Source organism: Coregonus clupeaformis, unplaced genomic scaffold (assembly GCF_020615455.1).
Source record: "Coregonus clupeaformis isolate EN_2021a unplaced genomic scaffold, ASM2061545v1 scaf0567, whole genome shotgun sequence".
Taxonomy (NCBI): domain Eukaryota; kingdom Metazoa; phylum Chordata; class Actinopteri; order Salmoniformes; family Salmonidae; genus Coregonus; species Coregonus clupeaformis.
In genome coordinates, this window is record NW_025534022.1 from 99,567 (window position 1) to 171,655 (window position 72,089).

Consider the following 72,089-nt stretch of genomic DNA (forward strand, 5'->3'; position numbering starts at 1 on the left):
GGGAGGGTAGAGGGAGAACACAGACCAGGGAGGGAGGGTAGAGGGAGGGGAGAGTGAGGGGAGGGTAGAGGGAGAACATAGACCAGGGAGGGAGGATAGAGGGAGGGTAGAGGGAGGGAGAGGGAGGGGAGGGTAGAGGGAGAACATAGACCAGGGAGGGAGGGTAGAGGGATACCTTAGAGTACATGTAATTTTTGTTTGTACACAGTCATATGATACATGGTATAGAAAAGTACAATCTGAGGTGAGTACATGGGGAACTATATCTCTGCAGATGATCTGTCTCTCTAAATCACTGATACAGGTCCCCTCCACCCTGAGGTGGTATGGATAACTAGTCGTTATGTCTCCAGAGAAACCTAGATTCAAATAAAGGTCCTATTTCTCAAATTACTATGGGGCGGAATTAGGTGTTTTGGTTTGGACTTTAATTTTGATACAGAAACGCTAAACAATTATTTAGATTTGTTGAGAACAAGTTTGTTGACAAAGTCATGGAAGTTTTAACAATTCAGTAAACCACCTTTGGCCTATAATCACAAATAGTGACAGATATTTGATATTGACAAATGTTCCACATAAAAACCTAGAGTCAAATAAAGGTCCTATTTACCAAATGACTATAGGCAGAGTTAGTCCATATTGATACAGAAACACTAAAAAATGATTTAGATTTGTTAAGAACAAGTTGATTGACAAACTCATGAAAAATGTGAACAATTGAATAAACCACCTTTAATCACTAATATGCCTCTGGAATTAAAATGACCCCAGTCGGAATCTTGAGGCTGTAGCTCTGCCACCGTCCTCTGTGGATGCCATGTACTGAGAAACAGATATATCTAGCTTAAACAGACAGATGTTTATGGGGATTTTGTAGTATTATGCAAATTTTATATTTAAAAAATCAATTGCACACATTATGCATCTATTCCCCCTGTCACAAAGGGATTTTTGCCTGATTTAAGATGAAATCGTCAACCCTATTGTCACGCCCTGGCTCTGGGGACTCTTAAATGTTGAGCCAGGGTGTGTAGTTTCGATGTTGTGTTTGTCTATGTTGGTTTCTAGATCGTTTGGATCTATGTTGGCCAGGGTGGTTCCCAATCAGAGGCAGCTGTAGCTCTTTGTCTCTGATTGGGGACCATACATAGGCAGCCGTTTGGCACCAGTCGGTGTGGGATCTTGTTCCGTAAAGGTATGTTATTAGTCTACCTTGGACTTCACGTTTCGTTTGTTGTTTTTGTCATGTGTTCAGTACGTCAATAAATATGAATGCATATCACGCTGCGCCTTGGTCCTTCTCGTTAATGAACGATCGTGACAGAAGATCCCACCAATCCTGGATCAAGCAGCGTGATGAGAAGAGAGGATGGACTTGGGAGGAGATGAGCGAGAGTCTGGCAAGAGGGATGGAGGCCATGATCACGGGGAGAGACAAGCCCAAACATTTTTTAGGGGGGCTCACGCCGTGACGACGAGGCAGCAGGAGGCCGCGATAGAGCGGTTCAGCCGTTTTGCAGAGGAGGCCGCCAGATTAAGGGGTCATTGGTGCAGAGGGAGCAGAAGGAAAGTGTAGAGGCACGGCGAGAGGAGCTGGTTAGGCAGCAGAAGGAGCGGGGGTTATTGAAGGAACCCAGTCCCGCTCCTCGCACCAATCAAGTGGTGCGTGTCGCCAGTCCGGTCCGGCCCGTTCCTGATTCCCGCACTAAGCCAGTGGTGGGTGTTCCCAGCCCAGTCCGGCCCGTTCCTGCACCCCGCACCAGGCCAGTGGTGCGCGTCGTCAGCCCAGTCCGGACCGTTCCTGCTCCCCGCACCAAGCCAGTGGTGCGCGTCGTCAGCCTAGTCCGGCCCGTTCCTGCTCCCCTCACCAGGCCATTGGCGCGCGTCGTCAGCCCAGTCCGGCCGATTCCTGCTACCCGCACCAGGCCAGTGGTGCGTGTTCCCAGTCCGGCCCGGCCCGTTCCTGCTCCCCGCACCAAGCCAGTGGTGTGCGTCGTCAGCCCGGTACGGCCCGTTCCTGCTCCCCGCACCAAGCGAGTGGTGCGCGTCGTCAGCCCAGTCCGGCCCGTACCTGCTCCCGCACCAAGCCAGTGGTGCGTGTGTCAGTCCGCACGGCCCGTGCCTGTTCCAATCGGTGCCTGGTCGGCACAGATCAGCTGCTCCACTCCGAGCCAGAGTAATCCGCTCCACCGGGTCCAGTCCAGCTCCGGTCAGCGGCTCCACTCGGAGCCAGAGCAGTCCGATCCACCGTCGTCGGGTCCAGTTCCGGTCAGCGGTTCCAGTCCAGACCCAGACGTCAGCCCCTCTCCAGGTTCGGGGTCTCCCACACCAGGGTCCAGACAGGGCGTGGTACTTCGTGGGAGGAAGGAGAGAGGAAGCAGCGCGCCAAGGTCCAGACCAGACCAGGGGGCGCAACGGGAGGTGGAGAATAAGTGGTGGTCACGCCCGGAGCCGGATCCGCCTCCGAGGCGGGAATGCCCACCCGGCCCCTACCCTGTTAGGTTTATGTGGCGCGGTCGGAGTCCGCACCTTTGGGGTACTGTCACGCCCTGGCTCTGGGGACTCTTAAATGTTGAGCCAGGGTGTGTAGTTTCGATGTTGTGTTTGTCTATGTTAGTTTCTAGATCGTTTGGATCTATGTTGGCCAGGGTGGTTCCCAATCAGAGGCAGCTGTAGCTCGTTGTCTCTGATTGGGGACCATACTTAGGCAGCCGTTTGGCACCAGTCGGTGTGGGATCTTGTTCCGTAAAGGTATGTTATTAGTCTACCTTGGACTTCACGTTTCGTTTGTTGTTTTTGTCGTGTGTTCAGTACGTCAATAAATATGAATGCATATCGCGCTGCGCCTTGGTCCTTCTCGTTAATTTACATTTACATTTTAGTCATTTAGCAGACGCTCTTATCCAGAGCGACTTACATTATCTTTTTTTTTTTTTCATACTGGCCCCCCATGGGAATTGAACCCACAACCCTGGCGTTGCAAACGCCATGCTCTACATCCCTGCCGGCCATTCCCTCCCCTACCCTGGACGACGCTGGGCCAACGATCGTGACACCTATACCATGCCTTCAGAAAGTATTCAGATCCATTTACTTTTTCCACATTTTGTTACGTTACAACCTTATTCTAAAATTGATTAAATAGTTTTTTCCCCTCATCAATCTACACAAAATACCCCATAATGACGAAGCAAAAATACGTTTTTAGAATTTTTTGCTAATTTATATATATTTTTTAATATATACAGTGGGGAAAAAAAGTATTTAGTCAGCCACCAATTGTGCAAGTTCTCCCACTTAAAAAGATGAGAGAGGCCTGTAATTTTCATCATAGGTACACGTCAACTATGACAGACAAAATGATAATTTTTTTTCCAGAAAATCACATTGTAGGATTTTTAATGAATTTATTTGCAAATTATGGTGGAAAATAAGTATTTGGTCAATAACAAAAGTTACTCAATACTTTGTTATATACCCTTTGTTGGCAATGACACAGGTCAAACGTTTTCTGTAAGTCTTCACAAGGTTTTCACACACTGTTGCTGGTATTTTGGCCCATTCCTCCATGCAGATCTCCTCTAGAGCAGTGATGTTTTGGGGCTGTCGCTGGGCAACACGGACTTTCAACACCCTCCAAAGATTTTCTATGGGGTTGAGATCTGGAGACTGGCTAGGCCACTCCAGGACCTTGAAATGCTTCTTACGAAGCCACTCCTTCGTTGCCCGGGCGGTGTGTTTGGGATCATTGTCATGCTGAAAGACCCAGCCACGTTCATCTTCAATGCCCTTGCTGATGGAAGGAGGTTTTCACTCAAAATCTCACGATACATGGCCCCATTCATTCTTTCCTTTACGGATCAGTCGTCCTGGTCCCTTTGCAGAAAAACAGCCCCAAAGCATGATGTTTCCACCCCATGCTTCACAGTAGGTATGGTGTTCTTTGGATGCAACTCAGCATTCTTTGTCCTCCAAACACGACGAGTTGAGTTTTTTACCAAAAAGTTATATTTTGGTTTCATCTGACCATATGACATTCTCCCCAATCCTCTTGATCATCCAAATGCACTCTAGCAAACTTCAGACGGGGCCTGGACATGTACTGGCTTAAGCAGGGGGACACGTCTGGCACTGCAGGATTTGAGTCCCTGGTGGCGTAGTGTGTTACTGATGGTAGGCTTTGTTACTTTGGTCCCAGCTCTCTGCAGGTCATTCACTAGGTCCCCCCGTGTGGTTCTGGGATTTTGCTCACCATTCTTGTGATCATTTTGACCCCACGGGGTGAGATCTTGCGTGGAGACCCAGATCGAGGGAGATTATCAGTGGTCTTGTATGTCTTCCATTTCCTAATAATTGCTCCCACAGTTGATTTCTTCAAACCAAGCTGCTTACCTATTGCAGATTCAGTCTTCCCAGCCTGGTGCGGGTCTACAATTTTGTTTCTGGTGTCCTTTGACAGCTCTTTGGTCTTGGCCATAGTGGAGTTTGGAGTGTGACTGTTTGAGGTTGTGGACAGGTGTCTTTTATACTGATAACAAGTTCAAACAGGTGCCATTAATACAGTTAACGAGTGGAGGACAGAGGAGCCTCTTAAAGAAGAAGTTACAGGTCTGTGAGAGCCATAAATCTTGCTTGTTTGTAGGTGACCAAATACTTATTTTCCACCATAATTTGCAAATAAATTCATTACAAATCCTACAATGTGATTTTCTGGATTTTCTTTTCTCAATTTGTCTGTCATAGTTGACGTGTACCTATGATGAAAATTACAGGCCTCTCTCATCTTTTTAAGTGGGAGAACTTGCACAATTGGTGGCTGACTAAACACTTTTTCCCCCACTGTATATATCACATTTACATAAGTATTCAGACACTTTACTCAGTACATCGTTGAAGCATCTTTGGCAGCAATTACATCCTCAAGTCTTCTTGGGTATGACGCTACAAGCTTGGCACACCTGTATTTGTGGAGTTTCTCCCATTCTTCTCTGCAGATCCTCTCAAGCTTTGTCAGGTTGGATGAGGAGCGTTGCTGCACAGCTATTTTCAAGTCTCTCCAGAGATGTTCGATTGGGTTCAAGTCCGGGCTCTGGCTGGGCCACTCAAGGACATTCAGAGACTTGTCCCGAAGCCACTCCTGCGAATTTCTTGGCTGTGTGCTTAGGGTCGTTGTCCTGTTGGAAGGTGAACCTTCGCCCCAGTCTGAGGTCCTGAGCGCTCTGGAGCAGGTTTTAATCGAGGATCTCTCTGTACTTTGCTCAGTTCATCTCTCCCTCGATCCTGACTAGTATCCCAGTCCCTGCCGCTGAAAAAGATCCCCACAGCATGATGCTGCTACCACCATGCTTCACCGTAGGGATGGTAACAGGTTTCCTCCAGACGTGACGCTTGGCATTCAGGCCAAAGAGTTCAATCTTGATTTCATAAGTCCAGAGAATCTTGTTTCTCATGGTCTGAGAGTCCTTTAGGTGCCTTTTGGCGAACTCCAAGCGGGCTGTCATGTGCCTTTTACTGAGGAGTGGCTTCCGTCTGGCCACTCTACCATAAAGGCCTGATTGGTGGAGTGCTGCAGAGATGGTTGTCCTTCTGGAAGTTTCTCCCATCTCCACAGAGAAACTCTGGAGCTCTGTCAGAGTGACCATAGGGTTCTTGGTCACCTACCTGACCAAGGCCCTTCTCTCCCGATTGCTCAGTTTGGCGGCCAACTCTAGGAAGAATCTTGGTGGCTCCAAACTTATTCCATTTCAGACTGATGGAGGCCACTGTGTTCTTGGGGACCTTCAATGCTGCAGACAATTTTTGGTACCCTTTCACAGATCTGTGCCTCGACACAATCCTGTCTCTGAGCTTTATGGACAATTTCTTCAAACTGTCAACTGTGGAACCTTATATAGACAGGTGTGTGCCTTTCCAAATCATGTCCAATCAATTGAATGTACCACAACTGGACTCAAATCAAGTTGTAGAAACATCTCAAGGATGATCAATGGAAACAGGATGCACCTGAGCTCAATTTTGAGTCTCATAGCAAAGGGTCTGAATACTTATGTAAAAAAGGTATTTCTGTTTTTATTTTATTCTTAATTAGCAAAAAATTATGAAAAACTGTTTTCGCTTCGTCATTATGGGGTATTGTGTGTAGATTGCTGAGGGGGGAAAAAACGATTTAATCCATTATAGAATAAGGCTGTAATGTAATAAAATGTGGAAAAAGTCAAGGGGTCTGAATACTTTCCGAGTGAACCTGACCTGAATAATCTCATGACTGTTTGAATCTTATCATCATGTCAGGTATCTACAGTGTCCCTTTCCCTGTTAGGAAACATGCTTAGACATGTTGATGGCGTCAAAACAACAGCAAAATACATTCCATGCAGCGATGGTAAAAGACAAGATAGGTATCTAAAGAGAAAGAAGGATAGACATCGGCTCAGGAGGGACGTGTCACAAATGGCATCATATTCCCTTTATTGTGCACTACGTTTGACCAGGGCCCTAGTGCACTATAAAGTGAATAGGGTGCCATTTGGGAAGAAACCCACGTGTTCCTCCCACAACACAATCCTCCTTCTTAAAGGCAAGAGACTGAAGCACTCAGCTTCACCTGGACATCTGTGAGGCGGAGAAGAGAGCTGAAGTACCTTTCGTGGGATGAACATCAGTCCTCAAACGTGAGATAGAAAAAACAAGCATGGAAGATGATCGTAGTGAGTACTTAATAACAGCTTTATAAAATAGGTTTTATATGATGTGATTTACTTAAACATTTTGAAAAGTTCCATTGATTAAGAATAACTGTACAGCTGTCAACCTGAACCTGATATACAATTAGACATGAATGTATTGTTTTATGTCTACTACAGTTCCTCTACTAAAGGAGCCAGAGACATCAGACTTCGGTGAGCACTACAGTCGGTATGTTGATAGAACTTCGGCAGCCTAGTCCTCAAATTAGCTTTGTTAAAATCCCCAGCTACAGTAAATGTAGCCTCAGGATATGTGGTTTCCAGTTTGCATAAAGTCCAGTGAAGTTCTTTGAGGGCCATCGTGGTATCGGCTTGAGGGGGGATATAAACGGCCGTGGCTATAACAGAGAAAAATTATCTTGGGAGATAATACGGTCTGCTTTTGATTGTGAGGTATTCTAGGTCGGGTGAACAAAAGGGTTTGAGTTCCTGTATGTTACTACAATTACACCATAAGTCGTTAATCATGAAACACACACCTCTGCCCTTCTGCTTCCCGGAGAGTTATTTATTCCTATCTGCGCGATGAACTGAAAATCCCTCTGGCTGGTCTGATTCCGACAGAGTATCCCAAGAGAGACATGTTTCCGTGAAAAAAGTATGTTACAGGCTCTGATGTCTTTCTGGAAAGAAGTCATTCCATGCAGCGATGGTAAAAGACATGATAGGTATCGAAAGTGAAAGAAGGATAGACATCGGCTCAGGAGGGACGTGTCACAAATGGCATCATATTCCCTTTATTGTGCACTACTTTTGACCAGGGCCCTAGTGCACTATAAAGGGAATAGGGTGCCATTTGGGAAGAAACCCACGTGTTCCTCCCACAACACAATCCTCCTTCTTAAAGGCAAGAGACTGAAGCATTCAACTTCACCTGGACATCTGTGAGGCGGAGAAGAGAGCTGAAGTACCTTTCGTGGGATGAACTTCAGTCCTCAAAAGTGAGATAGAAAAATGTGTAACAAAATGTGGAAAAAGTCAAGGGGTCTGAATACCTTTCGAAGGCCCTGTATATTATTGTAATTATTATTTGTAGTTATTTTATTTTTTTTGTATATGATTTTTTACCTCTTGAAAGTTTAATTTTTTGGTGGATTGAAGTTTCACTTCTCAAAAGCAGCAAATTGGTAGAACTACCCACTTACAGTATGAATTAATGAAGAATGAATTAAGGAATGAATTGATTTTAATTGACAAATGTAAAATACATATAAAGTTGCCTTAGACGAGTACAATACATACATTAAAAATCCTAGAGGATTGAAAACACAATAGTCTACTGACATATTTTTCATATTTCCATGTACATTAGAAGTTTACCTCTTTAACCCTTTTTGAATCACAAATAGATTAATTAAATAATACAAAAAAGTTTGATCTGATTGTATTATTTTTAATCACCTGCTGTATACATGCTAATATTGATCACTTCATGTGTTTATTAATTCATCGAGGACCATAATGCTCAACATTAATATTGTAAGTATTCTACTAGCTTCTGAATACAGTAGCTAATTTCCATCTGTGGTACTACTGCTTTTTACTGTCTTCTCTTCTTTACCAAAATAGCAATAGCTGCTATACCAGATACAGCTCCCCCAACCAACAGAACTGGTCCTGCTATCACGGCCACTGCTGCTCCAGCAGCAACAAGTACTGTAGTCCCAGCTACTACTGCCCCAGCAGCTGCTGCTGAAGTTAAACCTATCGCAATATTTTCTCTTCTTGCTCTTTGCTGTCTCCTCTTTTCTTCCTCCCGTCTCTTATTTTCTTCCTCCCGTCCCCTCCTTTCTTGCTCCCGTATCTCCTCCTCCTTTCTCCTCCTCTCTTTCTCCCTCTCCTCTCTCATCCTCTTCTCCTCTTCTCTCAATTTTCTCTGAACCTCCTGGTACATCTCATTGGTGTAGTGCTCTCCTCCATTCATCTTTACCATCTCTTCTATCTTCCTCAGCAGCTGTGTGACCTGAACACGATCATCCCTCTGATCATTATTGAGACAATGGTACCTTCCCCAACAACTTTGGATCAGTTCCCGAACTGAAAAACAAGGTTTCAGACACTCTTCAACTGTTTTCCCCTTCAATTGATCTTTACCAGTGAACAGAATGATGGTGTACTTTAAGGATTCTTCTCCAAAGTTCTCCTGGATCCACTTCACAGTGTTCCTCTCCTCCTCTGTGAACCTCCCCAGTCTGATCACCAGCAGGAAGGCGTGAGGTCCTGGGACTGACATTTCTATACACCTGACTATTTCACTTTTCATCTCTTCTTGAGACATGGTTGTGTCAAAGAGTCCTGGGGTGTCGATGACATCAATCCTACTCCCACCCACCACTCCACTCTGTTTCTCACATTTTTCAGTTACAGACACAAGGGAGGCCTCTTCTGTAAAGGCATCTTTCCACAGGATGGTGTTTCCTGTTGAACTCTTCCCTGCTCCAGTCTTACCCACCAGAACTATCCTCAGATCAGACGGCTGCTCTGAATCTGTGGAAATAGAAAATGTAATGCAGTTTCATGATTATCAGTTACTAAAGTCATTCAATTAGATTCACAGTGACATCATTATCAGTTACTAAAGCCATTAAATTAGATTCACAGTGACATAATTATCAGTTACTAAAGTCATTCAATTAGATTCACAGTGACATCATTATCAGTTACTAAAGTCATTCAATTAGATTCACAGTGACATCATTATCACTTACTAAAGTCATTCAATTAGATTCACAGTGACATCATTATCAGTTACTAAAGTCATTCAATTAGATTCACAGTGACATCATTATCAGTTACTAAAGTCATTCAATTAGATTCACAGTGACATCATTATCACTTACTAAAGTCATTCAATTAGATTCACAGTGACATCATTATCAGTTACTAAAGTCATTCAATTAGATTCACAGGGACCATATTCAGCTTACAGCAACAGTGAAGCCTAGCTATTGCATCACTAGTTTTATTTGTCCAATACAATTGTTATCTTAGCTGCATGGCTGTCAGTCTCTATGAGAGAGGGTGATGAAACACCTATTGTTGTGGATCTTTCACCTATGTATACTCCATCTACAGAACCTGAAATGAAATGTTTTGTCCTAGTATCTATGCAACATTGATTCAAGGATTACATAGTATACTAATTGTATATCAGGTTCAGATTGACAGCTGTACAGTTTTTCTTAATTAATGGAACTTTTCTAAATGTTTAAGTAAATTACATCATATAATACATATGTTATAAAGCTGTAATTAAGTACTCACTATGATCATCTTCCATGCTTGTATGATGACTGACGTTCATCCCACGAAAGGTACTTCAGCTCTCTTCTCCGCCTCACAGATGTCCAGGAGAAGCTGAATGCTTCAGTCTCTTGCCTTTAAGAAGGAGGATTGTGTTGTGGGAGGAACACGTGGGTTTCTTCCCAAATGGCACCCTATTCCCTTTATAGTGCACTAGGGCCCTGGTCAAAAGTAGTGCACAATAAAGGGAATATAGTGCCATTTGTGACACGTCCCTCCTGAGCCGATGTCTATCCTTCTTTCTCTTTAGATACCTATCTTGTCTTTTACCATCGCTGCATGGAATGTATTTTGCTGTTGTTTTGACGCCATCAACATGTCTAAGCATGTTTCCTAACAGGGAAAGAGAAACTGTAGATATAGCATTGCAGTGCATTCGGAAAGTATTCAGACTTTTTTTCTCCATATTTTGTTACGTTACAGCCTTACAGCACTCCACCAATCAGACCTTTATGGCCTTGAGATGTTTCTACAACTTGATTGGAGTTCACCTGTTGTAAATTCAATTGATTGGACATGATTTGGAAAGGCACGCACAATGTGCAATGGAGCAGAATGTTCTGTTTTCTCTTTTCAAAACCTGTAGGCACCTGCAACTTCCCAAAGGTGAGATAAATTACACATTAAACGAGAATCAATTGCCTCCAAACAAATTAATTAATTTCAATTCTGAATAATTCAGTCCAGGTCATTTATTGAATCTCAATTCGAGTTCAGATACTTTTTTTGGGGTCCTGTGCTGTTGTTAATAAAAAAAATACAAGTGTGAACACCAAAAGGTTTTTCAATTTCAAGTTATTTAGAAAGAAGATGGAATCGTGCAACGGTGCCAATATTAATTACTGCAACTGTAACTGCAGTATTACTATGATTTAGTTACAGAAGTAGCAACATTTCCAATAATTCACCATGATGGTCCTGCTAAAGGTTCCACTGGTACATATCTTACTGCAGATGGTGCTATGTAGCTTACTTTAACAAGAGGAATTTAAGAATGAAACGTTTTTCATATATTTTTACTGAAAGGCTGAAGCATCATGGTCCCAGATCTGTTTGTGCTCTTGCCAACTCTGTTTCTCACTATCAAGCCATGACAATGAGTTGGAATGATAGTACAAACAGACTGGCACTCAGGGTATTAGTTGCTTATGTCTTCTAATGTTCTTCTAATCTAATCTAATTCATCTTGTGAAGATGGCGCCGACGGAGATGGCGGCCTCGCGGCTAGCTCTTAGGAAACTTTGCAGTATTCGTTTTTTATGTGTTCTTTTTTACATTAATAACTAAGGAAATATTTTGTGTCATTATATACAGCCGGGAAGAACTATTGGATATCAGAGCGGCGGTAACTCACCAGAAGAACCAGCATTACGACCAGGAATACGACTTCCCCAAATCCTTTGTTCGCTCTCCCCAGAGCAATTGAACTGTTTCCAGAGGCCGATCCAAAACATCGCTGGCGGAGGAGAGGCACTCGAGGCGGCCTGCTGGTTCGACTTAGGAGGCTCATACACCACCCACCGCTTCCAAGTATATTACTCGCTAATGTTCAGTCTTTGGATAATAAAGTTGATGAGATCAGGGCAAGGACTTCTTTCCAGAGAGACATCAGGGCCTGTAACAAACGTATTCACGGAAACATGGCTCTCTCGGGATACTCTGTCGGAATCGGACCAGCCAGAGGGATTCTCAGTTCATCGCGCAGATAGGAATAAATATCTCTCCGGGAAGCAGAAGGGCAGAGGTGTGTGTTTAATGATTAACGACTTATGGTGTAATTGTAGTAACATACAGGAACTCAAGCCCTTTTGTTCACCCGACCTATAATACCTCACGATCAGAAGCAGACCGTATTATCTCCCAAGATCATTTTCCTCCGTTATAGCCGTTTATATCCCCCCTCAAGCCGATACCACGACGGCCCTCGTTTTGTTGAGTGAGAGGTTATTGAGTGAGAGGTTATTTTCCTGGCACCACACTCCCAGAGCCCTCACCTCCTCCCTGTAGGCGGTCTCGTCATTGTTGGTAATCAAGCCTACTACTGTTGTGTCATCTGCAAACTTGATGATTGAGTTGGAAGAGTGCTTGGCCATGCAGTCATGGGTGAACAGGGAGTACAGGAGGGGGCTGAGCATGCACCCTTGTGGGGCCCCAGTGTTGAGGATCAGCGAAGTGGAGATGTTGTTTCCTACCTTCACCACCTGGGGGCGGCCCATCAGGAAGTCCAGGACCCAGTTGCACACGGCGGGGTTCAGACCCAGGGCCTCGAGCTTAATGATGAGCTTGGAGGGTACTATGGTGTTGAATGCTGAGCTATAGTCAATGAACAGCATTCTTACATAGGTATTCCTCTTGTCCAGATTGGATAGGGCAGTGTGCAGTGTGATGGCGATTGCATCGACTGTGGATCTATTGGGGCGGTAAGCAAATTGAAGTGGGTCTAGGGTGACAGGTAAGGTAGAGGTGATATGATCCTTGACTAGTCTCTCAAAGCACTTCATGATGACAGAGGTGAGTGCTACAGGGCGATAGTCATTTAGTTCAGTTACCTTTGCTTTCTTGGTTACAGGAACAATGGTGGCCATCTTGAAGCATGTGGGAACAGCAGACTGGGAAAGGGAGAGATTGAATATGTCCATAAACACACCAGCCAGCTGGTCTGCGCATGCTCTGAGGACGCGGCTAGGGATGCCGTCTGGGCCGGCAGCCTTGCGGGGGTTAACATGCTTAAATGTCTTAATCACGTCAGCCATGGAGAAGGAGAGGCCACAGTCCTTGGTAGTGGGCCTCGTCAGTGGCACTGTGTTATCCTCAAAGCGGGCGAAGAAGGTGTTTAGCTTGTCTGGAAGCGAGACGTCGGTGTCGGCGACGTGGCTGGTTTTCCTTTTGTAGTCCGTGATTGTCTGTAGACCCTGCCACATATGTCTCGTGTCTGAGCCGTTGAATTGCGACTCCACTTTGTCTCTATACTGATGTTTTGCCAGTTTAATTGCCTTGAGGAGTGAGTAGCTACACTGTTTGTATTCTGCCATATTCCCAGTCACCTTGCCATGGTTGAATGCGGTGGTTCGCGCTTTCAGATTAGCGCGAATACTGCCATCTATCCACGGTTTCTGGTTAGGGAAGGTTTTAATAGTCACAGAGGGCACAAAATCACCTATACACTTCCTGATAAACTCAGTCACCGTTTCAGTGTATTCGTTATAATTATTTCCAGAAGCTACCCGGAATATATCCCAGTCTGCGTGATCAAAACAATCTTGAAGCGTGGATTCCGATTGGTCAGACCAGCGTTGAATAGTCCTTAGCACGGGTACTTCCTGTTTGAGTTTCTGCCTATAGGAAGGGAGAAGCAAAATGGAGTCGTGGTCAGATTTGCCCGAAATCAGATGAAGGAAAGGAGACAGAAAATGTTAAGAAGCCAAGGCAGACTATTGAGATGCACCCCTACTGGACAAGCATCAGGGTTAATTCATAGGGGTCTTTCCTATATCTAGAAGATATGGACACATATTTAACCACATACCAACCTACATACTTCCATTCATTTTTTTAATGGTACCAGTTACTTCAGATGAGTCCTGTCACATACCATCGTGCCTGTGAGAATCTCCCCTTTCCATAGTGGGGTCATATTAGTGTGTAGCCCAAACCGTTCAGACGCTACAGACAGAAGTTGGCACATCGGTGGTACTGACTTCAGACCAGTCTCATAACACTGTGGTACTGACTTCAGACCAGTCTCATAACACTGTGGTACTGACTTCAGACCAGTCTCATAACACTGTGGTACTGACTTCAGACCAGTCTCATAACACTGTGGTACTGACTTCAGACCAGTCTCATAACACTGTGGGGGTCGTAGAGCAAAACGAAGAACACCATCGTTTGTGGGCCAAACCGTTCGGACGCTACAGACGTTTTAGTGAGAAGGCCGATTTCCACAATGCCTCATGGTCTGACAAACACCGCTGTAGCTCGGCCACCTTCCACCACCGCAGATGCGGAAGGCCGAAATAGAGACAGAACATAATCAACATAGAACATAATCAACACAGAACAGAATCAACATAGAACAGAATCAACACAGAACAGAATCAACATAGAACACAATAACACAGAACAGAATCAACACAGAACAGTATCAACATAGAACAGAATCAACACAGAACAGAATCAACATAGAACAGAATCAACATAGAACAGAATCAACATAGAACATAGAACACAATAACAGAATAAATATATAACACAATAAACATAGAACTGAATAAACAGATTGTGGTAGATTGAGAAGCAGCCCATGCCAAAAAACACACACAGTATATTCTGCTTAAACTGATGGATTGTGATGGGGATTTTTTATGATGTTACTTAGATTGACGCACGGGTGCATCAGTAGACTCATAGTTTATTGTGAAACAGTCTGTTCTGTTATTCTGTTCTATTTTCTATGCTTCTTCTGTTCTGTTTATTCTGTGTAAACAATGCAGCATATTCTAAATGATTAACGCTTCTAACACAACTGGCTGCGTCATTGCATCAATGCTGCATAACATTTTGCACAGCTACGCAATTATACTGAATGCAGGTATCTACACACGTGTTGCAGACGGTCACATGCGGTTAGAGAATAATTTTTGCAGTATCCTCAAAACCGTGTCTTTTTGACACAACTGCTGACAGCTACAGGGACACACAAAAAATGCTGCTTGGAGACGAGTGTCCACGATAGTAGGATTTCCAGGTCAGTTTAGTAGTGAGCTTGTGCTAGATGTGGCTAGTTAGCTAGCTAGCTAACCTAGCTAGCTAACCTAGCCAATGAGGTGTGTGTGTGTGAAAGAGAAATAGTAATATAAGTTATGCTAGTTACTACCCCTGATAACTTGGCCAAGTAATCATGTTTGAAAGAGTGTGAGTGTGTATGTCAGATAGTGTGAGTGTGTATGTGAGATTGTGTGAGTGTGTATGTCAGATAGTGTGAGTGTGTATGTCAGAGAGTGTGAGTGTGTGTGTGAGAGAGTGTGAGTGTGTATGTGAGAGAGTGTGAGTGTGTATGTGAGAGAGTGTGAGTGTGTATGTGAGAGAGTGTGAGTGTGTATGTGAGAGAGTGTGAGTGTGTATGTGAGAGAGTGTGAGTGTGTATGTGAGATAAATAGTAATATAAATGGTGGTAGATACTACCTCTGATCATTTGGTCAGATAACCCTGTGTGTCTCTGTGTGTCTGTGTGTGTCTGTGTGTGTCTGTGTGTATCTGTGTGTGTCTGTGTTTATGGTAGGTGACATGTCCATGATAGCTATCTAATAACTGTAGTTATGCTAGGTGATGGTTTGGCTCATCATCTTCATGTCTATGTAGAAGAAGACTGTAGGAGGAAGTGGAGAAGGTGTCAGAGAGAGAAGGAAAGAGAAAGAGAAGAAGAGAGGTCTGGGTCAGCAGCTTCAGGTCAGCAGCTTCAGGTCAGCGGCTTCAGGCCAGCAGCTTCAGGTCAGCGGCTTCAGGTCAGCAGCTTCAGGCCAGCAGCTTCAGGCCAGCGGCCTTGGAGCTTCTGCCACATTCTTTCCTTTCTGGATCCAGTTATTGTGCCTAGGGCAACGAGTGGCAATTTTACAGCCAGACCCTCTATGTCATCCACAAGTATGACCTCCACCGGTGCAGCCATGGAAGATGATGAAATAGAGGAAGCACCTCTGGATCTAGGACCACCTGAGATTAGTATGACCCGGAAGTGACCAGTGAGGACCTCGTTGAACAGGATGTGGCCGTGGAGACAAACGGGGAGAGACAGGAAGAGGAACAACGTCACACCAGGCGTCATCATCGGAGGTACCAGTCCCCGGATCCACTCAACTCATTTCAGCAGAGGCTCCTCCAAGCCGTCGAGAGGGATGCAGCCAACCTGATGCTCACAGGGAGGAGGATGAAGAGATCCTCGTTGCCATGCCAACCCTGAAGAGGCTGCCTCGGCAAAGAAAAGCAGCAGTCAAGGTTAAAATTCATCAGCAGCTTTTCGAAGCCGAGTTCAATGGTACGTTTTTTCCCCCACACAACACAGGCAGTGTCATAAGTATTGCGACAGTGAAGTAAAAGCAGGTCATTTTTACAGTATACTCATGTAGGCTAATTGGTATTTCAGATCAAAGGATTAATATGAGGCAAATGTATAGTTTGCTGTCTAAATATCTGCCTGTCATATTCATCTTTTGATCTGAAATACAAATTCCATGAGTAAACAGCAAGAATGACCAACTTTACCGCACTGTTCCAATATGTATGCCACTAACTACACTATACAAGCAGTATTTAGTGAACATAAATCAAATCAAATCAAATTGTATTTGTCACATACACGTGTTTAGCAGATGTTATAGCGGGTGTAGCGAAATGCTTGTGCTTCTAGCTCCGACAGTGCAGTAATATCTAACAAGTAATATCTAACCATTTCACAACATATACCCAATACACACAAAACTAAGTAAGGAATGGGATTTAAGAATATATACATATATGGACAAGTAATGACAGAGCGGCATGGACTAAAATACAGTAGAATATTATAGAATAGAATGCAGTATATACATCTGAGATGAGTAGTGCAAGACATATAAACATTATTAAAGTGACTAGTGTTCCATTTCTTAAAGTGGCCAGTGATTTCAATAGGCAGCAGCCTCTAATGTGCTAGTGACTGTAACTGTCTTGAACAACAAGGGATCCTGGAGAAGACTAGCCCTATCTTCATCAGGGCAGAAGGCACCCCAACTTTCTTTTCATTTGGTAACATTGCATCATAAAAAAAATGATTTTAAACCAACTTTGGGAAAAGTTATAGTCCTAATGAACATTCTGTAAAAGTACATCTGATGTCACATAGGGGCTATTAACTAGAGAACCCTTTAGCTAGCTAGTTGCACATAAAATATATCTAATATTAATCAATTACGGTATCAAAGGCTTTAAAAATGCACTTGAATTTAGCTTACCGGAGACAAATCGGCAGGCGTTCAACTGGGCTGAATGACTCCCGGTAGTTGGTTTCCAACCGGGCGATCCTGGCTCCAACCATCTGGAGCAGGTGATCGAACTGGCCTTTGTCCAGATGAAAGTAACTTCGGAATTCCTCTCCAAACAGTCAAAGCTCTTGAATGAGACGGTGGAACTCCCGTGCCTGCTTTCGGGACTTCAACCATCTCTGGACTCACACAGACCTGCGCTTTCGTCGGGGCTGGTCCCGGCCCAACAGCGCGATCAAGACCACCTTCCTCAACGTTGGTCTCATTGTTGAAAGAGCCTACTCTCTGCTATCTTGACAATTTATTATAGGCTCTCACAATTAATTTTATCATGTCATCGAATATACAGTGGGGAAAAAAAGTATTTAGTCAGCCACCAATTGTGCAAGTTCTCCCACTTAAAAAGATGAGAGAGGCCTGTAATTTTCATCATAGGTACACGTCAACTATGACAGACAAAATGAGGAAAAAAAATCCAGAAAATCACATTGTAGGATTTTTAATGAATTTATTTGCAAATTATGGTGGAAAATAAGTATTTGGTCAATAACAAAAGTTTCTCAATACTTTGTTATATACCTATTGTTGGCAATGACACAGGTCAAACGTTTTCTGTAAGTCTTCACAAGGTTTTCACACACTGTTGCTAGTATTTTGGCCCATTCCTCCATGCAGATCTCCTCTAGAGCAGTGATGTTTTGGGGCTGTCGCTGGGCAACACAGACTTTCAACTCCCTCCAAAGATTTTCTATGGGGTTGAGATCTGTAGACTCCAGGACCTTGAAATGCTTCTTACGAAGCCACTCCTTCGTTGCCCGGGCGGTGTGTTTGGGATCATTGTCATGCTGAAAGACCCAGCCACGTTTCATCTTCAATGCCCTTGCTGATGGAAGGAGGTTTTCACTCAAAATCTCACGATACATGGCCCCATTCATTCTTTCCTTTACACGGATCAGTCGTCCTGGTCCCTTTGCAGAAAAACAGCCCCAAAGTATGATGTGTTCACTCCCATGCTTCACAGTAGGTATGGTGTTCTTTGGATGCAACTCAGCATTCTTTGTCCTCCAAACACAACGAGTTGAGTTTTTACCAAAAAGTTATATTTTGGTTTCATCTGACCATATGACATTCTCCCAATCCTCTTCTGGATGCACTCTAGCAAACTTCAGACGGGCCTGGACATGTACTGGCTTAAGCAGGGGGGACACGTCTAGCACTGCAGGATTTGAGTCCCTGGCGGCGTAATGTGTTACTGATGGTAGGCTTTGTTACTTTGGTCCCAGCTCTCTGCAGGTCATTCACTAGGTCCCCCCGTGTGGTTCTGGGATTTTTTGCTCACCGTTCTTGTGATCATTTTGACCCCACGGGGTGAGATCTTGCGTGGAGCCCCAGATCGAGGGAGATTATCAGTGGTCTTGTATGTCTTCCATTTCCTAATAATTGCTCCCACAGTTGATTTCTTCAAACCAAGCTGCTTACCTATTGCAGATTCAGTCTTCCCAGCCTGGTGCAGGTCTACACTTTTGTTTCTGGTGTCCTTTGACAGCTCTTTGGTCTTGGCCATAGTGGAGTTTGGAGTGTGACTGTTTGAGGTTGTGGACAGGTGTCTTTTATACTGATAACAAGTTCAAACAGGTGCCATTAATACAGGTAACGAGTGGAGGACAGAGGAGCCTCTTAAAGAAGAAGTTACAGGTCTGTGAGAGCCAGAAATCTTGCTTGTTTGTAGGTGACCAAATACTTCTTTTCCACCATAATTTGCAAATAAATTCATTAAAAATCCTACAATGTGATTTTTCTGGATTTTCTTTTCTCAATTTGTCTGTCATAGTTGACGTGTACCTATGATGAAAATTACAGGCCTCTCTCATCTTTTTAAGTGGGAGAACTTGCACAATTGGTGGCTGACTAAATACTTTTTTCCCCACTGTATAAGATGTATGCTACTTGGCAAATAAATGAATAAAAAATTCTGCAGTCAAACTGTTTTTATTATGTAATCCCACAATTATTTTTACTGGATATGTGTGCAACAAAAATTCTACATTCACATTTTTCTACTTTCTGTCAAGTCTACGCATACAATTTGATGCATACGTTCGATAAATCCAACGTATGCAACACACAGAACGATCTGCAACTGCCTCTGCAACACAATGCTGCGAGGCAAACGCAGCGTTCCATTGGAAATGAATGTACTTCTGGTGTACCAAAAAGCCAAAACTCAGTAGGTGTGTTCGAAGCGTTAAACATCATGTAGATCGTAAATGAGATTTCAGTAAAATAAATAAAAAAAGGACTGAGGACAAACACTACTTGAATCCCCGAGCCGACTAGCTGAAACATGTGTCAAAATGCCCTTGAGCAAGGCACTTAACCCTAATTGCTCCTGTGGTTCACTCTGGATAAGAGCGTCTGCTAAATGACTTAAATGTAAGAACAGCAGAAGAGCAATCATGAATTAAAGGACCAAATCTAGGTTATATATTTGTGTTAATATGAGAGCAGGGTTTACTGATTCCATGACAGATATGAGTGCAGGGTTTACTGATTCCATGACAGATATGAGTGCAGGGTTTACTGATTCCATGACAGATATGAGAGCAGGGTTTACTGATTCCATGACAGATATGAGAGCAGGGTTTACTGATTCCATGACAGATATGAGAGTAGGGTTTACTGATTCCATGACATATATGAGAGCAGGGTTTACTGATTCCATGACAGATATGAGAGCAGGGTTTACTGATTCCATGACAGATATGAGAGCAGGGTTTACTGATTCCATACAGATATGAGAGCAGGGTTTACTGATTCCATGACAGATATGAGAGCAGGGTTTACTGATTCATTGACAGATTGAGCCGACAACAATAACAACATTGTTGAGATTAGTAGTGACCAGGGCCCGTAGGAGTGCTGACCTAGCATCAGTTTTGACTTTTAGATCATAGTGAATAGGATTATATGGACAGATCCTAGATCAGTACTCCTACTCTGAGATGCTTTGTGGATACGGGCCGTGATGGGTTGACAGTCGCTGGACCTGGGTTCTAGTGGGCTCACTATGTTTGTTCACATAAATTATTATCTGATCATGTGTATCTGGTGATCTAGTTGTTAGTTCTTGTTGCTGTTATTTTTAAGGATTTTACAGGGTAGGATGAAGGCCTTTCTTTCAGTGGCCTGGCCTGTAATTCTCGTCAGACAATATCTGAATACTTGGTCAGATGAAATCAGGGAAAGATATTGCTGGATGAATCTCTCTTTTAATCCCTTGATGACTAACAGGTTCAGACCCATATCAGGACTGACTTAACAGAAGTAGGCTAGCACTGCTGATGAATATTAGGGTTTCATCTATCTTAAAAATAATTAATATATTCTCGGTTTCTTGTCTCTCTTTATTGGGCTTTTATTTACTTCCAAATGATTAAGAACCAAAGTTTAATAATTGCATCAAGGAACACGATCCATCTATACACATTAGAATAGTTTTATCCTCCCAATGTCTTTATAAAAAGTAGATTCATAGCCTACACATGGTGCCTCCCAGTGAATCAGGGGCTCCACCAGTTCCTGACCAGTCCTGTTGTAAACCATATCACTGCCCCCGTCAACCCTCCCATGACAACACCCCCAAAACCACCTGTCAGGACCCCCATCAACAACCCCGTCACTATGGCGACGAAGAGCTCCAATCTGTCACCGACGATTCTTTGCCTGTCCTCCTTCCTCCACTGGAATCTGTAGCGCTCCCTCTCCTCCACCTCATTGGACCGCACTGCCAAGAGAAAGACACACCCCTCTTTACTCACAGGGGAAAACAGTCACCAAGGTGGAATAGATCTATGTTCTTTGAGGGAAGTGTGTGAAAAATAACCTCCTAAATACTATATTGTACTGTATTGTACTGTATTGTATTGAATTGTACTGTACTGTATTTTACTATTGTGAATAAGTATAATTAAGTAAATGGCGCAGATCATTAATCAATGTATTTCACAAATCACCACTAGATGGAGTGCTTTCATTTAATGACTGAAAAAGAGCTATTTCTATGGAGAAAGATGAAGTAGCCCCTAGACACTGATCTGAGGTCAGCTTTGTGTTTTGGGCGTATAAATAAGCCCTGACAGGATTGGATAGGATAGGTGCCATCAAGGGGTAGAAATGCCCACTTAGCCTTTCACAGAGGAAGGTGGAACTACAGTATCGCTTTAATACAGGTCCTAATGGTTGTCCCAGGATCAGATTACCCTGACTAAATACTAACCAAACTATTAAGGAGTAAGGTGGCACTACAGTATAGCTTTAATACAGGTCCTAATGGTTGTCCCAGGATCAGATTACCCTGACTAAATACTAACCAAACTATTAAAGATGCAATATGCAGAAATCGCTCTGCCATTTCCTGGTTTCTAAAATTCTAATAGTTCGCCTAATTTCAGTTTATGTCACAAAACAAGCAGTCATTGTGTTGAGAATCATTGTACCGTCTAAACTGCAGTGAAATATATTTTCCATAACATTTACATTGACGTCATTTAGCAGACGCTCTTATCCAGAGCGACTTACATTATTATTTTCATACCCCCTGTGGGAATCGAACCCACAACCCTGGCGTTGCAAACGCCATGCTCTATCAACTGAGCTACATCCCTTAACCAAAATGTTTTGTATTTTCAGCTGTTTGAAGCTGGTGTACAAAACCAAAAGTAAAAGACGCAAAAACAAAACTTAACAACGGGAAGCATAGAAATGGCGCATATAGCACAGATCTACCGCTTCTTAGACTTGCTTTCAATGAGAATGAAAGATCTATAACTCACATTTCTATGTGAATTTGGTAGGGTTGTCCCAAAAAGTATTATTGTAACTTTAAAGCGCTAAACCATACAGTTGAAGTCGGAATGTCTCTCTCTCTCTCTGTGTCTCTCTCTCTCTCTCTCTCAATTCATAATTATTGGCATGGGAAACGTACAGTTGAAGTCAGACGTTTACATACACCTTAGCCAAATACATTTAAACTCAGTTTTTCACAATTCCTGACACTTAATCCTAGTAAATATTCCTTGTCTTAGGTTAGTTAGCATCACCACTTTATTTTAAGAATGTGAAATGTCAGAATAATAGTAGAGAGAATGATTTATTTCAGCTTTTATTTCTTTCATCACATTCCCAGTGGGTCAGAAGTTTACATACACTCAATTAGTATTTGGTAGCATTTCCTTTAAATTGTTTAACTTGGGTCAAACGTTTCTGGTAGCCTTCCACAAGCTTCCCACAATAAGTTGGTGAATTTTGGCCCATTCCTCCTGAGAGCTGGTGTAACTGAGTCAGGTTTGTAGGCCTCCTTGCTCGCACACACTCTTTCAGTTCTGCCTACAAATCTTCTATAGGATTGAGGTCAGAGGTTTGTGATGGCCACTCCAATACCTTGACTTTGTTGTCCTTAAGCCATTTTGCCACAACTTTGGAAGTATGCTTGGGGTCATTGTCCATTTGGAAGAACCATTTGCGACCAAGCTTTAACTTCCTGACTGATGTCTTGAGATGTTGCTTCAATATATCCACATAATTTCCCTTCCTCATGATATATAATAATAATATAATATATAATATAATAATATATATAATATAATATAATATGCCATTTAGCAGACGCTTTTATCCAAAGCGACTTACAGTCATGCGTGCATAAATTTTTTTGTGTATGGGTGGTCCCGGGGATCGAACCCACTACCTTCGCGTTACAAGCGCCGTGCTCTACCAGCTGAGCTACAGAGGACCACTATTGCCATCTATTTTGTGAAGTGCACCAGTCCCTCCTGCAGCAAAGCAGCAAAGCACCCCCACAGCATGATGCTGCCACCCCCGTGCTTCACGGTTGGGATTGTGTTCTTCAGCTTGCAAGTACCCCCTTTTTCCTCCAAACATAACGATGGTCATTATGGCCGAACAGTTCTATTTTTGTTTCATCAGACCAGAGGACATTTCTCCAAAAAGTACGATCTTTGTCCCCATGTGCAGTTGCAAACCGTAGTCTGGCTTTTTTATGGCGGTTTTGGAGCAGTGGCTTCTTCCTTGCTGAGCGGCCTTTCAGGTTTAATCGATATAGGACTTGTTTTACTGTGGATATAGATACTTTTGTACCGGTTTCCTCCGGCATTTTCACAAGGTCCTTTGCTGTTGTTCTGGGATTGATTTGCACTTTTCGCACCAAAGTACATTCATCTCTAGGAGACAGCCGTCATACCGTCTCCTTCCTGAGCGGTATGACGGCTGCGTGGTCCCATGGTGTTTATACTTGCGTACTATTGTTTGTACAGATGAACGTGGTATCTTCAGGAGTTTGGAAATTGCTCCCAAGAATGAACCAGACTGGTGGAGGTCTACAATTTTTTTCTGAAGTCTTGGCTGATTTCTTTTGATTTTCCCATGATGTCAAGCAAAGAGGCACTGAGTTTGAACGTAGGCCTTCAAATACATCCACAGGTACACCTCCAATTGACACAAATTATGTCAATTAGCCTATCAGAAGCTTCTAAAGCTATGACATCATTTTCTGGAATTTTCCAAGCTGTTTAAAGGTACAGTCAACTTAGTGTATGTAAACTTCTGACCCACTGGAATTGTGCTGCAGTGAATTATAAGTGAAATAATCTGTCTGTAAACAATTGTTGGAAAAATTACTTGTGTCATGCACAAAGTAGATGTCCTAAACGACTTGCCAAAACTATAGTTTGTTAACAAGAAATTTGTGGAGTGGTTGAAAAACAAGTTTTAATGACTCCAACCTAAGTGTATGTAAACTTCCGACTTCAACTGTATCCAACAATATAGAATTTAGTATGTTGTTTTATGTTGAGTCACTCACCCACTGTAGGTTTCAGGAAAACAGGATCGCTCTGTGCAGCTCTGACCAGTTTATTTTTGTAGTATGCCTGCATTTGGCTCTGGACTATTTCTCCCATAATCCTTTGCTGATACTCCTCTGGCTTCTCCATAGTGGGACTGGCTGATAAGGTGGGAAATGTAGTCATTGGACTTTTGTTCTGTTATGTACCATTCTCCACATTGGAGTCTGGCTTAATTATTCATAAGTTATTCATTATTATGTTTCAAATCAAATCAAATGTTATTGGTCACATACACAAATGTAGCAGATGTTATAGCGGGGTGTAGCGAAATGCTTGTGTTCCTAGCTTCAACCGTGCAGTAGTGTCTAACAATTCACAACCATACACACAAATCTAAAAGTAATAGAATGAAGACATATATAAATATATTTATCAATGTGTATTTGAATGTTATACTGTAATCAACCAAGAAAGTGTTGAGCTGACCATGGCTATTACGGTTATTGACATAAACAGCAAAGTACAGGTGAGTGTCAACATGCACTACAATAGGATATTTTATGATTTCTCAGTGGTTAGTATTGTTTAGTATTACGAAGTAAGGAAGTCAAGAATAGTTCAGAACTTACTCAGACGCACTTCCATTTCAGCTCTGCCGGGGTTAAGGAGACTCTCACAACAAGTAATGTTATCACACCACACTGAGGAATTTATGAAAAAAAATATTACTGAATGAGGAAATCACAAATTGTGGTGTTTCCCTCTGTGTGTGTGTGTGTGTGTGTGTAACATCGTGGCCAGCCCAGCTGAGCGCTGCTCTCCTCCCACTCCTCTGTGTTAAGCTGTGCTCCAGTCTGTGTGTATGACAGAGGAATGAACACACCATCACAGACCTCTACTACTACACAGTGTTAGACTACACAGGACATACCTCTACTACTAAACAGTGTTAGACTACACAGGACAGACCTCTACTAATACACAGTGTTAGACTACACAGGACAGACCTCTACTAATACACAGTGTTAGACTACACAGGACAGGACAGGAATGTTCATACTGTCCAATGATGCAGAGCAGCAGAGTCCTCTGGGGTTTGGTTTGGAGAAGTAAGTATTATCATGGTTATCTCTGTAACTGTTTTATCATTTCAGAATGACTGTTTTCATTCTGTTGCTTTCTGAAATGTGTTAAAGTCAGAATTTACTGGTTATTATGTTGTTACTAAAATGTTATCATTATCTGTCATGGTGTTAAAATGTAATGACATGTTGGGTTCTAATTTTGGCTGGCAATAAGCCACACAATTGTCAACCTGTCACTCATTTGGCAATTTCAACCTGTTAAAGCCCTCATAATGATGAGACTCTCACGAATACGATGGTGTTCTCCGTTTTGCTCTACGACCCCCACAGGCGTCTGAAGTCGGTACAGCCGATCTGCCAACTTCTCTCCATAGCGTCCAAACCGTTTGGACATCACAAAATAAGATATATCTGAAAAGCCTTAATGCTCTCTGCAATAATCTCATCTGTCTCTATGTGATAGTGAACAGATTAAGATGGAACAGGGGAGGGATGACATGTAACTCACTTTTACATCACGGTTTAGACGCGTGACAATCTGGATTAGGGAAAGGGGTCCCATTTTAACTTCAGTGTTGTGTTGTAAGAAGTTTTTTCTGCTGTCTTTCTTGTTGGACCACATTCATTCCAGTGTTGGCTCGCTTTAGAAGTGAAAGTATTTCTTAATGTCTGACTATAGTATGAATCTATTCTGTGCCAACAGATGTTCTGTCTTTTATGGGCCCCACCTATGTAACTAGGTCATTATGGGCCCCACCTGTTTATACAATAGGCAGGTAATGAACTGAACATTCACTGATTGTGTCACCTAAGATTAGTTGGAGGTGGAATCTCTGCTGCACAGATGTCAGTTTCACATAAATGTGTTCTGTTGATCAGGGAAGAGAAGGGGGGGGGGTTAGGGCCGACAACGTTCCAGGCCAACAACAATCCAGACGCATGTCAGATCTCACAACGCCTGAATAGGTGTTTAACATATCAGCTAAACACATCATATGCAATCTGATGCCCGACTGTGCAGTCTAAGTCATGCCATGCAACACTGGTTGAAGCAATGTAACCTCAGCAATGTAGTCAGCCAGGAACGCGACCAGCTTTACACCCTTCATACAGGTGAGTTGGTCGGAGGACGGTTAAAAAAAATATGAAATGTGTTATGCAATTTTGAACAGTATTTCAACACCAAACAATTGAATTTGGTCAAATTTAAATAACTTTTGAGTTGTCATTAGCCATCGCTCCGAAGAATGACTATAGACAACATCTTTTGAATTGATTGAATCCTCATATTGTGCATTTTTTGGTCATCAAATGCATTATAGCATGGTTTAACATCACATAACAAATGCAGGGAAGCAGGTGCAGATGGTGAGTTTAATAATAACGAACATGGAGCGTTACAAAACAAGAGAAACGTCTGGACGTGAAAACTGAACCAATACTACCTGAAGAGTGATGGTAGGGAGTGCTAGATAAAGGGGAAGTAATCAGGGTAGTGATGGAGTCCAGGTGTGCGTAATAAGGGTTGCCAGGTGTGCATCATGATGGGTTGCCAGGACCGGTGGTTAGTAAACCGGCAAGTTCGAGCGCCGGAGCGGGAGTAGACGTGACACATGGCAAGTAATTAAGTATATAATGACCCTGCTTTGTATTTTTTTATGAAGTCTGGTTGTACGGGGAAAAAAAGAAAAAAAAGAATGCAAGTAAATATTTAAAATCCTTTGTAACTTCAGCATTTGGCTTAGTACCAAAAGACATTGAGACAGGTATATCTGGTTTGTGCAGACAACCACAGTCACAAGGCTTTGTAACATTACCAGTTAGCATATATCACAGGTTTCAAACTCATTCCAACGAATAAGTTTGCCATCCCTGGCATAGATCAATCTTTATCTGATTCTACTGTAGTCATGGCTCTATGTAGTACTGTGCGCCTCCCATAGTCTGTTCTGGACTTGGGGACTGTGAAGAGACTTCTGGTGGCATGTCTTGTGGGGTATGCATGGGTATGTGAGTTGTGTGCTAGTCGTTTAAACAGACAGCTCGGTGCTTTCAACATGTCAACACCTCTCACAAATACACGTAGTGATGAAGTCCTCCTCCACTTTGAGCCAGGAGAGATTGACATGTATATTATTAATGTTAGCTCTCTGTGTACGTCCAAGGGCCAGCCGTGCTGCCCTGTTCTGAGCCAATTGCAATTTTCCTAAGTCCCTCTTTGTGGCACCTGACCACACGACTGAACAGTAGTCCAGGTGCGTCAAAACTAGAGCCCGTAGGACTGGCCTTGTTGATAGTGCTTTATTATGGACAGACTTCTCCCCATCTTAGCTACTGTTGTATCAATATATTTTCACCATGACAGTTTGCAATCCAGGGTTACTCCAAGTAGTTTAGTCACCTCAACTTGCTCAATTTCCACATGTGGGTTTTTTATATTAATTGTCCTACAGTGCTGAGCCCACATCCCTTCCCCTGGATTATGAAGTACAGTAATGAAGTACAGTCGAAATACAGTAATGAAGTAGAGTTCAAGCGTTTCCGGTTCAAGCTCTGGATAACCAACTGGGATCTGGTACAATCACACACATCACAGCACCACTCACCATTACCGTGGGACCCCTGCACTAAGAAAACCTTCCCTTCCTCATCATACAGGCACCCGTACACAAAGTCGTCCTCTGCCTGCCGTGGCTCCAAAGACACGACCCCATCATCTCCTGGCCGAGGATGGAGATTACAGCCTGGGCACCCGGATGTCGGAAGACCTGTTTCCCTTACCCTGTGGTTCCACGTCGGTTGAGAGTCCTGTGGTTGCCCTCCAGGCCGACATCCCAGAGGCTTACCAGGATCTCCGGGAGGTTTTCTCCAAGACTTGCGCCACCTGTATCCCTCCTCATCACCCCTGGGACTGTGCCATCGACCTGCTAACAGACTCTGCGCCTCTGCGCAGCCGCATCTATCCACTGTCGGTGGCTGAAACCAAAGGGATGGAGGAGTACATCCAGGAGGCTCTCCAACAGGGTTTCATCCGCCCATCCACCTCCCCTGTGTCGGCTGGGTTCTTCTTCGTGGCCAAGGAGGAGGGGTGTCTTCGTCCGTGTATTGACTACAGAGGTCTCAATGCCATTACCACCAAGTACCGCTACCCCCTTCCATTGGTGCCGGCCGCCATTGAACAGCTCCGCGGGCCCAGTTCTTTACCAAGCTGGACCTACAGAGTGCCTACAATTTGATCCGCATCCAGGAGGGGGATGAATGGAAGACAGCTTTCAACACAGTGTCTGGGCACTATGAGTACTTGGTGATGCCTTATGGTTTAGCCAATGCTCCATCGGTGTTCCAGGCATTCATGAACGAGGTGTTCCGGGTCATGCTTGGGTGCCAGGTGATCGTGTATATCGACGACATCCTGATCTACTCAGCCATCATAGAGGAGCGCATCACCCACGTCCGGGTAGTCCTGGAACGCCACCATCTCTACGTCAAAGCGGAGAAGTGCCAGTTCCATCAGGTCGCCGTCTCCTTCTTGGGATATCGGATCAGCCTGCAGGGAGTGGTTACGGAGGAAAGGAAGGTAGATGCATTCAGGTCATCGCCAGTCCCAACCACCATAAAGAGGGGTTTTCCAACTTTTACCGCCGTGTCATCAGGAACTTCAGCTCAATTGCCTGTCCTCTCACCTCTCTCTTGAAAGGTGGCCCCAATAAGTTGACGTGGAATCCTGCAGCTGACGAGGCCTTCCACATGCTGAAGGGACGTTTCACCTCTGCCACGTTGCTGAAACACCCAGACCCTACACTACCCTTGGTGGTGGAGGTGGACGCCTGAAGTGGGTGTGGGGGCCGTCCTTTCACAACGTCAAGTTAATCCACAAAAACTGTATCCATGTGCATACTACTCTAAGAAACTGTTCTCTGCAGAGAGAAACTATGGCGCCGGTGATCAGGAGCTCCTGGCGGTGAAGTTGGCATTAGAGGAGTGGAGACACTGGCCGTTTCTCATCCTCACCGATCATTGGAACCTTGAGTACATACGGACAGCAAGGCGGCTGAACCCGCGCCAAGCAAGGTGGGCCCTTTTCTTTACTAGATTCAACTTTACCTTGTCGTACCACCCAGGTTCAAAGAACATCAAAGACGATGCCCTGTTGTCCCGTCTCCACGATTCGGGAGAGGTTCCTGTCCTGAGTGGTCCCATCATACCGCCCTCCCGAATCGTTGCCCCCGTGCTCTAGGATATAGATGTGGCTATCCGGCAGGCTCTGGAGAGGGAACCCGCACCGGCTACCTGTCCTCGGGAGCGCACCTACCTGCCCACGGAGGTAAGGGATCGGCTTTTGACCTGGGAGCACACATCCCTTGCCACTGGACACCCAGGTATCACCCGCACCATTCAATCCATCTTCGTTCAGTACTGGTGGCCCACCTTGGTGGAGGACGTCGCCCAGGACGTCAACTCCTGCTCCGTATGTGCCCAAACCAAGTCTCTCCGGAGCGCTCCAGCAGGGAATCTCCTTCCCCTTCCCAAGCCTCAGCGACCCTGGACCCATCTATCAATAGATTTTGTCACTGATCTTCCCCTGTCTGATGGTTTCACTAATGTTATGGCTGTTGTGGACAGATTCTCCAAATCTCCCTACCGCCCTCTAGGTCACTGGGGAACTGTTTCAGCAGGTCTTCTGGCATTGAGGCCTTCCGGGGGACATCGTCTCTGACAGTGGTCCCCAATTCACATCGCGGGTATGGAGAGCCTTTATGGAGAAGCTGGGGGTCACGGTCAGCCTCACATCCAGGTACCAGGCTCAGTCCAACGGGCAGGTGGAGAGGAAAAACCAGGAGTTGGGGAGGTTCCTGAGGAGTCACTGTCAGGACCGGCAGAGGGAGTGGGCCCGGTTTCTTCCCTGGGTAGAGTACCCCCAAAACTCATTTCGTCATTCCTCCACCAGGTTGTCTCCCTTCCATTGTGTCCTTAGGTACCAACCGGCCCTGGCTCCTTGGACCCCGAACCAGACCAACGCACCTGCGGCGGATTAATGTTTCCGACGCGCAGGAGAGGTTTTGGACGCTGCCCACGTGAGGCTCCAACGCGCCATCCGCCGTCAGAAGGAGCAGGCGGACTGCCACTGCAGTGAGGCACCTGTTTTCCATCCTGGTGATCGCGTCTAGCTCTCCACCAGGAACCTCCTGCTCCGCCTGCCCTGTCGGAAGCTGAGCCCCCGGTTTGTGGGGCCATTCAAGGTCCTCAGGACGATCAATGAGGTGATGCATAGATTACAGCTTCCCACTAACTACTGGATCTCACCCTATTTTCATGTTTCTCTCCTCAGGCCGATGGTTCCTGGTCCCCTGGCTGATGCCATCCCCACGACACCCCTCCGCCTCCCCTGGACATTGAGGGTAGTCCCTGCCTATACCGTCAGGTCCAGAGGAGCGGTGTTGGGTTCCGGTGGATGACATTTTAGATCCCAACATCATCCAAGAATTCCACCTTCACCGTCTGGCCCGTTCCTCGTCCTCAGGGCCTTCCTACTGGCCGGCGTCATTCTGTGGCAGGAGCCACATGTTGGGGAGGGGGTACTGTCACGTCTACTCCCGCTGTCCCTCCAGGCACTAGACATCGCCGGACTACTAATCACCGGTACTGCCAACCCAACCTTACGCACACATGGCAACCCTCATTACGCACACCTGCGCCTCATCATTAGGCACACCTGGACTTCATCACCTCCCTGATTACATTTTTACATTTTTACATTTTAGTCATTTAGCAGACGCTCTTAACCAGAGCGACTTACAGGAGCAATTAGGGTTAAGTGCCTTGCTCAAGGGCACATTAACGTCATTTAGCAGACGCTCTTAGCCAGAGCGACTCACAAATTGGTGCGTTCACCCTATAGCCAGTGGGATAACCACTTTACAATTTTATTACTCTCCCTATATCTAGCACTCCTTTGTTATCACCCACCAGGTAATATTGACTATGTTTCTCAAGTCCATACGCTGCTCATGTTTTGTATCATTCTATGTTCCGTGGTTATTATTTAACTCACAACCTGCACTTGCTTCCCGACTCCCAGCGTCATCGTTACAGGAGGATATATTGGCATGGGTGTTGCAAACCGTGCCAATATATCTTCCAAACACCGGCTTCGAGGGAATTATCACTTTTATACAACGGGTTACCAACATATTCAGATAATGATTTACATATTTTAATTTAAAACATTTTTATGAATTTATTCATACTATTTCATCCTAACACAAGATATAGTACCAACAAAAATCTAGGGTTGCTACCCAAGCTGGCTGGTTGTTCGTTCTATCAGTTTGGTTGCTAGAGATATGACCAAGTCGTTCAGTCTTTTTGTTCTGTATCAATGAACGCGACCCATTCGTTCTAAATGTTCCATTGCCATACTGGCTGGCAACGTTCTTATCCTTTGCTTGCTAGTTAGCTAGCTAACTATGGCTAACTTACAGTTACATCAAACAGTGCTGCCAGAATAACAACAAAGTAGCTGCATTTGCATTTGTTTAAGCTGTTTTCTAGTGACATTTATTTCCATAACAATGAGCTAATGATGCGCGATTTCACCTGGCATAGAAAATGTGCTCTCTCGTCAGGACACTGTTGTTCAGAGGAGCTAGCCAACAAAATAGCTAACACAATCACTTCAAACTGAAGCTGGAAAGATGGAAATTAGCTGCACTTCATTTTGTTTTACCTGCTTTCTATTGACATTTCTTTGTATATATCCATAAAAATGATTTTGCTTCATGATTTCGACTGGCTGTGTACAGCTGACTGCCTGTCTGTCTCATTCCGACTCCCGACCCCTACTCGTTCATTACTATGTGACAGCTGGAGATCGAATTTCAATACTGAAACAACGTTGCAAATGTCATTGAGAAAGACAGCAAGGTTTATACAAATCTTTGTTATTGAAAACCAATTGCTAGTCTAAAAGAAATGGGAGATAATGTCTAGATGCTTTTTACAGTGGAGATCAAGTTTATAAATTGTCTGGCTGGGCTGATGAGACAGTGGATTGTGCAGTGAGATAGAACACAGACCAGGAAGGGAGGGTAGAGGGAGATGATATTATAGGAATTCTGGTATTTATATAACATTTCCCATAGAATACATTTTTGTTGGCAAATACAGTGGGGAAAAAAAGTACTTAGTCAGCCACCAATTGTGCAATTTCTCCCACTTAAAAAGATAAGAGAGGCCTGTAGTTTTCATTATAGGTACACGTCAACTATGACAGACAAATTTAGATTTTTTTTCCCAGAAGATCACATTGTAGGATTTTTAATGAATTTATTTGCAAATTATGGTGGAAAATAAGTATTTGGTCACCTACAAACAAGCAAGATTTCTGGCTCTCACAGACCTGTAACTTCTTCTTTAAGAGGCTCCTCTGTCCTCCACTCGTTACCTGTATTAATGGCACCTGTTTGAACTTGTTATCAGTATAAAAGACACCTGTCCACAACCTCAAACACTCACACTCCAAACTCCACTATGGCCAAGACCAAAGAGCTGTCAAAGGACACCAGAAACAAAATTGTAGACCTGCACCAGGCTGGGAAGACTGAATCTGCAATAGGTAAGCAGCTTGGTTTGAAGAAATCAACTGTGGGAGCAATTATTAGGAAATGGAAGACATACAAGACCACTGATAATCTCCCTCAATCTGGGGCTCCACGCAAGATCTCACCCCGTGGGGTCAAAATGATCACAAGAACGGTGAGCAAAAATCCCAGAACCACACGGGGGGACCTAGTGAATGACCTGCAGAGAGCTGGGACCAAAGTAACAAAGCCTACCATCAGTAACACACTACGCCGCCAGGGACTCAAATCCTGCAGTGACAGACGTGTCCCCCTGCTTAAGCCAGTACATGTCCAGGCCCGTCTGAAGTTTGCTAGAGTGCATTTGGATGATCCAGAAGAGGATTGGGAGAATGTCATATGGTCAGATGAAACCTAAATAGAACTTTTTTGGTAAAAACTCAACTCGTCGTGTTTGGAGGACAAAGAATGCTGAGTTGCATCCAAAGAACACCATACCTACTGTGAAGCATGGGGGTGGAAACATCATGCTTTGGGGCTGTTTTTCTGCAAAGGGACCAGGACGACTGATCCGTGTAAAGGAAATAATGAATGGGGCCATGTATCGTGAGATTTTGAGTGAAAACCTCCTTCCATCAGCAAGGGCATTGAAGATGAAACGTGGCTGGGTCTTTCAGCATGACAATGATCCCAAACACACCGCCCGGGCAACGAAGGAGTGGCTTCGTAAGAAGCATTTCCAGGTCCTGGAGTGGCCTAGCCAGTCTCCAGATCTCAACCCCATAGAACATCTTTGGAGGGAGTTGAAAGTCTGTGTTGCCCAGCGACACCCCCAAAACATCACTGCTCTAGAGGAGATCTGCATGGAGGAATGGGCCAAAATACCAGCAACAGTGTGTGAAAACCTTGTGAAGACTTACAGAAAATATTTGACCTGTGTCATTGCCAACAAAGGGTATATATCAAAGTATTGAGAAACTTTTGTTATTGACCAAATACTTATTTTCCACCATGATTTGCAAATAAATTCATAAAAAATCCTACAATGTGATTTTCTGGAAAAAAAATTCTCATTTTGTCTGTCATAGTTGACGTGTACCTATGATGAAAATTACAGGCCTCTCTCATCTTTTTAAGTGGGAGAACTTGCACAATTGGTGGCTGACTAAATACTTTTTTCCCCCACTGTACACACCAACACCGCACTATGTGTACATTCAGAGGGTAGCTGGTCTCCATATTACAGTTCTACCAAGTATTCATACCACTGACAGACTATTATGAGCTGTTTTGACTGCAACTAAGCATTTATTTAAGGTCATTTTGATTGTATACCTGGTCATACCTAGTTATAACCACTTATAACCATAGGAGAGTAGGTAAGGTGTTCCATCTCTGCAGATGATCTGTCTATCTGGTCTAAATCACTGATATAGGTCCCCCCTGTCACGCCCTGGCTTTGGGGACACTGTTATGTTGAGCCAGGGTGTGTAGATTTGTGTTGTAGTTCTAGTTGGTTCATTTCTATGTTGGCCAGTGTGGTTCTCAATCAGAGGCAACGAGTGTCAGCTGTGGCTGGTTGTCTCTGATTGGGAACCACATTTAAACAGGCTGTTTTCCCACAGTAGTTGTGGGATCTTGTTCTAGTTGGTTTGTGTTAGACCGTTGACTGTCACGTTATCGTTTTGTTGTTTTGATCGTGTATTCACTAAATAAAGAGTATGTTCGTCTGCAACGCTGCGCCTTGGTCCTCTGTTCCCGACGAGCGGGACAGAAGATCCCACCAAGACTGGACCAAGCAGCAAGTCCAGGAGCCATCGCCTGAGAGATCTCTAGCGGATCTCCTTCGCCTCCTCGACTGGGTCAAGCCATGTGAGGAAGAGAGGGGCTTGACGTGGAAGCAGAAGGGCGAAAGGCTGGCAAAAAGTATGGAGACCTGGTCCACGGGTAGGAGTGAAGCCCATAAAATTTTTAGGGGGGGGCTAACGCCGTGGACGACGGGGCAGCAGGAGACCGCGACAGAGCAGCCCAGCGGGTTGGCAGAGGAGGCCGCCAGGTTACGGGGGCCACTGGTCGAAGAGGGGAAGGAAGGTGTAGAGGCACGGCGAGAGGTACTGGGGTGTGTTACCAGTCCGGTCCGGCCCGTTCCTGATCCCTGCATAGGGCCAGTGGTGTGTGTCCCCAGTACGGCCCGGCCTGTTCCTACTCCCCGCACCGAGCCTATGGTGCGCGTCGCCAGCCCGGCCCGGCCTGTTCCTGCTCCCCGCACCGAGCCTATGGTGCGCGTCGCCAGCCCGGTCCGGCCCGCTCCTGCTCCCCACACCAAGCCAGTGGTGTGCGTCGTCAGTCCGGCACGGCCCGTGCCTGTTCCTCACACCAAGCCAGTGGTGTGCGTCGCCAGCCCGGTCCGGCCCGCTCCTGCTCCCCACACCAAGCCAGTGGTGTGCGTCGTCAGTCCGGCACGGCCCGTGCCTGTTCCCCACACCAAGCCAGTGGTGTGCGTCGCCAGCCCGGTCCGGTCCGCTCCTGTTCCCCACACCAAGCCAGTGGTGTGCGTCGCCAGTCCGGTCAGGCCCGCTCCTGCTCCCCGCACCAAGCCTATAGTACGCGTCGTCAGTCCGGCACGGCCCGTGCCTGTTCCACCGGTGCCTGGTCCGGCACCGGTCAGATGCTTCACGCCGGAGCTAGAGCAATCCGCTCCACCAGTGTGCAGTCCAGCTCCGGCCAGCGGGGCCAGACCGGACCAGGGGTACTTTGGGGGGTTGGAGAGGGAGCGGGGATCAGGTCCGGAAGCCGGATCCGCCGCCTAGGCGGAGTGCCCACCCGGTCCCTCCCCTGTGGTATTTGGTTGGCGCGGTCCGAGTCCGCGCCTTTAGGGGGGGGTACTGTCACGCCCTGGCTTTGGGGACACTGTTATGTTGAGCCAGGGTGTGTAGATTTGTGTTGTAGTTCTAGTTGGTTCATTTCTATGTTGGCCAGTGTGGTTCTCAATCAGAGGCAACGAGTGTCAGCTGTGGCTGGTTGTCTCTGATTGGGAACCACATTTAAACAGGCTGTTTTCCCACAGTAGTTGTGGGATCTTGTTCTAGTTGGTTTGTGTTAGACCGTTGACTGTCACGTTATCGTTTTGTTGTTTTGATCGTGTATTCACTAAATAAAGAGTATGTTCGTCTGCAACGCTGCGCCTTGGTCCTCTGTTCCCGACGAGCGTGACATCCACCCTCTGAGGATATGTAGAAAGAAGAAACCTGGATTCACTAAATACTTTTTAGAGTTACCTTAGAGTACAGGTAATTTTGGTTTTGTACACAGTCATATAATACATGGTATAGAAAAGTACAATCTGAGGTGAGTACATGGGGAACTATATCTCTGCAGATTATCTGTCTATCTGGTCTAAATCACTGATACAGGTCCCCTCCACCCTCAGGTGGTATGGATAACTTGTCATTATGTCTCCAGAGAAACCTAGAGTCAAATAAAGGTCCTATTTCTCAAATTACTATAGGCAGAATTATGTGTTTTGGTTTGGACTTTAATTTTTTTAAGTCCATGTTGATACAAAAACACTAAATAGTGATTTAGATTTGTTGAGAACAAGTTTGTTGACAAAGTCATGGAAGTTTTAACAATTCAGTAAACCACCTTTGGGCTATAATCACAAATATTGACAGATATTGATATTGACAAATGTTCCACATAAATATTCTGCGGTTGGTGTTTTCTGTAATGATTTAAGTGACCATTGTGCTGTACTAAAGTACCTAAGACAAACCCGCGCTTTATTCGTAACATACATTTAAAGACTTTTAATGAGCAGGCTTTCTTTCATGATTTGTTTTATTTTGACTGGAGCAAGATTGAGCTTATTCCTGATGTGGAAACTGCCTGGAAATTCTTTCATGATGGTTTTTTCCAAATAGTAAACAAATTTGCTCCATTCCGCAGGTTCAGAGTTAAAGGGCGGGATAATCCATGTTTATCTTCTGAGTTGTCTTGTATTATTCACAAATGTAATCTAGCCTGGGCTAAGGCAAGGAAATCATGTTCTGATGATGATTGGCTTTTTAGGCAGCTACGAAACAAGTGTTCTTCTCTTCTCAGGAAGGCAGAGTCTGAATATTTTATGTCTGTTACCACTGATAACCTGAATGACCCTAGAAAGTTTTGGAAGGCTATTAAGTCTATGTCTGGTAACAGTAATGTTAATTAATTACAGTCATGTGTATTGAAGGACTCTGTTGCTGTATATGACACAACTGAAATGCTTAGTTGCACTTTGTATCATCTGGTAGGCTGTTTGATTCAGTATCCTCGGTCTCTGTGCAACCCTGTGTGGATGAACCGGTGAGAGCTGGTCAAACTTTTAGCTTTTCGCCATTCTCAGTGCAGAAGGTACATAAAGCCCTGAAATCCTTAGATCAGAGAAAGCCTGCAGGTGCTGATCTTCTTGATCCCTGCTTTTTAAAACTGGCAGCTGATATCATAGTGTTGTGGCAAATGCGTCCTTATACTAATCAAAGAACCAAAGTATTTCAGAGTTTTTGTAGAATTTAAGATAGACTTTATTACATACGCAATAGAGCCGAGGTGGTTTGCAAAACATCTCCCTTCTACCTCTCAGCTCTCCGTTGATATAGCCCTATTTACATACATTTTAGCTTAAAACCCCTCCCTCTTGGGTTCCCCCACCACTGTCTTCAGTTTCCCCCTCTCGAACGCTCCGCCCACTTCCTTAATCTATGATAGTGGCTAACTCTTACTTGTATTCAGTTTGGAAACAATAGTTGTACAATCAATCAAGCCCTTGTCATTCAAACATAATAATGTTCAGTTTAAACTCTGTTCAACCCCGGCTCACCCTGGCTTGATCTGGAGATTGATTGTTGGACATGGCAGGTCCACACTCAATCTCTCAAACATACCCAAACCCAACTCCTCTATTCCTCATGTTTAGTCTGAACTCTGTTCAACTCTGGCTCCGTTTTCAGGACTTTGTCTGAGGAGAGAGGCAAAAGGCAACAGTCTGGTTTCAGTCTCTGATAAGGTAGGACAGCCATGGATTAGATAAGAGCGAGGAATTCGACCCGAGGTCAGATCCCCATTTCACACACACACAAACCCAGTGAGAGGAACCAATTAAATTCTTGCCTAGCAACAGCGATGTACCCATTTTTAACCCTGGCTACGTGTTTGTCATGTTTGTGATTAACTTTGTTTATCTCATAGTTTACTGAAAAATCTTCATCAATAGCTGAACCACTTACATATCTGTTCAATCTAACCCTGGAATGTAATGAAATTCCAAGGATCTGGAAATCAGCATTTGTCCTACCACTTTTAAAAGGGGGAGATCCAACTCTTTTAAATAATTATAGGCCAATCTCAAAGCTGTCACTTCTGGTGAAAATACTTTAAACACTTGTTAGTGAACAGCTAAAATAGTTTTTATATACTAACTCTTTTTTATCAATGTACCAATCAGACTTCAGGAAGAAGCATAGCACAATTAAAGCAGCCATGAATGTTTTAAATGATATCATTGAAGCCCTTGACAAAAAACAGCACTGTGTCTCACTTTTTATTGATCTCTCTTAGGCTATTGATACAGTTGATCATGCTATACTAAGGCAGAGATTGTCAAGCGTAGGTCTTTCGGAGCATGCAGTTGCATGGTTTGCTAACTATCTGTCTGCTAGAACTCAGTGCACTCAATTTGATGGGCTCATGTCTGTTAAGTTGTCTGTCGGTAATGGTGTGCCCCAGGGCTCTGTACTTGGTCCCCTCTTATTCACTATTTATATAAACAATTTAGACAAAAATGTGCAAAATGCGCAACTTCACGTTTATGCTGATGATACTGTTATTTACTGTTGTGCCTCTCACAAAAGCTTTCCAGAACTTGCAAACTGCTTTTTATACTGTTCAACATACCTTATGTCAATTGAAGCTTATCCTCAATGCTGACAACTAAACTAATGATGTTTTCTAAACTAATTAATGTGCCTTAGTGCCAGGGAGACAGGACGGACAGCTGATCGTCCTCGCTGTGGCAGAGCACGTGTAACAACACCTGCACAGGATCGGTACATCCGAACATCACACCTGTGGGACCGGTACAGGATGGCAACAGCAACTGCCCGAGTTACACCAGGACCGCACAATCCTTCCATCAGTGCTCAGACTGTCCGCAACAGGCTGAGAGAGGCTGGACTAAGGGCTTGTAGGCCTGTTGTAAGGCAGGTCCTCACCAGACATCACTGGCAACAACGTCTCCTATGGGCACAGGGGGCGGCAGGTAGCTTAGTGGGTAAGAGCGTTGTGCCAGTAACCGAAAGGTCGCTGGTTCTAATCCCCGAGCCGACTAGGTGAAAAATCTGTTGATGTGCCCTTGAGCAAGGCACTTAACCCTAATTGCTCCTGTAAGTCGCTCTGGATAAGAGCGTCTGCTAAATGACTGTAATGTAAATGTAGGCACAAACCCACCGTCGCTGGACCAGACAGGACTGGCAAAAAGTGCTCTTCACTGACGAGTCGCTGTTTTGTCTCACCTGGGGTGATGGTCGGATTCGCGTTTACACCGAGGCCTGTACTCTGGAGTGGGATCAATTTGGAGGTGGAGTGTCAGTCATGGTCTGGGGCGGTGTGTCACAGCATCATCGGACTGAGCTTGTTGTCATTGCATGCAATCTCAACACTGTGCGTTACAGGGAAGACATCCTCCTCCCTCATGTGGTACCCTTCCTGCAGGCTCATCCTGACATGACCCTCCAGCATGACAATGCCACCAGCCATACTGCTCGTTCTGTGCGTGATTTCCTGCAAGACAGGAATGTCAGTGTTCTGCCATGGCCAGCGAAGAGCCCGGATCTCAATCCCATTGAGCACGTCTGGGACCTGTTGGATCGGAGGGTGAGGGATAGGGCCATTCCCCACAGAAATGTCCGGAAACTTACAGGTGTCTTGGTGGAAGAGTGGGGTAACATCTCACAGCAAGAAAAATATTAAACAACTTCTCATGGAATGGCGGGAACTGTGAAGGGACCAACACACAAACACACTCATATATATTTTTTATTGTATTATTATATATTTATTGTTATTATTATATATTGATGTATTTATTTGTGTGACTGTCCTTGTCTATCAGTGTTGTGTTATTTGTCATGTTTTGTGTTTTTTGTTGACCCCAGGAAGAATATCTGCTGCCTCTGCAAAAGCTAATGGGATACAAACAAACAAACAAGTGTGTTGTGTGTAGTGTGTGTGTGTGTGTGTGTGTGTGTGTGTATGTGTACCTTGGCATTGACCAGTGAAGTCTTGCAGACAGAGTATCAACAGGAACAGAATCTTCAGAATCCTTCCTCTTCCTTGAGCCGTTACTACTACTGCAGCCAATCAAAAACATGGAAACAGATGACGACCTCTTTACAAAATTCAAAGTCCACATTTCTTCGGTGACTCATCCCAGAGTGTTTGGCAAAGTTCCAACGTTTACGGATGAGGATGAACTAAATTATATATTTTTCTCAGCTATTTGACTTTCAAACAATAAAAACTATAAAACCATAAACTATACAAATATTCATGATATGTGGTATAACTGTCGATAAACACAGTACATTCCCTAACAACGTAGCCTACATCAGGTGGACATAATGTACTCATATGCATATCAAATGACGATCTAAACATGGCTATTATTCTACCGTTGCCTGGCTGCTACGTGTCAAGACCAGATAGACCAGTTAGACGTCGTGTTCCCATTAACATCACAGCTACTGTGTAAACAGACAGGAAAAGTTTGTGTCGGAACACAAAGGGTGCGTTACTCTGCTCAGACGTTACTGACGCCAGATCTAACAACGCCTGGATAGGTATTTTACATATCAGCTAACCACATCATGTGTTTTAGCAATCTGTCAGTCAACCATTGGTTGATGCATGCAATGTCTAAGCGGTGGAGCGCGACCTTAGTCAGTACTGACAGAAACCTGCAGGTGTGTCCCTCACAGCAACAACCTGCAATAAGATGGTTGTTGACCCAAGATCGGCCCCCTTGAACAAGATATAGTATACTACACTAAACAAGGTAAATGTTTCAGGTAAAAGTCAAACCATGTTTCTCCTTTCACTGTTCTACAATATTAAAAACGTGTATAAATACAAACATACTGTATAGCATAATGTGATTGTTAACAACTATATGATTTTATTGTTTTGACATTTTGATGATAAGTGATGTAAACATATGATTATTTATGCGTAAATGTTAACAGACCTGGTATTAATGAAATGTCTACTTAATATTGTGCTACATTTATTCAAATATTGTAGAATAGATTGTTGTGCAACATTTTATTAGTAAGGAAGTTAAGTTGTATACTCACTTTTAGTGTGGTTGCACAGATCTGTTAATTGTTGTTCCCTGTTGTCACTGAGAGAGCTGAAGCAGTGGGCCTGCTGGTTTTGCATAGCCAGGTGCCCCAGGTGGGTGGAGATGTACCTTAAGGACCAATGGAATGGTCTAAAACTCATGCAAAACTAAAGCGCCCAATGTGCTGCACCTTACATTCTGTTAAGTTTCATTTTCCCAGCAACTAGTCATTTCAAGCCAATGAGTGTTGCTAGGCAAACATTATTCTACTTAGGACAGGCAGAGTCTGAATTCTGATTGGGTGTCGCTGTTTAATCTTGGCTGCTTGCCAGAATCAGAAGCTAGGCCACAGAAAATGAAATATGTCTGACACATTTTACCTTTGGAAAAAAAGTATAAAAATTACAATTAAAAACAGCATGTATTTGCCTAGCCTGGTCCCAGATCTGTCTGTGCTCTTTCCAACTCCATTGATCACTATCAAGCCATGACAATGAGTGACAATGAGTTGGAATGATAGCACAAACAGACTGGCACTCAGGTTAATAGCTGCCTAGGTCTTCTAATGTAATTGTTTTATTCATAATTGTACCACGAGCCAAAGAACAATGAGTAGTTCAGTTGTTATAAGACATGTATTACAAACACCTCACAATGGCATGCAAAATTATTTTGTACAAAGCAAAGACGTGGGTATGCACTATTAATCTACTCTACTGCTACAGTTAAACCACTGAGTGAATGTCCCATTCCAACAAGGCATTGAAGCATGAAAATGCCCCTGTTAAAACAGCTGCAACAGGAACTACTACTGGTGTTGCTACAACCGTCAGAACAACTGCTGTTGCTGTCAACACGCCATCTTAAATCTCCTTCTTCTTGACTTTATATTTCCACTCATTCTGTCTCCTGTTATTTCCTCCACTTCTCAGAACAAACAGACTTTAACAAGACACAAAGAGTATATACATGAAGTGTCGAACAAGATCAATTCATTTTATTATAGTCTTGTTGACAATATGGAAACATATAACACTGGATACACACACTGATTAACCTCAAATCATAAAAGATAGGAAAGTCAAATGAAGACTACTTTATGAATTGTCAACAATAAAATACAGATTACTTACTGGTTAACTGATGATGATGATTTCTTTCATAATTTTTTTTTGGGGGGTGTATGAACAGAAATAATAAAGAAATGCATACTGGAAAATGTATTATTATGATTATGATTATGATTATTATTATAGAATTATCTCCCCACTGCTGTTTGCATTGGCAATTGAACCGTTTGCAGAAATAATTAGACAGGACCCAAATTTAACAGGTATCAGAATTAATATAAACTAAACTTATTTGCAGATGATCTCCTGATATACCTGACCAGTATTGAAAACTCAATGCCCCCTTTGCTACAAATATTTTCATATTTATTCCAAAATCTCAGAATATAAAATGTATGTGGAAAACAACGAAATAATGGCAATTGGAAAAATCTAAAAAAGAACTCAGGATCTACAGCAATCCTTTAAGTGGACTACAAAAATATGAAATACTTCGGATGCTTAATAAGTGACAGCAAACAACACATGCGTATATACTGATCAAAAATACACTGCTCAAAAAAATAAAGGGAACACTTAAACAACACAATGTAACTCCAAGTCAATCACACTTCTGTGAAATCAAACAGTCCACTTAGGAAGCAACACTAATTGACAATAAATGTCACATGCTGTTGTGCAAATGGAATAGACAACAGGTGGAAATTATAGGCAATTAGCAAGACACCCCCAATAAAGGACTGGTTTTGCAGGTGGTGACCACAGACCACTTCTCAGTTCCTATGCTTCCTGGCTGATGTTTTGGTCACTTTTGAATGCTGGCGGTGCTTTCACTCTAGTGGTAGCATGAGACGGAGTCTACAACCCACACAAGTGGCTCAGGTAGTGCAGCTCATCCAGGATGGCACATCAATGCGAGCTGTGGCAAGAAGGTTTGCTGTGTCTGTCAGCGTAGTGTCCAGAGCATGGAGGCGCTACCAGGAGACAGGCCAGTACATCAGGAGACATGGAGGAGGCCGTAGGAGGGCAACAACCCAGCAGCAGGACCGCTACCTCCACCTTTGTGCAAGGAGGAGCAGGAGGAGCACTGCCAGAGCCCTGCAAAATGACCTCCAGCAGGCCACAAATGTGCATGTGTCTGCTCAAACGGTCAGAAACAGACTCCATTAGGGTGGTATGAGGGCCCGACGTCCACAGGTGGGGGTTGTGCTTACAGCCCAACACCGTGCAGGACGTTTGGCATTTGACAGAGAACACCAAGATTGGCAAATTCGCCACTGGCGCCCTGTGCTCTTCACAGATGAAAGCAGGTTCACACTGAGCACGTGACAGACGTGACAGAGTCTGGAGACGCCGTGGAGAATGTTCTGCTGCCTGCAACATCCTCCAGCATGACCAGTTTGGCGGTGGGTCAGTCATGGTGTGGGGTGGCATTTCTTTGGGGGGCCGCACAGCCCTCCATGTGCTCGCCAGAGGTAGCCTGACTGCCATTAGGTACCGAGATGAGATCCTCAGACCCCTTGTGAGACCATATGCTGGTGCGGTTGGCCCTGGGTTCCTCCTAATGCAAGACAATGCTAGACCTCATGTGGCTGGAGTGTGTCAGCAGTTCCTGCAAGAGGAAGGCATTGATGCTATGGACTGGCCCGCCCGTGCCTCCCAGTCCTGAATCCAATTGAGCACATCTGGGACATCATGTCTCGCTCCATCCACCAACGCCACGTTGCACCACAGACTGTCCAGGAGTTGGCGGATGCTTTAGTCCAGGTCTGGGAGGAGATCCCTCAGGAGACCATCCGCCACCTCATCAGGAGCATGCCCAGGCGTTGTAGGGAGGTCATACAGGCACGTGGAGGCCACACACACTACTGAGCCTCATTTTGACTTGTTTTAAGGACATTACATCAAAGTTGGATCAGCCTGTAGTGTGGTTTTCCACTTTAATTTTGAGGGTGACTCCAAATCCAGACCTCCATGGGTTGATAAATTTGATTTCCATTGATAATTTTTGTGTGATTTTGTTGTCAGCACATTCAACTATGTAAAGAAAAAAGTATTTAATAAGATTATTTCATTCATTCCGATCTAGGATGTGTTATTGTAGTGTTCCCTTTATTTACACTTCATATAAGGAAATCAATTGAAATAAAATCATTAGGCCCTAATCTATGGATTTCACATGTGACTGGGCAGGGGCACAGCCATGGGTGGGCCTTGGAGGGCATAGGCCCACCCACTTGGCAGCCAGGCCCACCCACTGGGGAGCCATGCCCAGCCAAACGTAAATATTTTTTCTGCACAAAAGCGCTTTATTACAGACAGACATACTCCTCAGCAACTTTGGGAGCCATGCCGTTCTAGAGAGGTTTATTCTACCTGTAAGATTTATGGGAAGATTATTCCATTTAATTAGATCTGCTTTCATATTGTTGAGTAATGGGATAAAGTCATCTTTGTATACACTGTTGGTCCAATGTTAATAAAAGATCCCAGAAATGTTCCATACGCACCTAAAGCGTATTTCTCTCAAATGTTGTGCACACATTTGTTTACATCCCTGTTAGTGAGCATGTCTCCTTTCCCAAGATAATCCATCCACCTGACAGGTGTTGCATATCAAGAAGCTGATTAAACAGAATTATCATTACACAGGTGCACCTTGTGCTGCAGACAATAAAAGGCCACTCTAAAATGTGCAGTTTTGTCACACAACACAATGCAACAGATGTCTCAAGTTTTGAGGGAGTGTGCAATTGCCATGCTGACTGCAGGAATGTCCACCAGAGCTGTTGCCAGAGAATTTAATGTTAATTTCTCTACCATAAGCCTGTCGTTTTAGAAAATGTCGTTTTAGAAAATTTGGCAGTACGTCCAACCGTCCTCACAACCACAGACCACGTGTATGGCGTTGTGTGGAACACCGGTTTGCTAATGTCAACGTTGTGAACAGAGTACCTCATGGTGCCAGTAGGGTTATGGTATGTGCAGGCATAAGCTACGAACAACGAACACAATTACATTTTATCGATGGCAATTTGAATGCACAGAGATACCGTGACGAGATCCTGAGGCCCATTGTCATGCCATTCATCCGCCTGCCATCATCTTATGTTTCAGCATGATAATGCACGGCCCTGTGTCGCAAGGATATGTACACAATTCCTGGAAGCTGAAAATGTCCCCGTTTTTCCATGGCCTGTATACTCACCAGACATGTCACCCATTGAGCATGTTTGGGATGCTCTGTATCAACATGTTCCAGTTCTTGCCAATATCCAGGAATTTCGCACAGCCATTGAAGCGGAGTGTGACAACATTCCACAGGTCACAATCAACAGCCTGATCAACTCTATGCGAAGGAGATGTGTCGCTCTGCATGAGGCAAATGGTCACACCAGATACTGACTGGTTTTCTGATCCACGCCCCTACTTTATGTTTAAGGTATCTGTGACCAACAGATGCATATCTTTATTCCCAGTCATGTGAAATCCATAGATTAGGGCCTAATGAATGTATTAATTGACTGATTTCCTTGTATGAAATGTAACTCAGTAAAATCTTTGAAATTGTTGCATGCTACTTTTATGTTTTTGTTCAGTATATTAATAACAAATGCAATATTTAAAAAATATTGAATACATAATAAAAGTAGATATATGAAATAAAGTGGAACTGATTGATGAAAAAGTAAACCCATTGGAATGTACAGTGCCTTGAAAATGCATTCATCCCCCTTGGCATTTTCCCTATTTTGTTGTATTACAATCTGTAATTTAAATGGATTTATATTTGGATTTCATGTAATGGACATACACAAAATAGTCCAAATTGGTGAAGTGAAATGAAAAAAATAACTTGTTTCAAAAATTCAAAAATAAATAACAGAAAAGAGGTGCTCGCATATTTATTCACCCCCTTTGCTTTGAAGCCCCTAAATAAGATCTGGTGCAACCAATTACCTTCAGAAGTCACATAATTAGTTAAATAAAGTCCACTTGTGTGCAATCTAAGTGTCACATGATCTCAGTATATATACACCTGTTCTGAAAGGCCCCAGAGTCTGCAACACCACTAAGCAAGGTGCACCACCAAGCAAGCGGCACCATGAAGACCTTAAGTCTTTGATAATCTTTTGGGCCTTCCTCTGACACCGCCTAATATACAAGTCCTGGATGGCAGGAAGCTTGGCCCCAGTGATGTACTGGGCTGTACGCACTACCCTCTGTAGTTCCTTACTGTCGGATGCCGATTAGTTGCCATACCAGGCGGTGATGCAACCGGTCAGGATGCTCTCGATGGTGCAGCTGTAGAACTTTTGAGGATCTGGGGACCAATGCTAAAACTTTTCAGTCTCCTGAGGGGGAAAAGACGTTGTCATGCCCTCTTCACGACTTTCTTGGTGTGTTTGGTCGATGATAGTTTGTTTAGTTTGTTCTAAAGGGGGCATATAAGGTGACAATGAAAGCTCTTACAATATTCGACCTCAGACTGGGACGAAAGTTCACCTTCCAAAAGGGCAACGACCCTATGCACACAGCCAAGACAACGCAGGAGTGGGTTCGGTACAAGTCTCTGTATGCTCAGCCAGAGACCGGACTTGAACCCGATCTAATATCTCTGGAGAGACCTGAAAATAGCTGTGCAGCGACAATCCCCATCCAACCTAACAGAGCTTGAGAGGATCTTCAGAGAAGAATGGGGAATTCCCCAAATACAGGTGTGCCAAGCTTGTAGCGTCATACCCAAGAAGACTCGAGGCTGTAATCGCTGCCAAAGGTGCTTCAACAAAGTACTGAGTAAAGGGTCTGAAAACGTATGCACCTGTACCGTCCTGTTTTTGCTTTGTCTTTATGGGGTATTGTGTGTAGATTGAGGAGGGAAAACAACTATTTAACTACTTAGCTGCTTTAATTTGTCCATGTGTATCTTGCAATGCCCGTAGAGAGCCAGGTTCAAAGCCAGGGTCAGCCATTATTAACGTCATCCCTGGAGCAATTGAGGTTAAGTGCCTTGCTCAAGGGCACAATGAGAAATGTTTCACCTTGTCTGCTCCTGGAGTTGAACCAGCGACCTTTCGGTTACTGGCCCAATGGTCTGACCTTAGGTAGCAGTACAGAACAACACTATGGCCTGGATTCAATCCAATGCGTGTTATAGAGCAATGCACTAGACAGCTGACAATGCCCCCAAGGCAATTTCCCCATTCACAGAGATCAAAGTTATGGTAAATGCATACGAATGTCTGCTGAAGTTGCATTGTCAGCTGTCTAGTGCTCTATAACACGCCTTGTATTGAATCCCAGCCTATGTGTGTCGATACAGTATTGGATTGAATCCCAGCCTATGTGTGTCGATACAGTATTGGTTTGAATCCCAGCCTATGTGTGCCTATACAGTTTACCATCATTTCTTATTTTGATAGTGGAGTCTCTTCTGGATCTAAAGTACAGTTGCAATCAAATATATTGGCACCCTTGCACTTTACAATGGAGTGCAATGGAGCAGAATGTTTTGTTTTCTCTTTACAAAACTCGTTGAATGGCTATCTTTACCCTGTAGGAACCTTTAACTTACCACAGGTGAGATAAATTGCACATTAAACGAGAATCACTTGCCTCCAAACTAATTAATTTGAATTCTGAATAATTCAGTCAAGGTAATTTATTGACTTTTAAATAAAAAATCTCCATTTGAGTTTAGATAATCTTTTTGGGGTCCTGTGCAGTTGTTAATCAAACAAATACATGTGTGAACACCAAAATACTTTTCAATTTCAACTTATTTAGAAAAATATTGAATTGTGCAAGGGTGCCAACATTACGCACAGATCCATCTCCACCGCAGTGTCCAGCTGGGCTGCCTACTCTTATCCATGATCGTCTGATCTTCTGAGCACACACATCACCCTCCTCTGGTCACCCAGGTATCGGTCGTACAGTGCGCTGCTTGAGCGGAAAGTACTGGTGGCCTACCTTGGCTAAGGACGTGAGGGTGTACGTCTCCTCCTGCTCGGTGTGCGCCCAGGGTAAGCTACAACCGTTACCAGTTCCACAACGACCATGGTCTCACCTTAGCATTGATTTTCTGACTGATCTTCCCCTCTCCCAAGGTAACACCACCATCCTGGTCGTTGTGGACCGCTTCTCCAAGTCCTGCCGCCTCCTTCCTCTGCCCGGTCTCCCCACGACCCTGCAGACTGCAGAGGCCCTGTTCACTCACGTCTTCCGGCACTACAGGGTGCCAGAGGATATAGTGTCGAATCGAGGTCCCCTGTTCACGTCCAAGGTTTGGAAGGCGTTCATGGAACGTCTGGGGTTCTCGGTCAGCCTGACCTCTGGGTTCCACCCCGAGTCAAATGGGCAGGTGGAACGAGTAAATCAGGATGTGGGTAGGTTCCTGCGGTCCTACTGCCAGGACCGGCCGGGGGAGTGGTCGGTGTTCTTGCCATGGGCAGAATATGCCCAGAGCTCTCTCCGCCACTCCTCTACTAACCTAACACCATTTCAATATGTTTTAGGTTACCAACCGGTTCTGGCACCGTGGCACCAGAGCCAGACCGAGGCGCCTGCGGTGGATGACTGGTTTCGGCGCGCGGAAGAGACGTGGGACGCTGCCCACGTTCACCTCCAGCGCGCCTTGCATCGCCAGAAGGCCAACGCTGACCATTACCGCAGTGAGGCCCCGGTCTTCGTACCGGGGGATCGGGTCTGGCTCTCGACCCGGAATCTGCCCCTCCGCCTGCCCTGCCGGAAGCTGAGCCCGCGGTTTGTGGGGCCGTTCAAAGTCCTGAGGAGAATCAACGAGGTTACGTACAGTGAGGGAAAAAAGTATTTGATCCCCTGCTGATTTTGTATGTTTGCCCACTGACAAAGACATGATCAGTCTATAATTTTAATGGTACGTTTATTTGAACAGTGAGAGACAGAATAACAACCAAGAAATCCAGAAAAATGCATGTCAAAAATGTTATAAATTGATTTGCATTTTAATGAGTGAAATAAGTATTTGACCCCTCTGCAAAACATGACTTAGTACTTGGTGGCAAAACCCTTGTTGGCAATCACAGAGGTCAGACGTTTCTTGTAGTTGGCCACCAGGTTTGCACACATCTCAGGAGGGATTTTGTTCCACTCCTCTTTGCAGATCTTCTCCAAGTCATTAAGGTTTCGAGGCTGACGTTTGGCAACTCGAACCTTCAGCTCCCTCCACAGATTTTCTTTGGGATTAAGGACTGGAGACTGGCTAGGCCATTCCAGGACCTTAATGTGCTTCTTCTTGAGCCACTCCTTTGTTGCCTTACTGTGTGTTTTGGGTTATTGTCATGCTGGAATACCCATCCACGACCCATTTTCAATGCCCTGGCTGAGGGAAGGAAGTTCTCACCCAAGATTTGACGGTACATGGCCCCGTCCATCGTCCCTTTGATGCGGTGAAGTTGTCCTGTCCCCTTAGCAGAAAAACACCCCCAAAGCATAATGTTTCCACCTCCATGTTTGATGGTGGGGATGGTGTTCTTGGGGTCATAGGCAGCATTCCTCCTCCTCCAAACACGGCGAGTTGAGTTGATGCCAAAGAGCTCCATTTTGGTCTCATCTGACCACAACACTTTCACCCATTTCTCCTCTGAATCATTCAGATGTTTATTGGCAAATTTCAGACGGGCCTGTGTATGTGCTTTCTTGAGCACGGGGACCTTGCGGGCGCTGCAGGATTTCAGTCCTTCACGGCGTAGTGTGTTACCAATTGCTTTCTTGGTGACTATGGTCCCAGCTGCCTTGAGATCATTGACAAGATCCTCCTGTGTAGTTCTGGGCTGATTCCTCACCGTTCTCATGATCATTGCAACTCCACGAGGTGAGATCTTGCCTGGAGCCCCAGGCCGAGGGAGATTGACAGTTATTTTGTGTTTCTTCCATTTGCGAATAATCGCACCAACTGTTGTCACCTTCTCACCAAGCTGCTTGGTGATGGACTTGTAGACCATTCCAGCCTTGTGTAGGTCTACAATCTTGTCCCTGACATCCTTGGAGAGCTCTTTGGTCTTGGCCATGGTGGAGAGTTTGGAACCTGATCGATTGATTGCTTCTGTGGACAGGTGTCATATATACAGGTAACAAGCTGAGATTAGGAGCACTCACTTTAAGAGTGTGCTCCTAATCTCAGCTCGTTACCTGTATAAAAGACACCTGGGAGCCAGAAATCTTTCTGATTGATAGGGGGTCAAATACTTATTTCCCTCATTAAAATGAGGGGGGTGGGGGGGGGGGTGCTGTCACAACTTCGGCCGAGGCTGCCTCCCCTCCTTGTTCGGGCAGGCTTCGGCGTACGTCGTCACCGGCTTACTAAACACTGCCGCCCCAATCATCATCACAATTGTCTCGTCATGTCAATCATATACACCTGGTTCCTATCCCCCAATTAGTCTGTGTATAAGTGTTCCCTCTGCCCCCTTGTCCTTGTGGGTGATTGTTAATTGTGAGAGTATGTAGCTCAGTAGAGCTACTCATAACATTGTGTTGCCCGGGTAGATTTTCCCCCTGTGCCTATGTATTATTGGATTCCGTTACAGTGCAATTGCCAGGGATGTTTGTTTCCCCTGTGCCTGTTTCGTTAATCGCTACAAATTCACCTTTCAGCAGGACAATAACCTAAAACACAAGGCCAAATATATATATTATATATTGTGCAAATATTGTACAATCCAGGTGTGCAAAGCTCTTAGAGACTACAGCTGTAATCGCTGCCAAAGATGATTCTAAAATATACTTATCTAAATGTAATATTTCTATTTTTCATTTTTAATAAATGTGCAAAGATTTCTAAAAACATGTTTTCACTTTGTCATTTTGTGGTATTGTGTGTAGATGGGTGAGCAACTGTTATTTTTTCATCCATTTTGAATTCAGTTTTTAACACAACAAAATGTGGAGTAAGTCAAGGGGTATAAATACTTTATGAAAGCACTGCATTTCCCATTTGCACAATGCTACTATGCTACTTTTGCCTTCTTGCAATGAAATACTTCAACCACTAGAAACTGTGCATATGAATGGTTTAAAGTTTGCGGGGAGGAAAGCACATTCTCACGTCAAGTTAAGATTTTATAAATTATAAATTTTGCGTGAAAACTGGCACATTTCGGGGTCTATTTTGTACGTGCGCACGGTTTATAGATGAGGCCCCAGCTGAGGAAGATAGAGGAGATGGTGAAGCAGAATGGAGGACTGTATTACACCAATGAGATGGACCAAGAGGCTTAGATGAAGGTCCAAGAGAGGAGAGGAGGAGGAGGAGGAGGAGGAGGAGGAGGAGGAGGAGGAGGAGGAGGAAGCGAGATAACAGGAAGAGGAGATGAGAAGAGAAGACCAAAATAAAATGGTAGAAAGAGAAAGTCTGAAATTTCAATGTGGAAATTACAAACTTTAGAAGCTTTTTAAAAACTCAAATACTCTACAAGTTTGCATTTCCTGCTTAGCAGGAACATTCTCAGCAACAAAAGAGTGATTAAATTAAGATCCTATATCTGTACATAGTTAAAATCTCAAAGTAAACCATGTTTCAAATAGTAGACTGGTTTAATTAAAAACCACTGTCCTCTCTATTAGAATATGTTAATGATTCTGGGAAATCAGAGATCAGAAAAGAATAGGAGGAACTATAGAGGTGTGGTTTGCATGTTGCTGGAGGAACTGGTTTTATGGAATGATGACATAGCAGAGGTGGCCAGCAACCCTTCAATTGTTGGAGCTGCCGGTTTGACACACATGCACTCACGCACGAACACACACACAGTTTTGGAAAACCCCTAGCTCTGCCTTATTAATAACCTTGTGGTAGCTACCTGTAGAGTAATTGTTAGGTGTGACAGCAGCATGCCTGGAGAAACAAACGAATGCATTTGTCACATAGTCATTTGTTTGTCTTTGGTTGTGTTCATAAATTCACCCTGGAGTGCCAGAGTGCGCTCTGGGCTTTCGTAAATTCAGAGTGTTGTCAGATTGTCTGTTCATAGACTCAGAGCGTTTCACTCTCAGAGCGTTCAGAGCGCACTCTGGTCGCTCTGGCCGAGGAGTAGGGTTGATCCGAGCGTTCTGACCTCACAACGGCAGTCAAGTACCCAAGCTAACTGCTTAACGTGAAACAAACTAATATGTCACATACTCATTTGTTTGTCTTTAAGTTTGCAACCAACATGTCAGATGTTTCTGGGCTGATTTTGTTAAAATTATAAAACAAATGCCTATTCTGTTTTTCTTTTACATGATATCCAATATCAATGACCCAGGGACTAAGGAGATGCAGTACTACATTATTTTTATTGAAGAAATACATTTTGTGTTCCAGTTTAACCAAGATTAACAAAAGTTTTGGTAGAACATGAAATCATTAATCTGACATAAATTCATATCATATTACAGTTATGTAATTTAGCAGACGCTCTTTTCCAGAGCAACTAGGGTTAAGTACCTTGATCAAAGGCACAGACAGATTTTTCACCTAGTCGGCTCGGGGATTCCAACCAGCGACCTTTTGGTTACTGGCCCAACGCTCTTAAACGCAAGGCTAAACATCACCCTCATATCACAATACCTTAAATACCCATTCCTTTACATATCAAACACATTTATATCTAAATCTGAAAATATTGCTATATACAGAACATATTGATGGGAAGAAACATTTCATTAGTAGGTGTAACTTCTGTGGTCAGGTGATGAAACATTATATCAGCATTCAATCAAACACCTTATTCAATCTTCTATTGTTTGGCCCTAAAACAGGCTGCAGCTAGTAATGCCAACCCACTTGTAACAGTTGCTAATAACAAGAGTTCCTTCTCCTCCTGTCTCTCATCTCTGTCTCTATGACAACACAACAGTGATTCTGGGAAATCACAGACTAGGAAACAAGAGGAGGAGCAATGCAGATGAGGTGTTTTTCCTGCAGCTATAGCAACCTGTACCTGAAGGAGGGCAGAGTACAGGGTTACATACATTCCTGCCATGCCAGTGTGTAATTGGGTGAAGTCGGCACACAGCAGTGATGAATCATCTGTGCTTTGTGGTAACCTTAATGTTAATCTGGGGTTAAATGGGCAATCTGGGATTGGTACATCTATTTTATCTTATTAGTGATACAGCCATTCATTCTTGAAGAGTCAAACTCATAAATGCGTCATGAGGCCGATTCAGACTTAGGAAATGTATCCCTTTTTATGCGTTTTGGTTCAAGCACTTCTCAGTATTTGGTATTCAGACTTACCAAATGCAGGTGCGTAACAAGGTTTGCAGGTGTGGCTCCCTTGCGTGTACTGAATACGTTTCATTAAATCCCAGAAAGCACACCCACTGGGTGGCCTACCAACTTGATGAGGGAGTTTTTCTTGAATTAGTTTTTCTGTTTATTTATCTAAAGCATTCCCTTTAGACACTGTGTACATTTAATTTGAATTTGATTGGCACAATATTAGAACGTTGCCTATGGAGAATGCGTTCAGAGTGGAGATCAATGAAAGATAGCCATCAATACAATTGACACATTCTGTTCTTCAACCCATGGTAATGTTGGAAGATAAGTGTCACACCCTGATCTGTTTCACCTGTCTTTTGCTTGTCTCCACCCCCCACCAAGTGTCTAGCATTTTCCCCATTTTCCCATGTGTATTTATACCTTTGTTTTCTTTTTGTCTGTTGCCAGTTCGTCTTGTCAAGTCTTACCAGCATGTTTTCCCGGTTTCCAGTCCCTCTAGTTTCTGTTTTCTACTCTTTCTGGTTTTGACCATTCTGCCTGCCCTGACCCTGAGCCTGCATGCCGTCCTGTACCTGTCAGGCACTGATCTGGTTACGAACCTTTGCCTGTCCTTGACCTACCCTTTGCCTGCTCCCCGTGTTATAATAAATTATCTAAGAACTGAACCATCCGCCTCCTGTGTCTGCATCTGGGTCATATCCTGAATCGTGATAATACGTGTATTTAAGATGATGGAAATAGTAGGAAACAGAGAAAGTTACATAATTAAAACCTTTTGTGAGTGCCCAAAGGTTACATTTGGTACAGCTATCATTGTGCAATGCTATGCATCACCATCACCCACTGGGCACACATGTACGTCAGTTCAACGTCTAGTTTTGATTTACATTTGGTTGAGTTGTCAACTAACCGTGAATTCGACGTGAAATTAACAACAAATGCCACCATGTCATTGGATTTAAGTTAAAAGTTGGGTGAAAAAACGACGAAATGCCCTTACGTTGATGACTTCTTGCAAATCCAATCGGTTTTTGCTTGAAATGACCTGGCTGCAGTAGCCTATCTATTTGGCTTGGATCTCCAAGTTTCATCACTGCAAGTTAAAAGGCCATACAATTAATATGACGCATAAGGTCCCAGCATTCCATTCTTCACTCTGGGAAAGGGGCCCTTGTTGATAGCCTATAATGTTCAGTTTGATTCATATTTGTCTCCATCAAGCAGAAGGAAGATTCATCTAAAACAATTGCTGTTTGTATTTACAATCCCCTTCTCCAAACAGATGAAGCCCTATTCATTTACCTAGCTTACATTTAAAAAATAAATTGTTTAACATTTTTGTCATTTAGCAGACGCTCTTATCCAGAGCAACTTAGAGTAGTGACTCTATACATTTACTTTCTTACTTCTTATTAGCTCTTATCAATAGTTCTTATCAATGTATACATTACAGTGCATAGATAATATAGATAATACAGATAATATCTCCATGCACTAGAGTTATTTATATCGGAAAAAAGCAAGTAGATGTTTTTCTGATTGGAACCGACAGGTTTGCTCAACCTTATTCATGGTTTCCTCTCGCCTAAAGGTGGTGGAATTATTAGGAGATGAAGTCAAAGTCAGAATACAGCATATCTGTAGACACACCTCTACACACCTCCATTCCTGTGATCTCCAAACCAATACCAGGGGCAAACTGAACGAAATTGGGAGGGACCTACTTGAATTTGTCCAATAGAAACTCTTGATTTACTTGCAAAATGGCTGGCACATGCGTTAACCCACGCTTAAATTTAAAGTCAGAATGCGCGTAGAGAGAAATGTCCATAACAAGGGGATGAAGATCCATTTATGCATAACTCTGGTCTGATTTTTCACCCATGACCTTAGTTAAAATAGTAATTGTAAACAAACACTATAGCTTGTTTGTTTAAAATTAGCAAAACATGGTTAAAACTATCATTTTTGTGTCATAGTCAGTCATTGCACCCATAGCTCTGTTTATGAATTTGTGACGGTTAGATTTCTCCAGGCCCATTCCTCAGCTGTTTACCAAAAACGTGGCAGAGTAAATACTTCTTAAAATCATTTGAATCTAAGATTACACCTTGCGAATGCCTACAATATCATGAGTAAATAACTCAAAATAATGGTTTCCATCAACGTTTTATTTGCCTTAAACATCATGCAGATAGTAAATGAGATTTCATAAACAGTAAAAACAACAAAGTAGGACTGATGCCAAGAACTACATGATAAGGGTAAAACACATTTGAATATGATTATAGTCTTCAGTGTGTGTTCAAATAAATCAACAATATGGTGGAAATCATCCTGAAATAACACTGGTGGATACAACGTTTCAAAGCAAAATAGTTGAATAGAAGGAAGGTTTGGGACTGGTTCAAAGATCATGTAATCCCATCAACATACAGCAGGAGGCACCATTCAACTCTTAGAACTGAACAAGATTCGTCACTGCTGATAACAGGCTATTGGAAATCCAAGGGAAAGTAATACATCATTTAATTTCACCATCATCTGCCATGCCTGTAAAATGCAATTACATTTTATACAGTCAGTTTTAATACTTTAATGGAGGCCTCTTTCCAGGCAGGTAGACTAGCGGTTAAGAATGTTGGGCCAATAACCGAGAGGTCGCTGGTTTGAATCCCCGAGCCGACTCGCTGAAACATCTGTCGAAATGCCCTAGAGCAAGGCACTTAATCCTAATTGCTCCTGTGGTTCACTCTGGATAAGAGCGTCTGCTAAATGACTTAAATGTAAGAACAGCAGAAGAGCAATCATGAATAAAAGGACCAAATCTAGATTATATATTTGTGTTAGTATGAGAGCAGGGTTTACTGATTCCATGACAGATATGAGAGCAGGGTTTACTGATTCCATGACAGATATGAGAGCAGGGTTTACTGATTCCATGACAGATATGAGAGCAGGGTTTACTGATTCCATGACAGATATGAGAGCAGGTTTACTGATTCCATGACAGATATGAGAGCAGGGTTTACTGATTCCATGACAGATATGAGAGCAGGTTTACTGATTCCATGACAGATTGAGCCGACAACAATAACAACATTGTTGAGATTAGTAGTTTTGACTTTTAGATCATAATGAATAAGATTATATGGACAGATCCTAGATCAGTACTCCTACTCTGAGATGCTTTGTGGATACGGGCCGTGATGGGTTGACAGCTGCTGGACCTGGGTTCTAGTGGGCTCACTGTGTTTACATAAATGATTATTTGATCGTGTGTATCTGGTGATCTAGTCATTAGTTCTTGTTGCTGTTATTTTTAAGGATTTTACAGGGTATGATTAAGGCCTTTCATTGGCCTGGCCTGTAACTCTCATCAGACAATATCTGAATAATTGGTCAGATGAAATCAGGGAAAGATATTGCTGGATGAATCTCTCTTTTAATCCCTTCATGACTAACAGGTTCAGACCCATATCAGGACTGACTTAACAGAAGTAGGCTAGCACTGCTGATGAATATTAGTGTTTCATCTATCTTTTAAAATAATCAATATATTCTCTGTATATTTTATTTCTTTATTGGGCTTTTATTTACTTCCAAATGATTAATAATTAAAGTTTGATAATTGCATCAAGAAACATGCTCCATCACCAAAGCACTTCCATCTATATACATTAGAATAGTTTTTAAAAGTAGGGTCCCGCTTTATTTGAAGTGCATCTTATAAAGGCTTCATATAGGCTTCATAAGCACTACATAGATGCTTCACAAATAGTCTATAACCGTACATCATGCTCTATAAAGATTCATAATGTGGCATAGCTGTGTGACAAAACCATCAATGTATTTGTTCACATTTATGGATATTTTATAGAGCATGAAACATTATTATACTGTAGATGATTTGTGACCCATTTATGTAGGGCTTATTGTACAGTATTAATCTACTCTACTGCTACTACTTGACATTAAGTAAAGATGGAAGAGTCACACTGCCACCTCCTATCTTCCTCATCTTCAGTCATGGTCATTTAAAAGTTGATGTGCTGCAAAAGCTGCAATTGGAAGTCATGGTCCTCCTGCCAAAATTACTGCCGATCCGTATTAAAGGTTCATCCTCTTTCTGGAAACTGTAACTGTGTTTGTACACTACACTGAACTCTTCTGGACAGATATATATTTCAGTACACACTTTTAGATTAATTTTTTAATTCACAGACCCGCACACAGATTGTCAAACAATACATTGTAAATGTGCATATTTGGAATAATGTGCACCTCAAAATGAAATTCATAACCAGATTATCTCTCCAAACAGCACTAAACTGAAGATGGTATGTTCCCCCGTGAGCTCTGATAAAAAGGCAAAAATAGAATCAGATAAAACATTTTTTGGGTGCTTTACTTGTTTCACAAACATGCCAGCCAAAGGTCTTCTGCAAACTGTCCAGGTTTTCAGACGCAAAAAAGAGCCTCCGCTGTCGCTCACTGCAAGAGGGGGATGGCCTCATCAAGGTGAACAGCAGACCCCTTGAGATGATTGAGCCAGCCGATCTCCAGAACAAGCTGCTGGAGCCAGTGCTGCTGCTGGGCATTTAGCGTTTTGCTTGAGTTGACATCAGAGTCAGAGTGAAGGGTGGTGGACACGTGGCACAGATCTACACTATCCTTCAGACCATCTCCAAAGCCCTGATCACATACTACCAGGAATATGTGGATGAGGCATCCATGAAGGAGATCAAGAATATGCTGATCCAGTGCGATAGGACCCTGCTGGTGGCCGACCCTCAAAGCTTAGAGTCCAAGAAGTTTGGTGGACCTGGAGCCCGTGCCCACTACCAGAAATCTGCACATTACAGACCCAGAAATGTAATACATTATGACAGTAAAGTAATAACAAAACTCATAAGCAACAGAATGGCAAAAGTATTACCAGACATATTAATCAAAAGGGTTTATTAAATATTAGCCACTATCAATATCAACCGTCTGTAGGCCTAATAACAACACATATTCATCTGCCAATTTACTGTTAGTTCCTTTCAGTTGGTATAGCCTACATTACTGTTCGATTTAGTGGATATGAGGCAATCCGTAATTTCGTTTAAGACATTAATGAGCGAGCTAACACGGACGTAGTCACTATAATGATTTGTTCAGCACTTTTGAAATGTGCAGAGACAGAATTCAGAACATGGGCCGTTCTTACAGTATTCTCCCTGTACACCAAGTCAGAACCATAGGATAAATAAAGGGGGCATATAAGCAGACAATGAAAGCTCTTACAATATTCAATTATTACATTTCTCTAAAAACATGTTATAGGCTACATGTGAACCATGAAGTCAGAACAGTAAGCTAAGTTATGAGGGGTAAATAGACCAAATTATTAGGGTGAGGCACATGGGCTACTAACAGCTTACTACACAACATACACTTAGTATTACTTTCTTAGCGACAGTATACATATCTCCCTGGCATATTACATCATTTATGCAGCAACATACAATACATTTTTGGACTCACCTTGTTGTGCTGTGCTCACTTGAACAGGAAGGTGGCGCGGCGGTCCTTCGTGGGCGCATTTTGTCATCAAAGTCTGGCATTCTCTGGATTGATGGTGCTTTCAAGACAACTGGGAACTCGGTTGAATCATGACATCAGTGATTTTCAGGCCGGAGCTCTAGAAAGAGGCCCGAGTTCCCATCTTGGAATTCCAAGATGGATGACCGTTCAAAACGTATTTTCCCAGTCGGAGCTCGTTTTTTTCAGTGTTGAACTCTCTGAAGTCTGAGATTTCCCAGTTCCGAGTTTCCAGTTGTTTTGAACGTGGCAGAAGTCATGCTGGATTGACAGCATGGCCAATTTATTCAACCTTTTGTTGGCCCATGGTGTTGCATGTGAATGTTTATCCTTTTAAGCTTGGAAAAGAGACCCTTAAACCCAGACTTGGACCAGACATCCTCTCCACCGAACAGCAGGCTAGTGATTGCTTTGCAACGCTTGTTGTTAGCCACTGATTGCTTCCAAACCACTCATTGTTGAATTTGCGATTTCCAACTTGTGTAATGTTTATGTCAAGTGGCCGATGAGAACCGATACATTTTATCTATAATTTCTCTTCATATGACAAGGATTGAAAAGGATTTTCCAGTAGTTTGTCGACTTGATTCATGATGATGACTGCTTGTCTAGCTTGCTAGCTAAGATTTCGAAAGTATGATTTTGACATGATCATTCCAATCAAAGCTATGGTAGATATAACGTGATTTGACATCATTTTATCTGTGGCCAATGACCTTGAGCCATCTTGGATGGGCACTTCCAATGTAAATCTATGGCAGCACCCAAGGGGGTTGAACTTTTTAGCTCTCCCTGTAGAGTTTGCGGAGACGTAGTATCCCCATGAGTGACAGAACACTGAGCCAATCACGGCGCAACTAGAGAACATTACCAACCCCTACGCTCCGTATTTTCCGCTGGCTGCCCCACCACCACAGAAAGCACTGAGCTAGACTGAAACACCTGCATTTAGGAGCTGCCTTACTCAAGAAAGCATAAAAAGAGACCATGTTTTTACGTGGCTTTATTAACTCAATTATTATTATTTTTTTACATTGTTTGCACACGTATAAATATAACATGCTAAACAGGGCTCTGTCCCACCTAACCTGAATGACGGGTTGCCACTGAATTAAAGGTACAATGTATTTAACCCATAAGAGTACATATGGAGGTTGGGTAATGTGCTATGTCAATACTTTTTACATGGCAGGAGAGGTATATTTAATGAAACTCTGGCTGTAAATGTAGGTAGTACATCGTAAAGCAGGGTATCCCCGATTCCCCACTGATCTAAACCTTTTGGAAAATGGCAAGTTTACTTTCTCACAACGCAGTGCGTTGTTGATCGGGGGCATTTTCATTAGGAGGAATACTGTGGATGGCTAAAATAAAGATTGTGATCATAATTCCTCAATTTAAATATTATGGGGAAACCTACACATTTGTCAGCCGAGCACAAGTTATCAGTGTATATTATTATTGTCTAGACCTAGAATAAAAACCTCCAGGTTTCCGTCATAAAAGTCAATTGAACGAAAAAAGTGATTACAGGGGGCAGTTTGGAAAAACTATTCTTGTGCGAATCGTTTCCTGGAAAAAACGCACATGCTGGGGTAATAATTACATATCCAACATTCCATAGTAACACTAGTCCAGTCCGAATAGGGCTAAAGACTAGTATTACTATGGAATGTGTCATGGAAATTCTACCCAATAAGGGGAGACTTTGTTATTTCTTCAAACAATTATACTTTATTCATAAATTAATTATTGCAATAATGGAGCTGGTCGGACATGCAGTTCTTAGGTGTACGCCAGAGAGCTCGAATGACACAAGGAGTACATAACCCTTATATAGGCAAGCCATCTTAAAGAAGCATGTACAGAACTGGTGATCTTGGTGTGTGTATGTGCTGGACAATGAGATGAAACGGGTGCAGACTAACTGTGAAAAAGGTTGTCTCATTCTGAGGACAATACATTTACATTTTAGTCATTTAGCAGACGCTCTTATCCAGAGCGACTTACAGTTAGTGAGTGCATACATATTTTTTTTTAACGTTTTCATACTGGCCCCCCGTGGGAATTGAACCCACAACCCTGGCGTTGCAAACGCCATGCTCTACCAACTGAGCTGACCAATATTTCTCATCCACCAAACTTTACAGTTGGCATTATGCATTCGGGCTGGTAGCATTCTCCTGGCATCCGCCAAACCCAGTTTCGTCCGTCGGACTGCCAGATAGTGAAGCGTGATTCATCAATCCAGAGAACGCGTTTCCACTGCTCCAGAGTCCAATGGTGGCGAGCTTTACACCACTCCAGCTGACGCTTGGCATTGTGTATAGTGATCTTAGGCTTGTGTGCGGCTGCTCGGCCATGGAAACCCATTTCATTAAGCTCCCGACAAACAATTATTGTGCTGACGTTTCTTCCAGAGGCAGTTTGGAACTTGGTAGTGAGTGTTGTAACTGAGGACAGACAATTTTTTCGCGTTACACGCTTCAGCACTCGGCGGTCCTGTTCTGTGAGCTTGTGTGGCCTACCAATTTGTGGCTGAGCTGTTGTTGCTCCTAAACGTTTCCACTTCACAATAACATAACTTACAGTTGACCAGGGCAGCTCTAGCAGGGCAGAAATTTGACAAAACTCACTTGTCGGAAAGGGGGCATCCTATGACGGTGCCATGTTGAAAGTCACTGAGCTCTTCAGTAAGGCCATTCAACTGCCGATGTTTGTCTATTTATTTATTTATTTTTATTTAACTAGGCAAGTCAGTTAAGAACAAATGCTTATTTACAATGACGGCCTACACCGGCCAAACCCGGACGACGCTGGGCCAATTGTGCACCGCCCTATGGGACTCCCAGTCACGGCCGGTTGTGATACAGCCTGGAATCGAACCAGGGGGTCTGTAGTGACGCCTCAAGCACTGAGATGCAGTGCCTTAGACCACTGCGCCACTCGGGAGCCCACTTACACACACTGAACACATTTAATTAAACTGCTGAAAACTCTCCCACTTAATGTCCAACAGATTACATGGCTGTGTGCTCAATTTTATAGACCTGTCAGCAACAGGTGTGGCTGAAATAGCCAAATCCACTAATTTTAAGGGGTGTCCACATAATTTTGTATATATAGTGTATCTCTAGCTTAAACTGACGGATTTTGATGCTAATTCGTTTTCCGTGGGGGCGCAGACATCGACCTTAGGGGGTAAAGGGATTGCTTAAGATAAATGTACTTTAAACCCAATTTAATGAATACCCCACGAGAAAATCTGTTGGACATTAAGTGGGAGAGTTTTCATGTCACGGTTTCGGCCGAGGCTGCTCCTTCTCCTTGTTCGGGCAGGCTTCGGCGGTCGTCGTCTCCGGAGTACTAGCTGCCACCGTTCTATGTTTCTATAATTGATTGGTTTTGTCTGTTTTGCTACACCTGTTCCTTATTAGTGTTTATTAGGCGTCCTATTTAGTTCTCTTGTGTTTGGTCTGGTGTTGTGTGTAATTGTTCCTTGTCACGTTGTGTGCTAGTTCGTTTATTCTGTTCTCTCTGTATTTTGTGTTTTGAGAGAGAGTTCCGCACGTTGTGCGCCTTAGCATACTTTACTGTTGTGCATAAAGTTCGCCTGTAGCCTGTTGCCGTGTTTGGCTCGTTTTTTGGACTTTACTAAAGACGCTATTCAAAACCTCTGTGTGTCCTGCGCCTGATTCTACACCACCTCTACACTCAACCCTGACATTTCAGCAGTTTAATTAAATGTGTTCAGTGTGTGTAAGTGAACCACGCCTGCAAAGCCTGTTATGCACCTTCATAAGGTACGTCTGAATACCAACTACTGAGAAGTGCGTCGGAAAGTCGTGCGTAGGAAAGGTGTGCCTAGGAAATGCATACATTTCCTATGTGTGAATCAAGCCCTACATTACTGAGGTTACCACGACAACCCCAATGACTTCCCCTTATGATCTCTCTCTCTCTCTCTCTCTCTCTCTCTCTCTCTCTCTCTCTCTCTCTCTCTCTCTCTCTCTCACTCGCTAGAGAGTAGAGATTTAGAAACATTAAATAAACCAACTGGCCTGTTGTATGCATAGTGGTTTTTGAACAAAGTATGAAAATAAGATTTTCTTGATTTCACTTTATTAGATATTGTTGAAATCTGAGTAATTTATACACCAACAATGACTTAGAAAATCATGAAACATCATATGCAGCACAAGCATGAAACCAAAGAAATTATAATAATCGATGTAGCTTAAAGCGGCAATCAGCAATTGAAACAATAAAGTGTGTTTCGGTAAAAACCTGAGAGATGGGGCTGGAGAAATGTAACCACTTTCAAATTCATAGACAGAGCTATGGATGCAAGGACTGACCATCCATGATATCAAAATTATACTTTTGATGTTTTAAGTGCTATATAATGTTTGTTTACATTTAATTTGTTTACAAACATTGGAATAAAACCAGCTTATAATTTGGGTTCTTTGATGGGGTATGACAGTTGAACTAAGCTCATGAGACATTTGTAAGTTATATTCTTCAAGAATCAATTGGTACATATAATTAATTTATAAGTCTTAAAATGGATGTAACAACTGCAGATTTCCCATTTAACATGGGAATGTTTTATCATCAAATACAGGTCAACATCAAGGACAGTTTCAATGAATCAATAAAATCTTACATATCTCAATTTTGTAAATAATCTACAAGTATTACAAAGTTAAAATAAATGAATTATTATGTATTGAAAGACAGTAATGGTGGGCACCAATATCTATAATTCAATATGATATCAATATGAGCAAGGCCTTATCCTTGCTGTTAACCTTACTGTATGTAAAATACCATACATCACTGTTCCTACAGGAACAATACCTTCTCATACTTAACTGCCTGCTGATGGCCATCAACAGGCTTCAAATTGTAATAAAACTGCTTGGGTAGGTTAGAGAATATTAAACTGATATCGATATAGATGTTCCATATCAGTGCCCATCACTACTTAACAGCATGTTAAAAGTACATAAGAAAAGACAGTAAATAAATGGGATTAAACTACTTTACATTATAACCATGATTACAGAGATGCTTTAACACATCAGGTATGAGAGCCATGTTGTACAGATGTACTGTCTCACCCTTCCTTTATGTGAAGTAAAACTCTTACAATAATTAACTTAATAACTTTAATGAATGATTTAGTCATTTGGTGGTTAAATGCAGTATGCAGTGACATAACCAAATGAGGGTAAAGGTCAAACCATATCAAATAAAGAATATATCAAAGGTAAATCGATAATCATGTTGGTCCTTCAGGGCTTATTGACAGACACTAACTCTGTAGCTAATTGTTGTTTTCCCTCTTGCTTACAAGCTGTGACACCCCTCCTCCCATAGCTGCTGCTGCTACTGATACTATCACTTTCCCAACTTTTGTTGGGGTTTTATTAAGACCTACTCCTACTGCTGTAATGGATCCAACTGTTATAGCTGTTTGTTTACCCAACTCTATCAACTGACTGTTCCTGATCTCTTTCTGAGCCTTCTCATACATCTTATTGGTGTAGTATCCGTTGATCTTCACCATCTCCTCTATCTTCCTCAGCAGCTCTGTGACCTGAGTACGGTCTCCAAGCTCTCTGTTGTTAAAGACATGATATCTGCCTCCACAGACTCTGACCAGTGTCTGAAGCTCCGGACTCTCGTTCAGAAACTCCTCTACTGGTCTGCCATCCAGCTGATCTACACCAGTGAACAATACTATAGTGTAGTTTGAGGCCTGTTTTCCAAAGTTGTCCTGGATGCACTTCACTGCTTTTCTACACTCCTCTGTGTATCTATCCAGCCTGATCACCAGCAGGAACACATGGGGTCCTGGGACTGACATCTTGATGCATCTCTCTATTTCTACTTTATCTGTTCCCCGAAACTGTTTCCATATTTTCTCAATCAAAACTGGTTCTGTCAATAATATGTCACAGACCCCAGGAGTGTCGATGACGTCAATCTTCTTCCCATACTCCACTACACTTTGTTTCTCACACAGTTCAGTCACTGGCTTTGGACTTGGCTTAGAATGAAACCCCTTTTTCCCCAGGATGGTGTTTCCTGTTGAACTCTTCCCTGCTCCAGTGTTCCCCACCATAACTATCCTCAGATCAGCTGGATGCACTAAACCTGTGAAAAAACTAAATGTTTCAGTTACTAAATTCATTAAATTAGATTCAAAGTCACATCATTATCAGTTACTAATAATGTCAAATCAAATCAAATATTATTGGTCACATTTAGCAGATGTTATTGCTGGTGCAGTGAAATGCTTGTGTTCCTAGCTCCAACAGTGCAGTAGTATCTAACAATTCACAACCATACACACAAATCTAAAAGTAAAATAATGGAATTAAGAAATATATAAATATATGACGTATACGCAGTGAGTCAGGAAGCAGGTGCAGAAAGAGCGTTTAATAATCATCAAGGCAGTTGAACAAAACAGAAGTAGTGTACTGAACATGAAAACAAACTAATACTGCTTGATGACTGAGGCTACTTGGTGATTGAGTTGAAGGCATGCATGACCACGTAGTCATGGGTGAACAGGGAGTACAGGAGGGGGCTGAGCATGCACCCTTGTGGGGCCCCAGTGTTGAGGATCAGCGTAGTGGAGATGTTGTTTCCTACCTTCACCCCCTGGGGGCGGTCCGTCAGGAAGTCCAGGATCCAGTTGCACAGGGCGGGGTTCAGACCCAGGGCCCCGAGCTTAATGATGTTGAATGCTGAGCTATAGTAAATTAACAGCATTCTTACATAGGTATTCCTCTTGTCCAGATGGGATAGGGCAGTGTGCAGTGTGATGGCGATTGCATCGTCTGTGGATCTATTGGAGCGGTATGCAAATTGAAGTGGGTCTAGGGTGTCAGGTAAGCTGGAGGTGATATGATCCTTAACTAGCCTCTCAAAGCACTTCATGAAGCCAGAAGCGAGTGCTGCGGGGCGATGTCACTTACTAAATCCATTAAATTAGATTCAGAGTGACATAAGCAAATTACAGTTGGCCCAGAAGAAAGAAACAGGTATGGTCCTTAAATGTACACAGAGAGCTAACATCGATGACATGCATGTCAATCTCTCCTGGCTCAAAGTAGAGGAGAGATTGATTGAATCACAACTGGTCTTTGTACTGAGCTGTCTGTTCAAACGACTAGCGCACAGCTCAGACACCCATACATACCACACAAGACATGCAACCAGAGGTCTCTTCACAGTCCCCAAGTCCAGGACAGTCTCTGTGAAACTCACAGTACAACACAGAACCATGACTACATGGAACTCTATTCCACATCAAGTAACTCAGTCAAGCAGTAAAATCAGATTTAAAAAACAGATAAAACCACACCTTACGGAACAACGCGGACACACGCATACTCAGACACATGCTAGCACACACGCTCTACGCACATGTACATTTTAATATTGCTGGATGGTGGCATAGTCTTAGGGTGTTTACACACTTAGTGCCTTTCAGCCAATGTTTGTGAACTCATCGCAGTTCGATACATTTTTTGTGCATTTCATACACTTCAAAGGAACTCAGACCCTCAATAGAGTGAACTGTGTGAACCCAAAGCTCCCCAGGTTCGCTTGTCATTATTCCCGCACCACACACTAGACTACTGCAACACTGTTTCCCCTGCGGTAACCCCTCACACTAGACTACTGCAACACTGTTTCCCCTGCGGTAACCCCTCACACTAGACTACTGCAACACTGTTTCCCCTGCGGTAACCCCTCACACTAGACTACTGCAACACTGTTCCACCTGCGGTAACCCCTCACACTAGACTACTGCAACACTGTTTCCCCTGCGGTAACCCCTCACACTAGACTACTGCAACACTGTTTCCCCTGCGGTAACCCCTCACACTAGACTACTGCAACACTGTTTCCCCTGCGGTAACCCCTCACACTAGACTACTGCAACACTGTTTCCCCTGCGGTAACCCCTCACACTAGACTACTGCAACACTGTTTCCCCTGCGGTAACCCCTCACACTAGACTACTGCAACACTGTTTCCCCTGCGGTAACCCCTCACACTAGACTACTGCAACACTGTTTCCCCTGCGGTAACCCCTCACACTAGACTACTGCAACACTGTTTCCCCTGCGGTAACCCCTCACACTAGACTACTGCAACACTGTTTCCCCTGCGGTAACCCCTCACACTAGACTACTGCAACACTGTTTCCCCTGCGGTAACCCCTCACACTAGACTACTGCAACACTGTTTCCCCTGCGGTAACCCCTCACACTAGACTACTGCAACACTGTTTCCCCTGCGGTAACCCCTCACACTAGACTACTGCAACACTGTTTCCTCTGCGGTAACCCCTCACACTAGACTACTGCAACACTGTTTCCCCTGCGGTAACCCCTCACACTAGACTACTGCAACACTGTTTCCCCTGCGGTAACCCCTCACACTAGACTACTGCAACACTGTTTCCTCTGCGGTAACCCCTCACATTGGTGCCACAAAAGAGAGAAGATGATGATGTGCAGGTTCGCAGACAGAAATGTGTTCTGTTTTTGGATATTGATTAGCGATTGTCAAGGACGCAAAAAAATTCCAAAATGTTTTGAGTTTTAAATTCAGATTATTTGTTTGCGATATGTGATCTATAGGCTGAGAGGGCTTCATAAACTGTTTATTGATTGTGGGGTTTGACTAGTGTGAGAAGACAATATATTTGGTGAGAATCACAATATAGGGTGCAAAACATATTTTAGCTCTTAAAGGGGCAGCATAATTTATTCTGCAGTTATTCTATTGATATAATATAATACAATAATAATAATAAATAATATGCCATTTAGCAGACGCTTTTATCCAAAGCGACTTACAGTCATGCGGGCATACATTTATTTTTATTTTTTTTGTGTGTAAGGGTGGTCCCGGGGATCGAACCCACTTCCTTGGTGTTACAAGTGCCGTTTTCTACCAGCTGAGCTACAGAGGACCACATTTATTCTGTTACCGATCAAATGTACATGTTAATAATATCTTCTGACTACAATTATTATTTATCATATTTTAACTAAATTCAATCTATTAGCTTCCAAAATGTACAGTGGGGAGAACAAGTATTTGATACACTGCCGATTTTGCAGGTTTTCCTACTTACAAAGCATGTAGAGGTCTGTAATTTATCATAGGTACACTTCAATGTGAGAGACAGAATCTAAAACAAAAATACAGAAATTCACATTGTATGATTTTTAAGTAATTAATTTGCATTTTGTTGCATGACATAAGTATTTGATCACCTACCAACCAGTAAGAATTCCGGCTCTCACAGACCTGTTAGTTTTCTTTAAGAAGCCCTCCTGTTCTCCACTCATTACTTGTATTAACTGCACCTGTTTGAACTCGTTACCTGTATAAAAGACACCTGTCCACACACTCAATCAAACAGACTCCAACCTCTCCACAATGGCCAAGACCAGAGAGCTGTGTAAGGACATCAGGGATAAAATTGTAGACCTGCACAAGGCTGAGATGGGCTACAGGATAATAGGCAAGCAGCTTGGTGAGAAGGCAACAACTGTTGGCGCAATTATTAGAAAATGGAAGAAGTTCAAGATGATGGTCAATCACCCACGGTCTAGGGCTCCATGCAAGATCTCACCTCGTGGGGCATCAATGATCATGAGGAAGGTGGGGGATCAGCCCAGAACTACTCGACAGGACCTGGGGAATGACCTGAAGAGAGCTGGGACCACAGTCTCAAAGAAAACAATTAGTAACAAACTACGCCGTCATGGATTTATATCCTGCAGCGCACGCAAGGTCCCCCTGCTCAAGCCAGCGCATTCCCAGGCCTGTCTGCAGTTTTCCAATGACCATCTGGATGATCCAGAGGAGGAATGGGAGAAGGTCATGTGGTCTGATGAGACAAAAATAGAGCTTTTTGGTATAAACTCCACTCGCCGTGTTTGGAGGAAGAAGAAGGATGAGTACAACCCCAAGAACACCACCCCAACCGTGAAGCATGGAGGTGGAAACATCATTCTTTGGGGATACTTTTCTGCAAAGGGGACAGGACGACTGCACCGTATTGAGGGGAGGATGGATGGAGCTATGTATCGCGAGATCTTGGCCAACAACCTCCTTCCCTCAGTAAGAGCATTGAAGATGGGTCGTGGCTGGGTCTTCCAGCATGACAACGACCCGAAACACACAGCCAGGGCAACTAAGGAGTGGCTCCGTAAGAAGCATCTCAAGGTCCTGGAGTGGCCTAGCCAGTCTCCAGACCTGAACCCAATAGAAAATCTTTGGAGGGAGCTGAAAGTCCGTATTGCCCAGCGACAGCCCCAAAACCTGAAGGATCTGGAGAAGGTCTGTATGGAGGAGTGGGTCGAAAATCCCTGCTGCAGTGTGTGCAAACCTGGTCAACCTAATCTCTGTAATTGCAAACAAAGGTTTCTGTACGAAATATTAAGTTCTGCTTTTGTGATGTATCAAATACTTACGTCATGCAATAAAATGCAAATGAATTACTTAAAAATCAGACAGTGATTTTCTGGATTTTTGTTTTAGATTCCGTCTCTCACAGTTGAAGTGTACCTATGATAAATATTACAGACCTCTACATGCTTTGTAAGTAGGAAAACCTGCAAAATCGGCAGTGTATCAAATCCTTGTTCTCCCCACTGTAAGTAGGTGGTCTAAGTGGCGCAGTGGTCTAACTGTAAGTCGCTCTGGATAAGAGCGTCTGCTAAATTACAAAAATGTAATTTTATGTAATATAATGTATATCTAGCTGTCCGATAACACATTCTGATTGAATGGCTTGTCCTGGACTTTTGTAAAAACCCAGAGTGCATGTTGGAAAAAGATATTGGTACCTTACTAAACATAGCAATGTGAATGCAAAGAGGTTCACAAAATAGAGTCAGAATGGTTTGAATTACAAACTATTAAAAGCTATGAAAAGCTCACACTCTAACGAACATGCACCTGCAACATGTTTTGACATCAGCAAACCACTTGCCCACACAACTCCATTCACGTGGTCTGTGGTTCAGAGGCCAGCAGGACGTACTGCCAAATTCTCTAGAACTACGGAGGCGGCTTATTGTTGAGACATTAACATTAAATTCTCTGGCAACAGCTCTGGTGGACATTCCTACAGTCAGCATGCCAATTGCACACTCCCTCAACTTAAGACATCTGTGGCATTGTATTGTGTGACAAAACTGCACATTTTAGAGTGGCCTTTTATGGCCCCCAGCACAAGGTGTACCTGTGTAATAATCATGCTGTTTAATCAGCTTCTTGATATGCTACACCTGTCAGGTGGATGGATTGTTTTGGCAAAAGTGAAAAACTCACTAACAAGGATGTTAACTAAATTGTCCGACAATAATCTGTTTGTTACATATTATACTCCGGCATGTTTATTAATTATGACAGAATAATGAAATATTATCTGGATTTCTGTGCATTTGTTGGCTTTCCCTGTGAATTCTCAGAAAATCTTTCTGACCATAAAGGAATCGAGACTTACTCACCAATGCCTGATGCCTCATCGTCCTCTGAAAGTAAATGAGCGTTAGAATACATCAAAAAAGGCTCAGATTGACATCCTGTATAGTTTTACTTATTTAATGGAACTTTTCAAAATGTTTTTTTTGTAAATCACATTACATAATATCTATTGTTCACACCTTACACTCATTTCATCCTCCTGGCAGAGGCAACCAGGTTTTTGGCTAACGTGACCTGGTACTTGGTAGAGTTCATGATGCCGTTGACCTTAAAAATTTACACTTGTGAGAATTGGATACTCTATTGTATTGTTTCCATATACAGACACAACCTATGTGTTTTAATGTTTTATGACATTATTAAGGCACACAAATTACTCGAGGGAGTCCGACTGCAATTTATTTGATTGGCTGGGCTCAGATTTGCTGCACAGTGTTAAATAAATTACAGCTAGCATCTGTTGTCTTTGTCTCGTCCAACAGTGTTTGTCGTGCTGTCCCTGTTGCTGAAGCATTTCTGACTTAAAAGTTCTGTTACCAAAATCAGTCATTTGTTTAGGAAAAACATTCCCTATTCCCTCTTTACGTGACACATGTATGCATCATATAATCAATGGGGCCTGAAAATAGCCTATCATAATCGCATCAATAAGTTGGTTATAACAAACTCGGAACACCGCAACACATGTGACAGCAAAATGAATGCGGAGTACGAGAAAATAAATGGTGTTTGACAAAACATGAGACTGACCGAAAATCGGTCTTCTCACAAAATTGTCCGTAGCGTCCGAACGGTTTGGCCTCTATGGAAAGATGAGACTCTCACAAACATGATGGTGTTCTCTGTTTTGCTCTACGACCCCCACAAGCGTCTTGGGACTCATCTGAAGTCGGTACAGCCGATCTGCCAACTTCTGTCTATAGCGTCCAAACAGTTTGGGCTACACACTAATATGACCCCTCTGTGAAAAGGTGAGACTCTCACGAACAAGTACATGTCAGTTTGCTCTAGGACACCCACAGGCCTCACAAGACTCGTCTGAACGTCCCCCAGTACCATTTGAAAAAATGAATGGAAGTAACGTATATATGGAGATTTAGTGTAAAAAATAAGGGGTTAAATACATGTAAAGAAAATAACAAAGATCCTGATCTTTCTGATATCTCTCAGATATAGGACCGACACTTCAGAACAAACTTCCTTTTGATTTATTTTGGGGACTATCTGTTGTTCCACGTAGTGAATCTGTTGGTCAATGTGTTTGTACGGGCCCAAAATAATTGTTATGTCAATACTTATTACTTGGCAGCAGTGGCGGCTCCTGAAAAAATTCTCAGGAGGGGCAATTTTTCTGATGATTTAGGTGACCTACACACATTTAAAAAAAGATATGTCCAGCAACAACATGAAGACAGGGGCAGCATATAAGTCAATACCAGAAGCATTTATTGACTGATCTCAAAAGTGTTGGCTTACCAGGGTTGGTGGAGCCCTCAGTTTCATCTTTGCCTCGCAAAGCTAACTCAAACACTCCGCAAAACTTCACACACTGGATTAGCCGGCTGAGGATGTGGCGGTTCTTGCTAATGTCGTAGTAAATATATTTGTTATAGTGAATATGGAATATGATATGTTGAGTAAAATGTTGTGCTAAGATCTATTTAGGTC

At 43.3% G+C, this 72,089-nt stretch overlaps 1 protein-coding gene and 1 pseudogene across 1 annotated transcript; one reads left to right on the plus strand and one right to left on the minus strand.

Moving 5' to 3' along the window:
* Positions 1–8,205: 8,205 nt before the first annotated feature.
* LOC121559946 (GTPase IMAP family member 4-like) lies at positions 8,206–41,071 on the minus strand. Its single transcript, XM_045215959.1, has 3 exons — positions 40,987–41,071; positions 39,895–39,984; positions 8,206–9,236 (listed from the first exon to the last, which is right to left on the minus strand). Exons 1-3 carry the CDS (start codon positions 41,069–41,071, stop codon positions 8,290–8,292), a joined length of 1,122 nt encoding a protein of 373 aa, XP_045071894.1. The 3' UTR covers positions 8,206–8,289.
* Positions 41,072–57,718: 16,647 nt separating this feature from the next.
* LOC123485082 lies at positions 57,719–58,355 on the plus strand (annotated as a pseudogene).
* Positions 58,356–72,089: the final 13,734 nt, after the last annotated feature.

Coding starts and splice junctions, on each gene's coding strand:
- LOC121559946 (XM_045215959.1), bottom strand. CDS start 41,071: ATGCAAAACCAGCAGGCCCACTGCTTCAGCTCTCTCAGTGACAACAGG. Junction 39,985..40,986: donor TCTGTGCAACCACACTAAAA/GTGAGTATACAA, acceptor GATTGGCTGCAG/TAGTAGTAACGGCTCAAGGA. Junction 9,237..39,894: donor CTTCACTGGTCAATGCCAAG/GTACACATACAC, acceptor CTATTTCCACAG/ATTCAGAGCAGCCGTCTGAT.